The 72089-nt window shown below is 26.7% G+C and overlaps 1 protein-coding gene across 4 annotated transcripts; it reads left to right on the plus strand.

Annotated features, from left to right (window-relative positions):
• Positions 1–22981: 22981 nt before the first annotated feature.
• Positions 22982–57555, plus strand: LOC145839598 (E3 ubiquitin-protein ligase UBR5-like). Of its 4 annotated transcripts, none has more exons than XM_082947218.1 (54): positions 22982–23096; positions 23402–23643; positions 30239–30411; positions 30864–30987; positions 31396–31543; positions 31946–32121; positions 32717–32799; positions 33121–33276; positions 33482–33683; positions 33913–34013; positions 35045–35204; positions 35510–35543; positions 35970–36048; positions 36215–36379; positions 36843–37020; positions 37221–37345; positions 37985–38139; positions 38574–38730; positions 38987–39143; positions 39844–39913; positions 40117–40180; positions 40265–40376; positions 40751–40916; positions 41182–41291; positions 41683–41816; positions 42043–42134; positions 42537–42708; positions 42992–43161; positions 43331–43479; positions 43739–43989; positions 44433–44605; positions 44837–44966; positions 45289–45414; positions 45673–45907; positions 47499–47571; positions 47841–47908; positions 47963–48094; positions 48156–48370; positions 48589–48754; positions 49005–49096; positions 50122–50303; positions 50661–50808; positions 50991–51159; positions 51355–51644; positions 51754–51900; positions 52085–52273; positions 52525–52660; positions 52835–52931; positions 53314–53506; positions 53855–53992; positions 54235–54351; positions 54456–54612; positions 54894–55131; positions 57117–57555. In XM_082947218.1, the coding sequence occupies exons 1-54, from the start codon at positions 23005–23007 to the stop codon at positions 57175–57177; spliced, it is 7869 nt and encodes a 2622-aa protein (XP_082803344.1). In that variant the 5' UTR covers positions 22982–23004; the 3' UTR covers positions 57178–57555. The 4 variants fall into 4 exon arrangements, with proteins under 4 accessions (XP_082803344.1, XP_082803346.1, XP_082803345.1 ...); XM_082947220.1 differs by having other exon boundaries at positions 40274–40376; XM_082947219.1 differs by having other exon boundaries at positions 30242–30411.
• Positions 57556–72089: the final 14534 nt, after the last annotated feature.

A 72089-nucleotide genomic window follows, 5' to 3' on the forward strand; every position in this document is an offset into this window, starting at 1 on the left:
TTAAAAGATAATTTGCCAGTGTTGATGGCTATAACTAAAGCCCTACTTATGGGGCAATCTAAAGCCAAACTTCTATAAACAGTTAAATGTAATTTTCAAGTAAACTAAATTTACTGCCCATATTATTTCAATAAATATTTATATATTAAGCTAATTAATATTTTAAAGAGTCATTTTAAATTTCCTATATTTTAGTAAAAAGTGTTAATTTTATTCTAAACATTTAAGTCGGATAAATGACAATTAGAAACTAACAATTATAGTAAAATTAAGTTTTTTAAATATACAAACATTTTTAAACAAAATTTATTATACATAATGGAAGCAGTAATTAAACATATAAATTATCAATGAGCCTGAAACTTTATACATGTTTATGTTTCGTTGAATATCTTTGAACTACCATATAGTTAAAGTAACTGTTTGAATTTTCGTGTTTATCGCTAGATAATAATAACAAAAAAACAGAAACACAGTTGTTGCAATATATACTTTCACAGGTATCTGATGAAGTTCTTAAACTTCGTATCTAATAAAGACGAAAACAAGATGAATGCAAGCAATCTTGCTCAAGCATTTGCACCAAATACTTTTAGAGCTGAAATGAAACCAGATGAAATGTTTGTTTAATTTATTATAACTAAATCATAGCTTATCTTAATATTTGGAAAAAAATTAAAACACAGTTTTTAAAACTTCGTCCTGTGAGTTATATTTAGAACCACAGCTGTTTGTGAGAAATAACTTACTATAAAGTTTACTAGAAACATTGTTGTGCACCTTCCTTTAAATTAGTCCTAAGATAATTTATGATGAGATGTTAATAAAATAGGCATCTTAGTTTACTAAAAAAAGAGCATATTTATTAGTTTTATTTTAAAATTCCTTAGCTTCTAAACAAACTTTTGACACATGTCTTGATTAGGCTCACTTTAAAAAGTATTATACCTCACTTATACCAGGGGTTCTTGAGTTGTGTTTTAAGAGGGTGCTTAAGCCGAAAAAAATAGTGTATAAGTAAAGTGTATAGATTTAATGATCAAAAGCTTCTTGTTATACTAAAATGCATTATCTATAAAACGCTTACTTCCTTGAATAATTTGTTAATTGAACTTAAGTGTATTCTAAATGTTGAGAGGAGTTAAATGCAGCAGTTATTAGTATTTAATGTTTTTCTAAGTAGTCTGTTATTTTTTTATTTACTTTCAAATTTTAAATAGAAAAAGTGGATTAAGGAAGATAATCTCCTGCAACTTCTAAAAATGCATTAAAACACTTTTTTATTAAATAAAATCTTAAGTACTTGATCAAAATAGTTTAATAAAGATGTAGCAAAACAAAACCATAGTATTTAAAACGATGTTACTCTATGCATATAACTTTTAAGTAATATTTTTTATACAATTCTATGACTTATATGAACTTTGTAAATTTTATTCAAATCTATTGTAATTTTTCTAACAACAAACTGTTTTAAACTTTTAGGAACGAACTTAATTTTAATAAAATAAGAATTGAGCTTACTGGACTATTAATTGAAAATGCAAGTACTTTATTTGTGACTGGTTAGTTACTTAATAAACAATAAATTTTAAAGCTTAACGTTTTTATATTATAAATAAGTTGGTGATTATTTAAATAAGTAGCTTACATTTTTCTAATTTCAAAATAAAATAACCTGGTAACATTATAATTTTCTTAAGTAAGTTTTGTTTTGGTTTATTACACATAAATACCGGTTTTGTTTCAAGTTTAACCTAATGTCTTCTTTCATGTTTATATAAAATTAATTAAAGATTATTTAAAGTTATGATCTCGTTTGGTTTAGTTCAAACGAGTGAAACATTGTTTTGTCAATAAATTTAAAAATTTTAATTGATCATTTTCCTTATCACTAAGTCGAGATCTTTTATTGTCATATATAAAATAAAAAGTACACAATCGTTTGATTTGAGAAAACCACCATTTTTTAATATATATTTTGCATAGTTTTACTAGTCTTTTTTTCTGTATTTACTTTTTGTCTATTAGTTACTACTGGAAACATATGTACTTTTAAATTTCAATTTATAGTAATATTTGTATTTAGTAACAAGCCAGTCGTAGTCAAATTAGGTTATTAGTGTATAAAGCTAAAATAAGTATACTTGAACTTTTCAAATAGTTTTTTTTTTGTACTAAATATACTTTTCAAATTCAGTTGATGTTTCTTTTCCCGAAAGAGAGCTTCAATATACAAACCAACCAGGTGTACCGTTAACGTTAGTTTAAACAACATGAATCATAAAACTTCAAGAAGTATTATATTTACTTTACGTTAATTGTTACTAAATAATTTAGAATTATGTTCTTATATTTCGTCTCATAAGTCAGTCTAAGACTAAACTATGTGCACATTTTAAATGTACGTGACCTGAACGTTTTACTGAAAAATAGCTGTAGAGCTTAACAATACAAAAGCAAATAATATTTTCAGGCCCCAACAAGAAACCGGTGTGAAGTACAGAAGACAAGGACCGGCTCTAATGCCTCCTCAATGACCAAAAGTTGGTCTTGTTAGGCATCAAATACCTGAAGTAGCACCGAGGCGCAGTAAACGACAAACCCCTCCTATCCCGCCCCCCAAACCAGCCAAGGGCGAATGGGGCAAACCTGCTGAAGGCCCCAGCGCCCGCAAACCGCCACGTGATGACGCGGATGGTGGCAACGGAACTGAGTTTTGATTCAAGGATAACTTTTTTTTTTGAGAAACTAGGTAAATTGAAATTTATTTATTATTTTTTTGTTTATTTATTAACTGTTTTGTTATTTAAGAACTTGTAGTAGTCAATATTTTAAACGTGTAAAAAAATTCATTTAAAGTTAAATGTGGTTTCTTAATCTGAGTATTTTGTAAAAACGTTACAAGCTATCTTTTCTAACTTTATAATTTTTTAGCTAAGGTATACAATTTAGTAAAAAAAAATATGCATCATAAAAATTTGAAGTTTTCTCGGATTTCTGCTATGCTAATTCAGTGCATTTTCAAATTTTCGTTTTTCAGTGCAATTTTAGTTATCATATTTCGAAATTTTAGTTTGTATTTTTCGTGCAATTTTGTGTTAGTAAGATTTTGCGTGACTTTAGTGTTTTTACTTATGTTAAATAATAAACCATTCAGTTGAACAAAAAATCTTTTTATAGTTTTTTGCAGTTTGATAGCTTTAAACAAAACATTATTTTATTAAGTATTGCTAGTTTATGATAATTTTCCTAAAAGTAAAAGAGTTTCGTTGAAACGTTAAAATATAAATCAGTTTAGCTCTTGTTATTTTTTGTTTAAATCCAAAACGTTCTGTCTACTATTATGCAAATTTCATATCGGCTCTGATGCTTAATTTGTAAACAGCCGGTTGACTAGTTGCTTTGTTATAATTACCTATTACAACTAGACTGGGTTTGTAGCCTTCTACAAAAAATTTTTGCAGACCACGGTTACTTGAAAAAACTGTGGTAGTCAATTAAAGAATAGTTAAAATTAAATGTGGTGAAAAATATAGTGATAAAGCACCAATAGTAACTAATTGTTTAATTAAAAGCATAATTTTAACTGTTTACCTAACAAACTTATATCTTTATCATTTATAACTATGTTTTAACTGATAAGTACATTTGGTTGTAAATTATAGTTAAAAAAAGAGATTTGAGATGAGTGTATTCTAACTAACAAAGTAGTAACTTTTTAAACACACGCCAAATAAAATAAGTAAATGCTCTGTTATTACTAGTTGCATGACGATCAAATTCTTAAAAAAAAAAAAAGTTTTTTGTTCTTAAAAAGTTGATACATATTTATTAAATTTAAAGAAACACGTATGTACGTGTATTTGATAAAATTATTAGAGAAACGAAAAATTATTCAAAAAATTACTTTGTATTAAAACTTACAAACGTATATTATTTTAATATTTTGGAACAGTGGCATCTAACATTTTTAAGAATTTTGTGCACCCATTATTACTAAGCCTATTTTTACTTGATAAGAAAAAAATTTTTTTGTTTTAGTTTTTACCGAAAACAACTCAGACTAGAAAAATAGAAAACTGTTTCCAGCTAAAAAGTCAGGTAAAGTTTTTTTTGCCAGCCGGGTTTTACAAAAGTCTCAGTTAGCGAAGTCATTTGAAAATTTAATGTAGAAATAATTAAAAAGACTCATTAACGTCATAATTGAAATAAATGATCATTAATAAACACTACTCGGAACTAAAAATCAAATTGAAGTAGTAAATTATTTTATATAAAAAAGGTTAACTCAGTTCGTTTTGTATGAGGTGTTTCCAAATGAAAAAATATCTCACAAGTCAGATATTTCTGCTTGGCCAGCCAAACTCTAAAATAAACATTTAAAAATTGGTCAATCTCTTATAACAACTTATTCCATAACTATAGGAGTAGTAGCAGCGTGCGTTGGAATTATTTTGCTTCTCACAGAAAACAATTTTTTATTATTAAAGTGTCATTTGTTGAGTCTTTTAAAAATAGCTATATAGAATAAATTTTCAGTTTTTAACCAGTTATTTAAGTATTAGAGACTTAAATAATAGTTAGTATCTTTAATAGACATTATAACTTTCTTACTCTAGAGTTGGGTGGACAACGTGTTTAGTCGGCGGTCCAGAAGGAAAATATTTAATCCTTGGCGAGCAGGAGCATTTTAGTTTTGTTTGATTTATATATTAATTAACAAATATTACTAAACTAAAAAAATTATTTTGACAAAAACACTCAATTCATGTGACCTTTTTTTACTGTCTAGGTTTCAGTTTTACCGCTAACTGTGCTTAAGAACTTCTTTTTTTATATTTTTCAAATCCCAGAACATCTAATATTAGTTTCAAAGTTTGGTTTAAGAAATATCGAATTAAAAAGCTCGTGGGCCGCCGTTTCAGGGCCAAACTACTTTTTAGTTTTGTGCACATTAGCGAATAGTATCCGGCCTACAGGTCGTACGTTATTCATTACCACTCTGGAGCATAGTTTTACATATTAATCAGTTAAAAGCCACACGTGTTTAAAGCACATGTGTAAATTCAAAACTTCTGTCAACTGTGTTCTACGATTCTTTGTGTACAGAATTAACTTTTATCTAGTAATATACTGTGCACAACTTTTAAAATGGCTTAGAACTGTTGCCAAAAATGAAACATTTACAATTACACTTAAGTTCAGTTTGAATAAGAAATTGAAAAACCGTTTTAAAACATTTTTTCTCTAACTAACTCTGCTAACTATTTTTGAGAACTTCATAATAAACTTACATTAATCAACATGATTTTTGTTTAACATTGCTTTCTAAAATTAAAGAAATTAAAAACAAGTTGTTGTATTAAATGAGTAGAATGTTAATTTTTTATTAATCCTACAACTATTTTTGAAAAAAAAAGCATTGAAAAAAAAGTATTTTTATCCCTTATAAAGTAAAAAAAACTAAGTTTATCAAACTGCATTTGCAAATTATGTGTGTTAAGTGAAGTTAATTTTCTTTAGGTTGACAACTGCTGCAGTAAAAAAAAAATTTCATCATTAATTTGCAGGGTTAAATTCTAACCAAAAAAAAAAGGTTGTAAACTGATTTATTATAAAAGATTTATTTTATGTAAAAGGAGATTTTTAACTTTATCTAAACTTCAGAATAACTGAAGGTTATTTAACAAAAAACAGTCAAAGTTAAAAGTATAAATAAACATTATTAGAATTTATAAAAGTTATACTGTCAAGTATAATAATAAAACCTAAAACTACATTTTAGTTTATAAAATTTAATTTCAAATTATATGTTTTTTCATATCTTTATAAACAAAAGGTTTAAAGTAAGTAAAAAATAGAAGTTAAGTAAAAATCAATTAAACATTTAGCTCTAAACTTTAAATTGAGAGTCTGTTAATCACTAAAAAATTCTTTGAATACGACTCCAAAACTTTATTTTGTTATGTTTCTACTTTTAATGTATTCCAAAAACTTTGTGGATGTGAAAACTTATTCTTTTTTTATTTTAACCAAACAAAATTAATTAAAAGAAAAACTGCATAAAACTCACCATAGTTTATAGTTTGTTTTTATCGCCTTTTAAATTGTTATACACTCACTATACGTACATCTGCAAAATGGTATTCAATTAAAAGATAACTTTAATACTTAAAACTAGGAACTAAGTTACTAGTTTAAAAGCACTAAATTCTATGTACAACTTTTTGTCATATTTAATTACTTATTCATATAAGTTAATACTAAAAACTTATAACTCAAGAATCTTATATTCCATACATATGAATAAGCGATTCAACTAGCTGTTTAAAAATCTTAGCAAACCATCGATGAAACAGCTTAAATAATCAACCGAAGCCTTAAAAATTTAAGAAGACTGTCAGAGTCAAGTTTCTAGCTATCCGCTTTAGTAAGATTGAAAACTTTGGTAAAACTATTTATTCGATTAAAAAACTTTTACTTTATATGTTTCATGAAATAGTGACTGTCTAAGGCAGGACTAAGTTTTTCAAAACTAAAAGTAAACGTCACCAAAGTTGAAAGATACAACAACAGGTCAAGTTGATAAAAACTTTAGAATTGATTACTTAATAAAAATAAATTTGCTGTATTATATTTTTGGTAAATCATTTGCTGTAATAATTGTTAAAAAAACATACTTTTGTTATGGTTCTAGCCGCATAAAACATGAAGGTAATTATAACTTAAGTAGATTAAATATCATAACTAATTTGTTTTAATAGAAGAATTAAGACAGATTATTGAAGAATACTAACTACTATCTGCGGTGAACTCAGTTGGCTTATGAGCTATCACTAGGCGCTATCAAGTAACATTTTTAGTGATGAAGACTAATTTAAAACAATATTTATTATAATGTGGTGCTAATTTTATGTTTTGGGTTATGATTTGTTTGTGAGAGTACACACCAGAGATGGTAACAAGCGTCGCAAACTAAATATATCGCTATCAAAAAATCCCCGACAGTAGGATTTATTAATTTAAAATGTAAATTAATTTTAAAAACTAATTGTAATAATTAATTTTTAATCTTAGGATAAGTTTTCTAACTCTGTAGATATCACAGTTAATTTAAGCTAAAATCTTTTTAGTTTCATCTTTTAAACCTTTGATTTATTTTATAGGCACAAATTAGTACTATATAGTTATTTCTTTACAACAATTCAGCTTATAACTTACAACTATCATTTGTGGGCAAAGCATGCACAAAACAAAACGTTTTTTGTATACTGTAAATAAGACATTAAAGTATTTCTCTAATTGTTGTTTATAACTTTAATTGATTAATAAAGATACTAATACAATTAAGTCTAATGTACTTTGAAGAAACTATGTGCTTAACTTTAAAAAAAAAATTATACAAAAAATAATAGTTAATAAATAATAATGTTGAATAAAATATTAAGTTACAAAAGAAAATAATTTATATTAAAAAGTTGTTCTATTCTTTTTTCAAAACTTTAAGCTAAAAATAAATTGAGAAGAACTTCATTTTTCGTTATTAAAAAAAATAAGGCTATATGTAAAAATATTAATATAAACTGTTTTAGTTTTACAATCAAGGTGCTAAAATTGTTTTAGTACATTGTAAATTAAAGCTTATGTAAATTAACATAGTAGTAAGTTTAAAACAACAAAATTAATAAACATTAACTTATGAAATTTTATCCAATGTAAAATATGAGAAAAAAAAACTATATTTTGTTACTTTAGCTTTCTAGTTACTATAGCGATCAAACAGCTGTAATTTGTGGTTTTGAAATTTTACCATGCCTGGTACACACTGTTTGCTTAGTACGACAAAAAACTTCGGCTACTAGTCTTAATCTAGCTTCTTACATACAAGAAGCTTATATTTCTTGCACTAAAAAATTTGACAAAAATGAAAAGATAAACATTTTAGTAAAGTGAGACTTTTTATTTATTAAAAATCTTAAGGCAGCTAAACCAAAGAAAGTTATCTAAATCTTGTATCGCTATTTATATCTCCTAAAATCTCAGACACTCAACGACAGCATAATTCCTACGTCAATTTCAAAAAAAACTAATATTCTTTCTTATTTTGTTAAACTGAAAACATTTGCTTAACTTAAAAATGTTTTAAACGTAAACTTTAACAACAAAAGCAAAAAAAGCACATAAATAGCAAAATTAGTAAAAAAAACTAATAATGTGAACAAAGCATAATGTTAGCATACATCGAGCTTATGTTACCTTTAAGTTCTCTGAATAAAAAAAAACTTTGTTACAAACGCAAGCCTGAACAGCTTAAGTGTTCTAATTTGTTAAATGAAAAAGCTTACTGATGACTAAAATTTATAGAAATTTTAAATGTTAGTTTATTTTGTTAACTTTTGTTTGGATAAAATACTTTTTTTTATTTTAACACTTACTGCTTAACTGAAAAACTTTAAATTAGCTTCTTCTTATAGATATAAGTATTTACTTTAGCTATACACGTGTACAGAAATAAACAAATGCTAATAAAAACTACCTAGACATGAAATATTAAGAAAAAGAGAGTCAATATAAAAGGTAAAAAATATTTTAGTGGTTACGCTAGTTCAACTTTTAGTAGCTTAAAAATCGATAAAAACTTTTTTCTTTCAATTTTATTGCAAACCACAATTTAACTCATGGTATATGAAAATATTTATATCAAAGTGTATACATATAAAGTGTTATGTTTTCTACTTTTTACATACTCTACTGAGTATTGTGTATACTTTTTCTTATTTTTTATAGTTTTTGTAAACTTTTATGTATAAAATAATGTAAAAAAAAATTGGCTCTTTAAATCAAAAAATCACTATACGCTTCATAGTAAAAGAAAAGAACATGACAATAAGTAGATACTAACTATAATACTTTTCAATACCAGAATTAGTTAAAGTCTTCAGTACATATTTATTTTACAAAAATAAAATTGAACGTTTATTAATGTATAAAATTCTTAAAACTAATAATACTTTAAATGTAAGATAAAAAACTCACTTAGAACTGAACAGTTAACTTATTTTGAAATTCAAGAGAAAACATTTTTAAAATAAATACAAGTGAAGTTTTCGGGATATTAAGTAGTTTGTTTTGGTCGAAACTTATAAAATTTTACATTTAATTACTTGTAATAACTTACTTATACTTTTGACGCACCTAACTGTATTTGAAAAAAAAATACAGTTAAAGAACACTTAAGATAATTTGCTTTTCCGGATATTCAATTACATTTATTTGTATTTATAATTTATTTTTTAGTTAGTATTGAAGTCTAAGTATAAAAAAATTGACAGACTAAATCTAAAAGCTGACTTATATTTCAAAAAGTCAAGTGCTAAAATGCTATCAGTAATAGTAATAATATTAACGTAATTATATATATTTGTTTTTTATATAAAAAACGTACTTTTCCGATCTGCTTATAGCTATTTCTTTTAATTTTATTTTGCATTGACTTTCGGTCAACAAAGACAGAACAAATGTAAGAAACTTTGAATTTTTTTTTTGATATTTAGTTCTGCTACAATAAATTATGTATAAATTATATAGAAGCTCTGTGACAATTGCCAATTAAAAAAAATTCTATATATTTATTTGAAGAAAGCTTGTAGGTAGAGCGGCAAAACAGATGCACAAAACAAAATTTTATTTTTTGTTAAATTTATATGTATGGACATCGTACAAATAGTTTTGTCATTTAACTAAGTAAAACCCATAACAGTTTAAAGAATAAAATATTATCTTATTTTTGAAAAATCTATTGACCTACTAATAAATATAGCATTTTTCTACGATCTAGCAGAAAAAATTAATTTAAAAAAGATTATAAACAACTTATAAATACTAAATCTAGTTCGACGTGAAAAAATGTTTTGTAATTTGATGATAAAGATAGTTCATTACTGAGCATTTTACATTAGTTTATGAAAAGCTTTTTTTCAACTTTCTTCTCTTTTTCACGTATAAAAAAATGTTATACTGAATTTACAACAAATAAAAATAAAATTCTAAAAATTTTTTCAAACAAAAAAAAAAGCTTTAATGATGTGTAGAAAAGTATTTTCAAAGCACTACGAAAACTTGCAATTAACCGTTACATGAAATTGTGTGTATAAATTATTTACTGTGCTGTTTTGTGGTATAACTAAATCCTCTATCCAGTGCTTAACAAATGTAATTTAAATTTCAAACTGCCAGTTAAAACTTTAGGGATATTTTTCTAATCTTCTTGTATAAAAATCAAAAAATTGTTCACAGTATAAAGAAAAAATTTACTTGTTACAGTTTATATGTCTATAAATAGTTGTATTTTTTTTAGTTACTTAAAAAAAAGCATTGTCTTACTAGATGTTTTATCTATAGATACCAAACAGTTATTTAAGATTATGTATTTTGTAATAGTTGAAAAACTGTTGCACTTTATTTTAAACCGTTTTGAAGTTTTAAAGTGATCATACAAATATAAAAATGTTACTATATTTTAGTTACAGTAAAAATAAAAACTTTACAAAATGTTTTTTAGTCACATTATTTTGATCCATTGTATCATAAACACTTTAACAGACTAATAAAGTACTTAATTATAATTTAAAGAGTATAAAAAAGCAATTTGCTGTTGTAAGTTTGTTTTTAGTTAAATAATAAAGACTCAAAACTTTATATCATCAAGTTTTGGTATTTATGGTTTACTTTGGAGATAGAATTTGTTAGTACACCAAAACTATAGTACTGTATTTGTTATTTTGTATTTTTTTATTGTAAGAGTTTTCTATGTTAAAGTTCGATTTCACTAAAATGCTAAACTTTTGGAACTTTGTAAACAAAACATAGAAAAATACAGTTGCAACAAAACATTAAAAAAAAATCAGTACTAGTGTTATAATTGTTGCTTATGCACAGCAAAAAAATACTACAATGTATAGAATTGTAAAATAATAAAATTGGTTATTTAAAAAGGTAGTTATAAATCTTTAAAAATTATTCATTAAGTTAATTTCAATACATGTTAAATTTCAATATCAAGTAAAATTGTTAAAAAATCAACGTTTTAGCAGAAAACTCTGAATAAATACTTAAAGTTTACGCAAAATAACCTAAATGACAAAGAGCTAACAGTAAACAATCGACGAATATTTTTTTCTCCCAAGAGGCTCTTTACTTTTGATTCTAGTTCATGTGCTTGAGTACAAGCTAAATTGAAAGCTAAAATAAAAAAGTTGTGAACATGTTAGAAAATATAAAGAGTTTAACACTTATGAGAAATTCCTTTTCGCTGTTCTGCTTGAGTATTCACGTCATTTTGTAGAGTAGAGAAATTCTAATAGTTTTGTTTTAAAATTTATTTTACAAATCATAAGCGAAAACTATTATTATTGACTTGAATTAAAACAACACACATAAAATTTCGAAATAACTTTTATTGTATAAAAATAAATAAAATAATAAACTTTTAATAAATTTAAAACAAATATTTTGTTGTGAAGATTTTTATCTACTTTTTAAATGTTTTATAATAAAATATAAAAAAAGTTTTATTTTTTTTTATAATAATAATTTTTTTTATATGAAATTTTCTGTATATTTTTAATAAAAAATCTTAAGTGTTTGCAAGTGAATGAAGTGAAAATTCAAAAATATCATAAACTCCTTAAGTTTTTAGAACATTTTAAGTTATATTTAAAAGCTTCACTTTTATATATTTATATTTAAAACAGGGGCGTGTTTTGATTGGTTTGCTGTTTCCTGTGAACCCCGTGAAAAAAAAAAAAAAAAAAATTCTTAGAATATCACTAAAAACGTTGTTTATTGACTTTGTTTTGGTTATTTGATAAACTTTGAATAATGAATGTTGAATTTATAACACTGAAAGATTATTAAGTTTCCTTAACAAAAAATGCTCTTTTTTGCCCAGCTGAAATAGATTTTAAATAGAATTTATTTGTGACGTCATAATAGGAAAAAGTATTAAAGTTGCACTTTTTTCTGGGAAAAATTTTACTCTTAGTTTTCATTAAAAGTCGTTACTTACTGTAAACAACTTAAGATTAAGTATTGTTTTTCAACTAGTAAGTACAATTTTATTTAAAATATGTCAAATATAACCACTAAAGTTTTATTTTACTTAGTTGATTGTATATAATAATGGGTTATGCTTAACTTTAGGTGAGCACTAATATCAAACTGAAATTATAAAACATTTGATGTCTTATTTGACCATAATTTTAAGCTAAAAATGTTTTTTTTATATAAATACATAAGTAAAATTAAACTTATTTATCATAAGTTAACAAAACTTTAATATTTAATCGCTTTTATTTTACAATATAAAGTGATCATATCAATATAACAAAAGGGTTGATCATGCCAATTCGATCATCAGACCACAAGTTTCGGTAGACTGAGACCGGTTTCGTCCTTATTAGGACTCATCAGTCAGTCCGAAACTTGTGGTCTGATGATCGAATTGGCATGATCAACCCTTTTGTTAAATTTGAGCTTGTCTCACGGCAAACGAAAGTCCGGACTTGTTCTGCAGACTTTCGCCGATTTTGTTGATTATCAATATAACAGTGAATATTGATTATGATATTGTAAGACAAAATTGTTTTTTTTGTTTGTAATATATAAATTTAGTTTTTACTATGTGTTTATATAGCTTGTTTAAAACTATGGTATCATTTTTGAGTTTAAAATTTTTGTTAAATAAGATATCGAATGTACTATAATTTCAGTTTGATATTGGAGCTCACCTAAAGTTAAGCATAACCTAGTAATGTTGTGTGAAGCTTTTAAACCTTGAAAAGTTCGATTCAGAGAGTTTTCAAAATCATCTTTAGAACACTACACAACTTAGCAATTTATTTTTTTATCATTTAATGGTATTTTAATATTTTTATATAAGTTTTTTGTTTTTGTATATCTGTTGGCCAAAAAGTTTATTATTGATTTTTTGAAATTTTCAATTTAAAGAGATTTCAAAACATTATTAGAATCGCTGCACCATCAGGCAAACATTTAATTATAGTTTAAAGGTATTTTAATTTAGCTGTATAAGTCTACACATTTTTTTAAGTGAATTTTCAAGCTTTATTTAAATTGTTTTATTTTTGTATATCTGTTGGCCACAACATTTATACATTTTAATTTTTCTAGATTAAATTACTTGAAAAAAATACTTATATTATAAATAGATTTGTAAATGTAAGGAGCTTAAAATTTAAATAAAAATTTGTAAGTAGTTTGCTAAATATTTCGTAGTACGCACAATGCATACTTAACTGGCAGTGCATACCTAAGAAATGCGTACTTAAGCGGCAAATTAAGAACAATAAAAAATTGTGAACCCCCTTTGAAAAATGTCTAGACACGCCCCTGATTTAAAATACTATTATTTTAGCTATTATAATTAATAAAGAACCATTGTTTAAAAAGTATTAAATATAAACACAAGCTAAGTACTTTAATGGTTGATATTATTTTACTTAAACAGGTTTTATGTATTATTTATGTTTGTTAAAAGTTTTTCATTTTTGAAATTAATTTTGTGACCACTAAATTAAATTTGTTTTTCTGCCCAAACTCGAAAGCATATAAGCACCTTTCTTGAAGCAAAATTTTTCTGTAATATCTGAAGTGCATTAATTCGAATATAAGATACTAACAATACTGAACATTTCTATTATTTCAAATTTACGGTTACTTTAATTAACGAATGTTCCTTAGTAATTTTTTAACTTATCTACTCGCCTTAACAAACGTTAAAAGGTATCAAAGGTATGTAAGACTCGATAACTGAAAGGTTTTTAGTAATCTAGGTCCTAAGACCAAATATTTTGAGTAATTTAATTTTTGTTGTTCAATAAACAATAAAGTAATAAATAAATACAGTTTTAATATTATTCAACGGCTTTAAAAATCTATACCTGTAATATTATAAACTAAAAAATTTGCTATACTATACTAAACTATAAGACTTTATTTCAGATACTTCTTGCGTGAAAATAACACATCGATAATATTTTCCATTTAAATTTATTCTTATTTATTTTTATTTTGTATGTTTTTGCTTTGTTTTAAGTGCGATAATTACAGTTCTTTAATGGAATTTAAGAAGATAAACACGAATTTACTTGTTAAGAAATTTCTATTGTAATCGCATCTAACCTAGCTACAGACTTTTTCTTTTTATTTAAGTCAGTCAAAAGTAGAGTTCAGTGATATTTCATTTTCTTTGAAACTTACAACATTTATCTATTATATTTAAAAATAGCTAAATATTTTACAGACATTAAAAAACAATTCAAAAACAAAAAAGAATTCATTTCATTAAAAAAATGGTATAAATAAAAATTATTTTCATAAAATACACTGAAGCTTTAGTAATTTCAGACATGTTTTTTATAGTTTTTCGGAATAGCTTAATCATGAAGGGAAAGGTTTTAAATTGTGCCAAAAAAATAAAAGATATTTAAACAATCAAAATTTTATAAAGTTTTAGAATAACTTTCTTTTTATTTAGAAATGATTACTTCTAGACTTAAATTTTTATACATTAGTATAAAAACAAGCTTTTTGAAATTGATAATACAGTCGATACAATCATTACCTTTGGTTGAGTAATTTTCATTAGTCACAACTCACAACTAATTTATCGAAACTCGTTTTTTTGCCAATTTTAACTTCGTGACAACAGAACCACAGCGAATAAACAAATTGCTTAAAGATTTAGAAGAACTGATCAACAGCGACCAATTCCTCCATTAATACCCCTTCGAACAAGCCGCGCTCTCGCTCATTTCCAACTCAACTATATCCACCCGTTCGAAGACGGCAACAATTGAAGTTCCAGGACCTGATGCTGAGTGAGAAGTGGCTCATCAGGAAGGAGGAGAAGAAAGATACCATGGGGCACTGTGGGAGGCTTTAGGCCTTTTGCGAGGATCATTTTTGGTTGTGTTGGTAGGACCCTGGATGAGGATTTGAGCGTTGCGATGCTGCAGAAGCTGAATTCATCGAAAATTTGTGAAATTGATGCAGAAAGTTTCATAAAAGTTTAGCAGAAACTTCTAATAGTTTGTGTTTTTATATTTAAAAAACTTTTACAAATTTATCTACATCAAAAATTTTATAGACAGTAATTTTTAAACAGTATCACTGTTTAACAAAAAGGTAACATATTTATAGCGTCGTTTTTTAAGCGTAGTATTAATAAGAAGTTCTAAAAAAGTAATAAATAACTAAATAAAGTTTTTGTTTCAGTTTAAATTACGTAAATGCGTGTATAATGTTTGATAAGGTTTATCTGAAATATACAAAACTAGTTTTTTTTAATAAGTTTCAGTAATTTTGTCAACTTAGTTTTAAGTTATATCAAATGTGCAAAATGTTATTGTGTAAAAATGAAATTGTGAAAAACTTTACTAATGCAAAATTGACATATGTACAAAAGTAATGACTCGTGTAAAAGTGACACCTGTGCAAAACTAAAGAAATGTGAAAAAGTACGTGCAAAATTGATTGAGTAGGAATTTATTTGGGTTTGAATTAATCGGTAGGGTATTAACGGATAGAAATTGAATGAATTAGTGCTGGTTTGTGTTGAAATTAATTTGAATTGGAATCTAAGATATACATTAAAAACAACATCAACTTATACATTTTTGACACTAAGGGAGATTTTTTTAAAGGAACAAGTTGTTTTAGCTTGTTTATTGCACATATAGTTATAAAATTTTTAAATGTCCTAGATTTTCACGTTGCTTTTTTCGAAGATTAAATTAAAAGAGACAATGCATAACATTTAAAAGTTATAATTTTTGTTTTTTTCTTATGACTTTGAACTTCTTATTTCTCCTCTTTTTTTTTTCTGTTCATCAAAGTTTCCTTTTCGTTTTTTTTTTTTCTGCCGTAAATTCAAGTTTGTTGAGTTTCTGTGTTTACTATTTATAATTTTTTATTTAAAATAAAACTTTTTTCATTTAACAATTAAAAAACAATACTTTATACTGCTCTAAAAGTTTTGAAACTTAACAAAATTTATTTCAACAAAAACAATTAACTTGATGCTGCATGTTAGTTATAAATAAAATTTCATAAAAACTGTGCAAGGCTGCTGAACAAGCTAAATTCTTACTTATGTTATTTGTTGTTAGTTGTAGATTTTCGCTTCAATTGCACGTTGATTTTTTAAACGGTTTTAAAACTTAACATTCGTCATTCATGATTGATCACATTATATGCATTAGTGGTCACGTTATATTCAGCCTAATCAATTGTTTATTTCAACTTTTTCACGTACTATTTGTGTTGCAACTCTGTGAAAAGTTTTTATATTAATTATATTAAACTATTAAAAACTGTTTCATACGAAGCTTGATAAAAAGTCTACAAGAGATAACAATTTTTTATAAATTTGGTCTTAGTTAGCATATTTTGCATTCTATCTTATTAGGTAAATTTTATAACTTTAACACTAACTTTTAATGTCACTAAATGTTTTATTAGTTTTTATAAAAGACCTTGCTTAAGTATTTTAACAATGCACTAAGTGTTAGGGAATTATTACTAAAAGCAAACAAAAAACTACCTAAAAAGTCTTCAAAAAAGAGCATTATATATTTTTTAGACATTAAAAAGTTTTTTTTTATAAATTAGACATTTAAAGATAATAACTTACAAAAACGAGAAAAATTGAAATTGACTAGTTTTATTGAAAAATCCTTTTGTTTTTTTTACATACAACTGTAACTTGAAAAGATACAAAGTAAAGTTTTGAAAATTTTATGAAAATTGAAACGGAAGATGTTGAATTCGTAGTAGAAAGTTTGCAAGTCTAGGGTTTCACAAACTCATTTTTATAAACGCCTACTTGGCGAGAACTTGACAAATTATTGGTATTGTTTATTATAAATTGCCTTTATGCTAACTAACTATTCATTTACCTTTTCTTACTAGTTATTTTCCCGTGATAGAAAAACTGCCCATTTTATAAAACCATGTGCTAGAATTTTGAAAGTATTTGTGAAAGGAAACACAATTGAAACTTGTCGCTTTTAAAATTCGACAACAACTAAAATTTTTAGCGTTGATTTCTTTTTAGTGTTAATTGATAAAAAAATTCTTCAAAACAATTTCTAAAGGAAAACTAATTTCCATTACTTCTGGTTTGTTACTCACTAACATAAAAAAAAATATTTGATACTTTACTATCAGTAAATATCCTTTTAACTTGTTGATTGGTTAGATTGTTGAAAAGTTTAGCATGAACCAATATTCTGTCAAACTTAAAATAAAATGTTTTCTGAACGTAAAAGTTTTTATATAAGTTTTAAACATAACTAAAATATTTGTAAAATTTATAAAATAAAGCACAGAGTTTTTAAGTCTGTAAAATATTGTGTTTTATACAAAAAAAATCAAAACTAATAAAAAATATGACTAAAAGCATTTAAAATTAAAAACAAATCATCTTTTTTTTTTCGATCAATGTTTGTTAAAAGATATATTTTTATTAAACATACACTTTATGCCGTGAATACATCAATAAAAATCTTTATAATATATGTCGGAAATTATGATATGACTCAGAATCTATGTTATGCATCTAATTTAAGTTTATGTCATTTAACCTTATAATGTTTTTTCAACAACTTTTTTCCGGTGCATAACTTATTTAAAAAGTATAACAAAATATTTTAGATTTTCTTAAATTTATTTGAGTACTTTTGAAGTAAGTCTGGTTAAAAATTGTATTTTACTAAACTAAACTGAATTGAAATTAAAATAAAGTTATACTGTTGCTTAAAGTTTTGAAATATAAAATGACATAACGATCAAATCTAAAAATTAACTAAATGGTTATACTAAAGAACTTTGCTGTACTAATAAAACTCGTTAGATTAATAACTTAAACAAACCAGCCATAAAAATAAAAATAAAACTACAGTTTTAAAACAATTTTACGAGAAACTAGCTACTTTTATATTACTTAATATAAGGATTTATTTTCTATTGTCTGGTTTACGAACTTTTTCTGCTAACATAAACTGGGCCTTAAAAATTGGGCTTTTTAAGATTTTTGGAAAAATGCTGATCAATACTTACGTGAAACCTTTGTTTGAGGTTTTTTTTCCACGTATTCACTACCACAGTGATAACTAAATTTATAAATGATGTTACTATTTTCTTTGGTGGGAGAAACATCCTTATATCTGCTGGTTTGATGGTCGTTCGGAGAAACCTACGAACAAATACTTCTTGGCAATTCGGCAACATTTGTTGTACAATCATGAGTGTGCGAAAAATTGTAAAAAGAGAAAATCAATGTTGTGTGCAGTTAAATATTTTATTATCGTTGAAAAGGTCGTACGCAGTTTTTTATCACCGAAACATGTTAGTAAATAAACTATAAAGTTTGCACATCTTTATCTAACTAAGCTCTTTACATTTCAGTAGATTGAACCATCTTATTTAATTAAGATAAAAAACTATAAAAAACAATGTTTACAAATTAAAAAGTAAATTTTTAATTTTATTATTATGATAGTGTTGTAATTAGAAATATAAGAACTTTTTTTTTCCTTTTTTTTTCAAAAGAATTAAAATCTTTCAACAGCTCAAAACAACTAAAACTTAAGCTTAGTGTACGGATCAAAAAAAGTCGGCCAGAAATGTACTTTTTCACTTAAAAATATTTTACAAAAATAAAAAACAACTAATTAAATTTTTTAAACGAGTCTTTTACTTAATAATTTGTATTTACTATTGCGTTACATACTTTATCACATTTTTATTTTAGGGGTATACTTTTTTATTGATAACTACAACTTCTTAAAAGAATGACCACCTGCGAGAATTTTTTTTATTTAAGTTGGGTCTTTAGTCGTTACTGTTGTTGTAAAAATAAAAGTTGTTTTAATGAATTTATAAACTCACGATTTGTTTATAAAAAAGTGTTTTTTAGTTAATCAATAAGATTTATGTGATCCTCAAGTAGTGTTTTTTTTTCAAATCTAAATCTGAAGCTTGTAGTAAGCTATCTTTAATTTAAGAGAAATACCATTTATGATGAAATTGATAGCAAGCAATTCAAATATATAGATGTGTCTTGGCAATCATTTTGAAAACTAACTTTAATTCATTTATTTTTTATTTTTTTTTTTTAAAGGTAGAAAAACATCAGAAGAACCCACTCTCCCCTCTACAACGATAAACGAACTTTAAATAAATTTTATTTTAAATTTAAATAAACATATCAATGTAACATAAAAAATTTAAATGGTCACGACTACAGTCAATTGGGTTCCTTAGTTTTAGGACCTAATTTGGTCCACTAAGCATTCATAAGTTACTAACGATTTCCTAATACTATTTAAAGTATTATACTAATACTACACACTGATTGCTTAAAATAGTATTTACAAGGAAATGGTGAAAAGCTCAATAAATTAATGATCTTTTGATCTTTTCATTGGTCAGACCATAGTTGAGAGTTTTAACATAAATCTTCCTTCATTATTTTAATTTGACAAAAACAAACATTACAACAACCTGCACAAATTTTGATTAAAATATATATTATTTTTTCATTTTTAATAAAGAATTAAAAAGTCAACTTTTTATATTATAAATTGTAAAACAGTTTGTATTTTTTTTAAATTATTGTATTATTAGATACTAAGCCATAGGAGATAGAGTTTAACTTAATATGTGGTCCTTACATTTTTTATATCATAGTCTTAGCTTTTAGATAAAATGTAGTTTTTGAGACACAAAGTTTAACAAAAAAAAAATGTATGAAAAGAGCAAAATAACTAAAAAAACAAAAAAGACTGTTTGACTACTATCACATGTCAAATTTTACAATTTTAAGTAGTCTCAAATTTTTATCATTTACTCTTTACTATGTTGAGTTTTACTTACTTTAATATTTTTTAGATTTCTGTTTTTAAAAAATATGATTTTTGAAAGTTTTGTTTTCAATATAATGGTTTCAATTTAAAAAAAAATTTAAGGGTTAGTTTCTAAATTTTTAAAATCTATGGCTTTTAGAGGTATAAATAGACCTTTTTAGCAAAATTTGAAAATTAAAAAAAAATATAAAAATATCATTTATTGGTTTGTTTTATAAAATTTTCAACAAATTAAATAAAAATAGCTTAAAAGCTAAAATATATTCTGTAGTTATTTTCATGTATTATTTATATGATTATTAAATTCATAAGTAACCTTTTTTTTAATAATCAGGATTTAATAAGGGTTTAATAATCACTTTAACTTGAATCCTAGAAAAACCTGGAATTTGACAATTTAGGTAAAAAAAAACCTGTAAACACCTGGAATTTAAGAAATTTAAAAAAAAAAAACTCGGAAAAACCTGGAATTTTTTAGAAATTTAATATGTTCACTAGTAAATTTTTGGTTTGACTCAAAAAGTTTTCATAAAGGTTAAAAAATGTGTCATCACCAAAAGTTTTTTTACTTAAAAAACACATTTAAAGTAGCTGTACAGTATCTTTTAAATCTTTTTATACTATTTAACACAGTTTCTTACCTTAAATTTAACTTTAAACTAAAAACAGACCAAAAATGTGTACTTTTAAAAACCTGGAAGAAATTTGAAAAACCTGGAAAAATTTTTGAAAAACGAGTGACAACCCTGAATAATATAAAGAATATTTTCTGAAAATTTAATAAAGATTGCTTTAAAATTGAAGGTGGAGATGGATTTTTAATTAATCTTAAAATTTCCAAGAAAATTAATCCCAAAAAATTTTTGGTCCATACGTTTGTATTGGAAACTTTTTACAAAATATAAAGTATCACAAAATTTAAATGATATTTTTGATTTCAATAAAAACTGGCCTGTAGTTTTTACTTAAAGCTTTCATATAAGATCCAATGTTATTTTTAGTAAAAAAAAAATTTTTGACCCCCCTATGCCCTTAAAGGTTTTTTAACATTAAGGTCATTCTAAATGGTTTTCTTTTTTTTTAAATTTATTTTGTCAACAAAAAGATTAACTAAAACTAATTTTAAAATATTCTTTCATTACCACAAATCTACTATTTGAAAATTGTTTCAATACACTGTCAGGTATCTAGAAGATTCTTTTAATATAAGCTAAATTGTTTAATTTTTCATTGTGTGAGTTAAAAAGTGCACCATAAGCTTATTTTTTTTATATAATTATTGAGAAAAAATATTTTCACTTACTTTAAGTTCAACAAAAAGATTAAAAATATTTTTTGAAAGAAGTAGGTTTAGGAAATTATTATCATATAGGTAATCATAGTTTCTTAATAAAAGAAAGCCGTATTTTGCATTGAAAATGTTCTAAATAAAGGACAAAAGCTTTGCAATTAAAGTGTTTTGGTTATTGTTTTATTAGACAGCTATTTAAGGGCTATATTTTAGCTTTTTTGTATTTCAAAATTTTAGTATAGCTTTGTCTGAAACAGTAGTTAATTGGATTTGTTTTTGGACCCCGGAGTACGGCTTACCTGTTTTCTTAATAGGTAATCATGTTCATATTTATACTGAGATTTTATTCAAAATATTTTTGTCATACATTTCTTTTAGTGGAATTTTACCTTGAATAATACTATTTAAAACAGGTTTGCCACACACTCATAATAACTCATGCTTGTTTCAATTCTTTAAGGTAAACTCAGCCAAGTTAGAATATTTTTTCTTAATCCTCCTGCAGTTTTTTTTAACTTTCAAATAATATTTTCTTTTAAACTATGTTTCTATTATGTTTTTTAATTGTTTTTTTTTAAAGAAATTTAAATTTTGTAAAGTTCTTTTTTGTTTATATAAATTATTTTTTAAAATTTTCTTTTAAACTCAGGCCAACTCAGGTTAGTTTGGTGTAACTTAGGCTGTCTTTTGATCTTAAAAAGTGGTGACTTTGTTAGAAATAAAAATCCTTTAAATATAGAGAATAAAATTTTCACTTTTATAGAAAATTAATATTGTTTTCACTTTTAAATTGTAAGTTAAAAGTTTTTGAAATTTATTTATTTTTGACTAACTATTTGAGGTTTGTTTTTTGTAGGAAATTGATATTTAAAAAAAATGTAACTTGTTAAAAGCTCTCAAGTTTTAGATTCAATTGAATTAAATGTAATATATTATATGTTTTGGTTTTAAGAAAATAAATAGAGAGATCTCAACTACTGGAGGAGAAATAATGAATTAAATGTAATATTCTTAGTTTTCATATCATCTGCTATTGTCATTCACACCCTGTAGTTAATGTAAAATGTAATTGTTTTTATACCATGTTTAACTATTTTAAAATAGCAAAAATATAATTATCAAAAAATATATGTAACATTTTATTTAGTTATATATGGAATTAATTATAATAAATTCTTACTTTATTATTTGTTTTCAAATTTATTAGAAAGTTAAGCTAATGACTGTCAAATATTTAATTACAAATTTTGTAAAAAATCTGTAAGTATTTAACATTATGAAATATGTATTATTTTTTTTGTTAAGATAAATAGTTAAATGTTTAAATGATGTACGTTTAAAATTTAGTGTATATTCAATATACATACAATTGTTGTGTTAGTATTTTTTTTGGCTTTAGCTGAAAAAGAATTTATTTTCTTTTTATCATTTTTAAGTTCTTAAAAATATTAGTTAGAAATCTTTAATGATGATAATGAAATTTAGTTTAAGACTTAATATTTTAAAAAAATGATACTTTGTTCTTCAAAAGTGCTATTAATTACTAAATCACTATTTACTATTTATAATTTACTATTTACTTGATAGAGTTCCTAAAATATTTCTGAATTATTTACTTAAGAATCTTAAGCAAACTAACAACACTAATATTAAAAAAAAAAGATTAATTTATTAAAATTGAATTTTGAAACTATTATGAATAATTAAAGAATTATTTTATAAAATTTATGTATTTTCTAGAATTTTAAGTTTTAAAGTATTATGGACACAACTAAGTGTATAGTAAAGTGTATACCGGTAAAGTTGAATAAAAATGAAATTGAGCAAGATGATTTGGACACTTTTGTTGAGCAGTAAGTTTAATTTGTGCTTAAAAATGCTTCAACGGCTTCTAATCTTGAATTATTACAATTCTTTTATTATACAAGTTAATTATAATTTAATGTAAAAAAGATAATATTCAGAACACAAATTTATTAGGTTATATAAAGTAGAATTTAATTTAAGTGATACAGTTTTTTTGAGTATTAATTGTTTTCAATTTATTAAATTGTTTACCTTGGTTAAAACTTAAGTGGTAATAAAGTAAAGTTTTCATGATATGCAAGGTATTACTAAAAACAATTTTAATTTTTTAATTACTTAACTTCACTTACAGATTGTCAGAAGTTGAAAAAAAGTTGTACACTGGAGTCACTGGCCCAACAGACAACACAATCAACATATTAAAGCAACTTGAAGGACTCAACATAAAGCAGGTTAAGATGGGGCCTGACTACATGGCCTTTTTGGTAGATGATGGCTATGTGTGCAGAGTGGTGTTTCAAACAGAGAAATGCTTTTTGAAAAAAGCTGCTCCTATTGATCCTCCTGATAGCAAAAAGGATATGTTTTGTCCAGGTAAAGTTTGTTTGTTCATCTTGCAAATTAAAGGTATAGGGGGTCTTCTGTTTCTATTTCAAATTTATTTTATTTCATAACACTTTGATAGATACCCTTTTTTGTATTCCTTTAATTTTTTTTCAATTGTTTAGGTTTTTGTTTTAAGTAAATCCATATAATTGAAAATTATAAAATAAATAAATATAAAATTAAAAAAAGAAAGACTCGTCATTGAAACAATTTTTTTTCTAAAACTTTAGAAAATACTCTAAAACAATTTGGCTTTAATTAATAATTTTTTAAATTTATTATATTTGTTTTCAACAAACAGAAAATATTAATTTAAAGTAAAATTTTCCAATTGATAAGAACTGTTTAAAAGAAGTTGTCTTACAACAATATAACTTGTATCAACGCTTCTGTAAATTAAAATTACCTAGTTTCACTGTCACTGATTACTAAATGATAACTTAATGTAAAGTATGAAATTTTTTTTATTGGAACACAGTTTTTTATTTTTTTTTTGTTACAGAAGTCTTAAATAATTTTCTACTATGTATAATTAAATAATACAGGTGCTTACTAATAAACCAATTAATTTAAAGGGCATAGGGGGGAATGAACACTTTTTCACATTTTGATCTTATTTTATATATTTTTACTAAGCTACAAGATGCTTTTTACAGATTTAAAAAATTCAAAATAATTTTTATAGCCGGTCAAAGTCGGAGGCAACAATAGGTTCCTTTTAGGAGGCACATACTAAAACAGCAAATAACTAGAAATAACTATAAATATATCTTTTCCTATGTTTTTTGAGATAACTTTTACAAAAATTAACTTTGGCTTTTATATGAAAGCTTTAAATACAAACTACAAGCCAGTTTTTATAGAATTCAAAAATATCATTTAACTTTTGAGATATTTTGTATACAATTTTTCCGATATAAATGCATGGACTGCAAATTTTTAGGTGTTAATTTTATTGGAAATTTTAAAATTAATTAACAATCTATCTCCTCCTTCATTTTTCAAGCATTTTTCTTTAAATTTTCTAGAAAAATGTTCCTTATATTAAAAGAAAAAAAAATGCTACTTATAATTTTTAAAATTAAAAAAATTAAAATCTTATTTAAAAAAAAACAAAATAAAAATGTTTTTTTTTTCCCAAAAAAGAATATATTTACAATTTTTTTTAATTCCAAAGTAACGCTCTTTTTTGTAATTGTATAAAGATTAGACTGTGAAAGTTTGAAAAAGATTGCTTGAAAAATGTAGGAAGAGAAAGATTTTAAATAAAATATTATTTTTTTGCTGTTTTAGTTTTCCCTTCCCATAGGGAACCTATTATGCCGCCCGACTTTGACTAGTCATATCTCAAAAAATAATTTGAAACTATATAAACAATAAAAAGCATCTTGAAGTTTAGAAAAAATTCTCTAAAATAAGATCAACTTGTAAAAAACATGGCCTACTTCCCCTATGGCCTTACTTGCAAATAAAGACTATTGGGAATTAAAAAAAACTCTCCCCTATACCTTTAATATTAGTACTACATTTATAATCTAAAAGTAGTTCAATTTAGAAATAGTTTCATTTTAGGATTATATTTTTTAAGTTTAGAATTAAATATGTCATTATTTTTGTGTTATGGTCAAACTAAAACTTCTAATTTGAAATTAAACAACTAAAGCCATAAATGTTTATAACAAAGTATAGTTTGATAGTTAGTAAATTTAGTTAAACTAAGTAAAACTACACAACTTGGAAAACGTTTAGGACTTTTTAAACATGTTGAAAAATTTTCTGATGCTTTATTTAAATGTTTTTCTTCTTTAATAAAACTTTCTTTTGTAATTTCTTGAAGTTGACATTAATACTGCTCCTCAAAATAAACTGTGTGATCCAAAAAAAGGAAAACCCTCGGAAAGTTCATACAAGTCAGGAAAAGTGATCAAAATGAAAGCAATAAAAAATGGTAAAGATGGTTATTCTAACTTTATAAAAGAATATATGAAAGGTTATTAATTCAAAACGCTAAGTTTTTAATAAATAAAGTAGTTAAATTTTTTTATCAATACTGATTTTACTAAAACATTTTGATAAACTGTTTTTCTATCCAAAAACATTAAAAGTTAAATAAAAATGTGTTTTTTAATGTTCTTCAAATTAATTTTCAATTTCACCATTATCTTTTAAGTTTTGACTTCAAATCTAGCTAAAAATTTTTTTTCTTTGTAATGTTAAAATTTTTGGTGCTTAAAGTTGTATTTATTTGTTGTCATTAGTACAAACTTGATTGAAGTTGAGAAAACAATAAGCTCATTATAAAAATTGCCTTCTTCAGACTGGTTTGGAAGTCAGTCATAAAACTTGTACTATATATTACTTACTAATACAAGAGTTATAGAGTGTTTTTATTAATTTTTTATTTTTTAATAGTGCTGAAGTTAGAGTGAGTTTTCAAGTTTACTCTTAACACAAATTTACTTTGTAATAAAATTGTTGATTTTTCTATTCTTGAGATTTTACACAAATTAAAAAAAAAATTAAGCAAGTGACAAAGTTTATAAAAGGAAATTGTGCAAAACTTGTAGAAATAATTTTGAAGTAAACTTTGTAATGATGTTGACTTCCAGTTTACGCAGTGGTTACAGAAAATCTAGTTGAAATACATTTTTATCATATCAAAGTACACTCTTTACAAGTCAACTTTATGAAAGTATGAAAGTATGAAGTATGAAAGTATTACTCCCCGTTTTTATAATGTTTTGAAATTCAATTCGAATTTTTGAAGAAAGTTCTGTTGAAAAACCTACAGATTAAAAATCATTTATCATCAATTATTTTGGAAGTTTTAAAGTTCACTAAATTTCTGTCAAGTTTTTTTTGATAAAGAGTTTTCAAGTATTAAAAAGTTCTCTTTCAATAACTTTAAAACGTCAAATTAAAAAGAATTACAAGTATCCAACAGTCTTTAAAAATCCAAATATTTAGAAACATATTATTTTTCTCACTAACAAAAATTTCTACATGTAACTAAAAAAAGCGTAAAGAAAAAGTTGTGATAAATTGAAAAAGATTAGTTAAACACTGTAGGATATCTATTTTCTAGTGAAATAGTTATAGTTTTAACCTTCCATACATAACCTATTGAACTCACCAACATAGATCCTTGTGTATCAAAAAATACTTTGATGTTTTTCTAGGCTGTAAAGGATAGGCTGATACTAATATGGACCAACTTATAAAAAATTCATAACTTAAGAAACTATCGATAAACAATGTTTTACAGGGTTGCCACACGGTCAGGAAAAGTCAGGAAATCTGGAAAAGTCAGGAAAAACTAAAAAAAATGACAAAATTTAAAAAAAAATAAAGATTTTTGAAAAAAAAGTCAGGAATAGTCACAAATTTAACAAAGTAAAAAAAAAAACAGATTTTGTCGAATTAATTTACAAAATACCTTTTTTTTTCCAAAGCCTTCAAATATTACAAAATGAATTAAAAATTCTATATAGCCAGACTAAAATTGCAAAATTTTCCTATAAATTTACAAAATTATTTAATTTCCAATGCCTTCGTCTGGTATAAATTAATAAAATATCCTTTGTTAAACTGCAAATTTTTCTATTGACATATTGAACAACTACCCTACTTGAACAAGCAGTTTTTTTATGCCCTTTAGAGTATTGATGATCTGTGGTAAGAACACTTCCATAGTGAAACTGTGGTATATACACAATGTTTTTCTTGCATTCCTTTAGTTATGTGATATCTCTTATACAGCCTTTTGTGACATTGTACAAGAGTACCAAACCTGTTGTTGCCTTTATGCATGAGAACATTTCGTGCTTGGTAATTAAACTGTTGTGCATCATTATGATGGACGTGATAATTACGAACCTGAGCTTAACCAGTTATTCAAGGTTGAACTAAATGATAAAGTTTCCCTAAAACCTACCCTTAAGCTTGGTTGTGCTGCAACTAATTAGCTTGCAAATTTGAAGAACAAAGACCTAGTTGAGGAACGAAAGGTCTTAAGTTTCAACAAAAAATGTAGACTATTTGTAATAAAAGTTGTTGAAAGTCTCTGGAACAGAATGGCTATAGGAAGTATATTTGTAAAAAATATGTCATGCCTAAATCTGCATAGCCTTGAAAAATTAGGAAAACAATTGTTAATAAGCGTTATGCCATCATTGTGCATTCCTTGACATAGTAAAAAATGTGCTCTAACTCTGAAGGTGATACTAGCATTGAACAAATTAAAGCTTTGGTAAATTGTCCAACAAATGCCTTAAAGTTCAAGAGCTTCAAGCAAAGAAAGATTGTTTGGACCAGTTCTATTTTGAAACATTAAAATTGCCTGCCAGATTTTCTTTCGGAAAGTTGTTGCAACCATTATTTGTGTTGCACAATGACCAGGCTGAGGTCGAACTAGATTAAGTATTAACAAAGCTCTGCTTGAAAACAGTACGAAATGAGAAACTATTACATCCAGAAGAAGAGTTAAACATTATATGTATGCATACAAACTAGAACTGTATCAAGTTAGAAAATACAAATATTTTGCTGATAGAGCTATTTATTGCAAATACATCAATTATGCACAAATGGTTCAAGTGATGTAATGGAAGTTAGATGATTGAATTCATCTAAACAAAAAACTGTTGTTTTACCCTGTATAAAAATAAGATTGGAAGATTTATATAGTTTCAAAAGTTTGATTATGTATTTTAGAATAAGTTCAACTTAAGAGTTAAGATTTAGAAAAGTCAGGAAAAAGTCAGAAAATTTTTCTCAGCATGATCTGTGGCAACCATGCTTTTAGCTCTCACGTTAGTTTTAAAATTTGAGTTTTGACATTTAAGCTTTTCTAAAAGAGTTATTATCTTTTCAACAAGTCAAGCATTAATAAAAATTGTATTTGAAACACTTTTTTTTTAAATTGATTTTATATGTTGGGTTTAATTGACATTGATACTACGAACATTGATTATCATCAAAAATATAAACAATACTTCATTTTATAGCTTATTTAGAGTGGCCATGAAAATGATAATTCTGTTATTTAACACATGATGAGTTGAAAATTTCATCAGCGTAGTGTGTCGCTATTTATAAATAGCTTCAATTTTTAAGTATGAAAAAAACTAATAACGATTTAATAATTGCAAAAAATAAAATATACATTTTTGAAGAGTGTAGATACTTAACAAATCAAAATATTTATAAATCACATAGTACCGTTTTGTATGTTTTAATTCAAGTTATAAGATTTATGTTTCTCCTTTGCACTTGAGATATCAAGTCGTTTTTCTGCCACTATCATAAATGATTACTGTTGTTTTGCCAGGGATTTTTAAAGTTGTAACACTAGTTTTATAATTTTAAAGTTTTAAAAACTAAGCTAGGTTTTTTTTCACATATGCATAAGAAACACAAGTAATTTAGTTGTGCTTTTTCAATAATCTGTCAAAAAAAAAGTTTTTAAGGCAAATTTGTGTTATATGTTCAAATTGTTGAATACTGGATAAAACAGTAATAAATTATTCATAATGATTAAATGAATGAATGTTCAAATATAGGTGAAAAGAACATTTAAAAAAGAAAAAAAAAAGTTTACAGGCTTAGGTTAATCATCAAAATTTTACTATGTTTTTAGGCAACTCAGTTTAAAGTTTAAACTTTTAAATTTATAAAACCTAATTTGTTTTATTTTTAAATTGTTCTTCTATACATAATAGTTTAGGGAAATATGCACAAAGACATTTTTGCACAAAGATTTTTGCATGATAGTAAAAAAAAAACAACAAAAGAAAAAGTAGATAAGTTAATAAAAAATACAAAAACAAAGAAAAAATAAGTTAACAACCGAGGGTAAGGATTAGGGGTAACAATGATAGAAAATAATAAAATATACAACAAAAAAAAAAAAAAATAAATAAATAAAACAAAGAATAAAAAAAGTTGCTAACTGAGGATAAGGGTTGGGGTAACAGTGATAGTAAGAATAAAACAAATTAAAATTAATATAAAAATAAACCAAATTAATTTTCATTTTCTAAAAATATCTAAGTGCAAAAATGTCCCTTCGTGCAAGTTTGACTTCGTGCATATTTGACACCTACCCAATAGTATAAGTATCTTTCTTGAAAACTGTAAACACTATATAAGATAATGGTTAGTATATTTGTCGTATTGAAGTTTCCTATAAATATTTAAGTATAAAATTTTTCAAAGATATCTTATTGTTGCTCACGATTTAAGCCAATTCTAGTTATTTGAATAAACTCGTACATGGCTTCAATGAAACAATTTAAAACAACCGAATTGTCATTTTGAAAACCAGGTAGAATAATATGTTTACTTTGTGAAAAAAAGAGTTTAGCAGACATTAACTTAATTCGTCATATCAACCAAAAAAAATGCAAAGTAAAAAACGAGCGTGATAAAATCATCGGAAGTTAATGTTTATTTTACCCAAGTAACCTCCCAAACAGAGTGAAAATAATCATTAATCTAAAAGTGATGTGCAATAAACAAAACGTTACTCGTTGTAATAAATGAAAAGTTATTGTTAACTTTACCCAAGCAACCCTTTAAACAGTAGACGAGCGGATCAGGAACAAGCTGACGGGTCAGAAGCTGAAGATGTCTTCGTCGTCGGCGGCGGCTCAGATGAGGCTGATAAGAGCGGCCAGCTCGAGAGCGATCAGGATCGGCGGAAGCTCCAGGCCTTCGAACGCGCCCGTGCCCGAAGAACTCATCGAACAAGCTCAGGTGCTTTGATTTTAAAATGAAATTTTTAATAAACGTTGTCTAAATACAATATTTAAAAATAATATTAAATAAGTTGTAAGTTTGCTGACAAAAGCTCTTCAAACAGTTGTACGAAACTAAAGTTTTAATATTGGTTTTAAATGAGTCATAAGTTAATTCAATCTGTGCTGAGGTTATCTAACTTATCGTGTGAGAAAAGCCAACTAAGTTTAAACATCTTCCTTGCGGATTATTAGTTTAGCAACTTAAAGTAAATTATGTGTTTGTATTAAAATAAATTACACATTTTTAATTTTTCTCTTAAAGTAAGCTACTAACTAATGGCCTCAGTAAATAAAGATTTAATACTAACAACTTTGTACAGTTTTTAACTGTTAAATGAACAACTAGTAAATTCAGTTAACTTGACAGCAAACCAAACTAACTGCAATTTTTAAAACTACGAATTTCAGGCGATCCTAGCGGGCAAGCCGAGGCCTCAGATAATCAGGGAGCTGCAGAGGTGCGGCAACGACGTCAACATGGCGGTGAACAATTTGCTCGGAAGGGACGATGACGAAGACGACAACGAGGAAGGTACAAAGTTGAAAACTTTATTTTAAATTAGTGAGTATTGCTACGAAATATGCAATAGTGCAACTAAATTTGTAAGTAGTAATTGTATAAGTTTAAGTATAAAGGACAAAAACAAATTAGTCTGGCTTTTATTTGTCACCAAACATTTTTATTCACAAAACTAGCTTGACCCACAACTATAAAGTACTTTGTAAAATTATAAAATATCGTATAAAAGAGGTTGTTTTATTACAACTAAGTTAATTTGCAAGAAGTGAATGTATGAATTTCATGGTATATGAAACAAGTTTAAATCATTTAAGAAAAAAAAAACTTACTAAAGTTGTTTTGTTATTTTTATAATAGATAACAAAGTTTACAAGGGCTTACAAAGTAAAACAGATATGTTATATTTCTCTTATGAAACAGAGCACATTGTCCACTGCGACGACCTGATGAGCTTCTTGGACGCAGGCGCGTTCGTCTCCAGCGGCGAAGGATCGTCGAGGGTGATCACGATTGACGCGGGAAGCGACATCCCCGACAACCTCCTCCTTTCGCCAACCAACCTTTTGAGGTGTGTTGGTTGTAAAATCTGTATTGAAAAATTTCTTGTGGAATTTCCAGTTTAAACTTGAGAGAATTTCAATAAATTTATAATTTACATTTCTGTTTCTTAAATCATGTTGATTTAAAGTATTAGATTTGTATTAATAATATTGATAGGTTGTTATTAGTGAATACTTGTACAACAGTTTTTTGTTTACTTAAATTAAATAAGCAGAATAGTAAAAGTATTCTATTTTTGAATAAGATATACAATTTGAAAATCCGCTCTGCGGTGAAACTTATTAATTGTTTTTTTTTTCAAAAGTAATAAATTATGAAAAGTAACAGTTACATATTGTTGTAAAGTTTCCAAAGAAACAAATGTAAATGTATCCTCAGCAAAAATGTAAATTCTCCAAATCATTTTCAGCCGAAGCGTGCACAGGAGAAAGGCTCCGGTGGCGGGAATTCCGACCTCTAGTGACCGGAGCAGCCAGTCTTCAGCCGGCAAAAGGGACTCGGTCGAGCAGAGGCTGTCCGATTTGTCTTCGAGAACTCCGAAAGATAATTACGAGTCTTCCGGCAAGAAGAAAGCGGATCTTAAAGGTATTAAGAGTTAGAACAGCGTTTACTGTATAATGAATTAAGATAGAATATAGTGTAAAGACTAGTTGGAGGATGATTAAAATCGTTATAGAAGCACGTGAATTTTTAAAAATGTGTTAGTATATCAGCACCTTTTATTGTAGACGATTTCATTTACTTTAAAAACTGAAATAATTTAACTCCGTATAAATTATGCAATTTTTCTTTTGTTTCTCCAAAAAGATAAAAGAAAGAAATCAGGTAATTTAAAGCGGCGAAAAACCAAACGTTCATTTAAAACAATAAACGTTGAATTTAATAATATACCAGTTGATGCTAAAAAACCGGTTGAAGCAGGTATTTCGAGAAAATTTTAAATTTTTTGCATACTAAGTTAAAAATACTTATCATAAATTTGTCATATAACTATCACGTATAAGCTTATTTTAATTAGATTATTTTATTACTACTAACACGGGTAGTAGTCCTAACAACATAGTGACTTAGTGTATACAAGCCTTTACTCATATGAATCGTTATGTCTTCTTTTCTTTATAACTTTTATTGCAATTTCCAAATAAGATAGCTTTTCTAATTTTCTCAACTACTTTTAAAGAAACTGAGTCCTCTTTGGAGACAAGTTTTCACAACAACCTTCAATGGTGGATGGACTCTGATGGTAACAGAATTAAATTTAAAGTTTGTATTTTTTTTTATTGTAGTAGTTTAAACTTAATAAAAAAAACTGTTACTAATGTTTAATTAATATAACTTGTAGCTAAAGATGTTGGAACAATAGTTCAATGTTATCAAAATTTTTATAAACATTTAATACACTATTTATTTTTTACAAGTGTATTTACAAAAGTATACACAGTTAAAACTAAAAAAAATTGCACCAATTAAATTTTCATTCAGTTGTTTTGAAACGATTTAAAATGTAAGTTTTATAAGGTTAAATGTAGCTTAAATAAAAATATCACTCGCATAAATAAAATAAAATTCAAAAATTTTCACCAGAAAATAGCGTCGATGTACAGCGAGTTGGTGGGAGTAAAGCTCGGGTGCGGAAGCTTGTGCCAGTGGAAATGGAGCGAGGTGGAGCCTTACAGGGACGAAAACAACAAAAATATTTTCCATCCTCTCGCAAAAACTCTCCGGCTGGTTGGAAAACATGTGAGTTGTAGTTGAATAGGCAAACTTTAATATGCTTTTTTTTCTTTTTTTATTAAGTATAGTTTTAAAGTTTTTAAATTTAAAATACTGTCTATTTTAGGGTTTCACTTGTTGCAAAACACTTTAGTTCAACTTAAACCATAACTCCTTTGAAAATTAAAATTCTAAGAAGTCTGAGTAAAAATAATAACAAACAATCCATCAGATATGCATGGTTGATGCTAGCAGCGTCAGGGCGTCGGTTGTCACCAGCGACGGTTGCCTGGCAACGTGGGTCGACGAGAGCATCAGCCCCCACTGCAGCGAAGTTCTCAACGTTCCGGCCACCTGCTACGATTCCATGAGACACGAGTCGATTGTGAAGCTCAGCGTTTGTTCCATTTTCTCCGCTGTTCTCTGCAAATCAAGTTGGTTTCGTTTGAAAATAATATAAAAATATAAGGCAAAAAGAATTTAACGTAGTTTTTGAGTTTCGTTTGGAATAAATTTTCAAGATAAATAGACTATTAAAACAAAACCTTTGAATTTAACTTGTTTGAAAAAGTTATCTATTTGGTCAAGCAATGCAAATAGAATATTACATATATTTTTTAACCATTTTTATGAATTTAAACTTATAAGATGTTTTTTCCACAGACGTAATTTATTGGTGGGGAATTTTTCCGAACCACCAGAGGAATAAAGCTATGCAGAATAGTTCAAGGCATATGGACTCCAATAAAAACTCGTCACTTTCTGTGAGTTTTTTTATTTAGTATACGATTTCTAGAAATACATATAAAAAGGTAAATATTCTGTAGAAAAAAATTGCTTTAATATGTGCGATTAACTATTTTATTGTTTTAAAATTATAAATATAATTATTATAATCATATTTTAAACTATGAAATATTGTTCAAAACTCTTGAAGTTTTTAAATGGTTTAGACTTGTATAAAAAAAAGTATTTGATATGTATGTTTGTTTAAAAGCCTGAATTAAGCTAATTAGATTTAGTTATCTTCATTTGTAGTTTTTATCTAACTTAGATATAAATAAATTACTATTTACATTTGAATAAACTATACCAAATTTACTAACTCAGTTATAAGAATACTAATTACAGGGTTGCCACTTTACCTGGAAACCTTGAAAAACCTGGCAATTGACAGTTTAGGCAAAAAAAAAAACCTGGAGTTTAAGAAAGTTTGAAAAAAACCTGGAATTTTCACAATTTTCACATGTTCAGTAGTAAAATTTTGATTTGATTAACATCAATTATATAAAAGAAAAAAATTGTCATCATGAATTTTTTTTTTATTAAAAAACATATTTAAAGTAGCTTTACAATATCTTTTCAATGTTTTCTTTTACTATTTAACACAGTTTCTTACCTTCAACTTAACTCTAAACTATAAATAGACCCAAAAATGTGTACTTTTAAAAACCTGGAAAAAAAATTGAAAAAACGATTGGCAACACTGTAGTTAGTAATTGGTGGACAAAAAAAGTTGAAATTTAAACGTTTTAAGTTTAACAATTTAGAAATCTGTGTCCAACATTCAGTTTTCTGCAATAAGTTGACAGTAAGTAACTTTTGACACACTTAAATTAAGTTATTTATAACCTAGTTGTAAAACAAAATATTTTCTCAAGGACACACACATATTGAATATTGATAGGACGCATGTGCAGTAGACTAGTAGCATTCTAAATGCACAACTACTGTGCCATCTCGCTTTTCTTCGTAATAGTTTTACAAACCTGTAAATATTCAACAATATTTTAAGGTGGGAGACGTCTGCTATGTGAAGAGCAAGTGCCTGTTCAAGAAGGGAGCCATAGCGTTGAACTTGAACGACAAGGTTGGGCCCATGGTCGGCAGGCTCTGTGAGGATGTTGAGGAAAAAGATAACAAAGAAGCGTTCAGCTTTGAAATTTACAGTCCAGGTTGGAAACATGATTTGTATGTTTATGTGTTGTAGGTGATTTCATACAATTTAGTATAAACAGTTCAATATTTTATGAGACCCTACTATATACAAGTTTAATTAGAATAGTTAAAATTTAGGAAATTATTTATAAAACATTAAACGATGTTTACTAATCAGTTTTTTATGTTTTATCAACAATTGTATTTAGCAGTACCATAATTTAAATTTAACAAAAAATATTCAGCTCAATTTTTAATAAGAATAAGTTTTTACACTAAGTAGTGTTGTGTATAATATTTCAAATAAATAAAAACAATTTAGGTATGTCATCAACTTCAGAAGGCACGTGGTCAACGTAAGTTACATTTTTATAAAAGTTTTTTTAATAACTTGTTCAACTTGTTTATTGTTTAAATTTTATTGATTTACTAAATTTACTTATAAAATAAAACTTTTACTTAACTTTTGTTTGTTGGTTTGATTAGTTATAACTTTTTTATACTCTATGAAAAATTAAATTTTCAATCAAATTACAGATTATTTATTATAGTTTTACTAAACCAACACTTGACTCGAAAATTCCTTTCGTAGCTTGAACTTGACTGTAAGATCCACAAAATTATCACCAGACAAAAATAAAGCAATTTTTTTTACAAATCTAAACAAATCAAAATAAATGTAAAAATGAATTAATTACATTTTGGTGCAAAATGACTGATAAATTTGTTCAATAGAGTTATTAAAAAGACATCCAAAAAGAGGAGTTTATGTTTTAATTTAGGGTCAGTGAAAAGTGGAATTTGGACCAATGCGACTTCATTAAACATAACAACACTCCAACCCTTGGTACAGTAAAAATGGTTCGTTTAAATCTATTTCTATTCATTTAAATTTATAAACTCTTGTCAGGCTATCACGTTAAAAAATCTTGCAGTCCCATGTTTACATTTAGCTGTGAAAAGTTTAGCTTTATTGAATTGCTATTAACTTCAAGTCGCACCACTTAGAAAACTACTTTAATTTCAGGTTGACAAGAGCCACAACATGGTGTTGGTTGATTTTTCAAGTGAGCATGACGCGAGCGACCCGTTCAAGAACCTGAAGATGATGCCTGAGCACGAAGTGTTCAAGCACGTTAACAGTTGCAACCACGGCGCAGAACACATCAAGCACGAACCTGAGCGCGTCAAGGTATTTGTTAGATAAGTTGAAGGGTTTTTGTATAGGTTTTTTTACACGTGGATACTAGTTAAACACATTTTGTGTCTAAATTGAAGCAACATGTATATATATTTTTTACATAAAAATTAAGTGTAAACTTCATAAAAGTAACAGCTTTTTCAACATATTTTTTTCAATATTGAAAACTGCTGCGCATAGGTCAGTGCTTCTGAACCTTTTTCTAGTGACGGAACCCTTTTCCAAAGTTCAAATTTTCTGCGGAACCCCTAATTTTAATTTAACATAAAATTTCTAATTATTTAAATGTTCTTTTTTAAATTTCGAAAGGCTTTGCGGAACCCCTGAGAGGCGTCGCGGAACCCCATTTCAGAAGCACTGGCATAGGTAATGCCAAAATTTAATACTTTGAGACTGAACATTTTCTATATTTTTTTTGCATTTTGTAAATTGATTATAATATTATTAATTGCAGCTGTCGCCTAGCACAAACTTTTTAGCGTTAGACGCTAACGATTCAGATGGAATTAACTCGATAGTCGATATCATGGTGAAAAACAAAATCAAGCTGGGAACCAAAAACTTGGATTTTTCCAACAGCAAAAACAGTGTGTTCCGGCAATTTCCAAAGTGTTTCAAACAACTCTATGCCCGTAAGTTTGAACTAAAGTGATATAAAACATATGTTTTGCTTATATGACAAAGTTTTTTTGAAGTGTTGTAACTAGCTTCAACTTATTGCTTAAATTGTTGTTGTATTTAAGAAAATTTATTAGATAGAGGAATTAGTTTATGTTTGACCTTTTGTAAATACTTGTATATAAAAGTATGTGAATACTTTAAATACATTCAGCAATGGAGGCGGCGCCGGAGCTGGCAATCAACGACGGAGACGTGAGGAGTTACCCGTTTGAACATCAGGTCATCACCAGGAGCTTGATACCCGTCGCCGGACCCTGCTTCGTACAAAATAAACTGGTTGGTTTCTTATAAACTTAATGCAGTTTAATTTTTCTTTGGATAACCTAATTGGTTATTAGTGTGTAATGATTATTATACTAAAACTAGATTATAGTAGAGTTAGACTATAAAATACTCAAATAGTCTCAGTTTACCAAACAAAGCTAACAATAATCAATTAAAAATAATCAGACAATGAAAACACACGTGTGTAAATAAAATACTCAATGGAACAATTTTTTTTGTATAAGTATTGAAAACCTTGTTTTTTTTTTAAAGAGTAAGTTTCTGTAAGCTTTTGATTTAAATTACAAAAGTTAATGCTTAAATTTGAAAATATCCAAACATTTTTGTAATTTCAAACGTAGTATATATAAATATAAACTAGAAAAATACTGATTTTCTAGTTATATAAAAGCTTTATAAAACTGTATTTTGAACAAAATTAAATTTTCATCATTATAGTATACAAAAATCAAAGGTTTTAAGGTAATTTTTTTTATTTAATTACTTCTAAATGAATAAAAAATATATAGACACAGAAATATTTGTAACTTATCATTTTTATTCATAAATTATTTATTTTTAGATAAACTAAAAAAAAGGATGAAGTTCAATTTTTTTTTTCATAATGATTAATAAGGTATATGTTTTCAGATTCCATCAAACATTGCCATAGATGCGAACGGTTTGTTGTATTCTGTGCAAGATGACGATAAATCAGGGGTGAAAGAAAGCAAGTATTTCGATTTACCTCCCGTCATTGCATTCAACATGCAAGTACAAAACGGTTACATCAATTCCAATTCCAAGTTAGTTTTTTATAACAGTTTTTACTTTTTTATTATTTTCTTTCTGATAATATTCTTTATTCTTTGATATGTGATACTTTTGTTAGTACATATTAAATTAAAATTAATCGTTTAACAAAATATTAAATAAAAATTGACAAAATAATTTATTTACATTAAAAAAAAAAAAAAATTTTGTAAAGTCTTAAAGAGTCTAAAAAAATAATTAAAGAGTTTATGAAACTACTAAGTAGTTTATAAATACGAAGACTAATTGTTCAATTTAATAAACTAAATGTTTAATAATATACAAAATTCATTGAAAAATAAATTAAACATTTTTAGTATGTCGTATTAAAAATAACTCATATAATATTGTTTATTTTAATATAATTTTTAACGATTTCTCTGTTTACAATTATATTTAATAGATCAATTTACCATTTTAACTACAGAAAGATGCTGATGGGAGTGTTTGTGTTCAAGCATCAGTACATGATGCCGCTCATAATGAAGAAAGACATCGAAAGTGTGGAGCTGATGCTGCAAAACTTCGACAGGGACTACGATGCCAACGACCGGAGCAGCGAAATTTGCGAGGATCTCATATTGGTTAGAATGTTCAATGAATGTATTTACATATATAAAAAAATAGTTTTATTTATTTTTATTTTTACGTTCATTTTCTAAATTATTTATGCTGAGTATATTATTAATAACAATTTCTTTGTAATGAATGTAAAAAAAACTTAAATTTTTATCATTAAAAACTAAAACCAGTAAATTAACTCTGCTTTTTCATATTACATTTAAAAACCCCCAACTAAGAACTTGAATATTTTTGAAGTACTATCAAATGTTTGAACAGACGATCACGCGCGAGAAGATGGGCGGGAACAGGAACATCTTGCACATGTGCGCGAGCGTCAGCACGCCCCACACCAACAAGGAGTGCAGGAAGGACGAGCTCGACCGGTTCCACGAGCACTCCAAGAAGAAGGGCGACAAGAGGAAGAACCTTGACGGTTGGTTTTGTACTTTGTAGCTTTATCTGTAAATGTTAAAGTTGTTTAAAGACAGGCTGTTTACGATTAAGCACATTTCTTAATAATTCGATTTAAAGTTTAAAACTTCAGCTGTCTCCTGTTAAGTATATTTTTTGCTTCAAATAATCTGGCTGTGTAAACAGAAAAAAGACAAAATGAACCGTCCAATTATTTACAATTAAAATCAGTTCAGTTTATAGCTGATTATGTACTCATAAAACAATATTTTGAACCATTACTAATGAAATACTTAAGTACATTTATGTGGAGCAGTTGGTATTAATATTGGTTGGTCGTTGACTAGTTGGTATTATAATTTTGCGTTTAAGGGCTTAAAGTTAGAATGAAAAAATGGATAAGCTTCAACGTAAACTTGAGTTGTTTAATTATGTTAAGAATTCTAAAAGTTGTGTTTAAAACAGTGGAAACATGAAATAAATTATTATGCTTATAGTTGAAGTTTTCCTTAAATTTTTTTGATAGATTTTTTATCTGACTACGAAGACTTGAATTTGTATAAATGTTACAACACAAATTTCAGTTAAAAGCAGTATAATATGCAGCTAAAACTTCAGTTGAAGGAGTACAATTTGTTGTGTTTATAAAAGCTCAATAGTTTAAAAATAAGTTTAAATGTGACTTTGTTTACTAGATGTTTTAGTAACAGAGTTATTTTCAGATTTTGAAGAAATATTGAGTAAAAGAAAAAGTGGAGGTGCCTCAACTACTAGTAAAAGATTTCAAGAAAGGTATAACTTTATAATACTTGAATATTCTTATTTTTTATTTATGATTTTATTTAAAAAGCTATTCATTATACAGTATAAAAATAATGATATTTGGATAAATATACTCCACAGATGTAATAAATTTGAAAAGAAGTAATATGTTATTTTAGATAATAAAAGTATAATATAACTATAATTCAAATTTTAAAACTAACAACTTTCAGGGATCTGGATAGAAACCAACAGAGGCAGTCGGTGAATTCCAACAACCCGCCAATTAACCTGATGGTAAGATAATTTAAAGTTCTATATAAGAGAATAAATATCCATTAGATGTCAAACATGAAAATAAAACAACTTATTATTGTTTAGTTTCAACAGAACTTGTTCGAGGGTCGGGACCCGGATTACTCTGGTTTTTTCTCCTCGATGGGAGGATTTCCTGCACCGCCATCTGCCGGAGGAAATAATATCGGTGATAGTGGTCGGTTTCGCATTTTTAAATTAGAATGTTAACTGTAAAGATTTTGTTATGATAAATAAATACACATTATGAATAAAGTGCAGTATGAATACTTTTGTTAAATGATTTCCATGACTAAAGTTAGACTTAAAAGCCTAAAAAGGTTTATTATGATTTGGTAATCCGATTTGAGGTAAAACATAGAGACACAAATAAAGCTTCAAAAAACTAAATTATTATGTCTTCAGTTGAGTCTGTACAACTGGCCAGCCCTGTTTAAACCAAAAATTGTTATAGATTAAAAAAAAAATCTTATTTAATACTGCTATATGTTGAACAAGTAAATTATTAAATTCGTTTGATTAAAGCCATCAAGTTTAAATTTAATTTTACAGACATGAGGCCGAAAAAACGAATTGCGAACAGCAAAAACTACAGCGAAGAAGTCAAGCAGAAGAAAGTGTTGCCGGGCAGTAGGAACGACGCGTTGAAAATATTGAAATCTATTTGCAACTCCACCGCGTTCAAAAAAGATTACATCTTCGCCATGTTGTCGCAGAGGTAGTTTATGTTCCCCATGTATAGTTTCACTGCTGTTTAGTTATGGTTTACGTGTTGTTTGTTTTTAACTGCAAAATTTGAATTATAGAAGTTTTTTTAAGATTATATTTATATTCATTGCGCTGATTAAATATTTTTATAAATACACCGAAAAAATACAGTATTTTGTTCAAGTAGCGACACCTACATTTTCATATGAATATGGAACTTGTTTGTGTTTGTAACAGTGTTATTATATAGACGTTTGTGAAATATTTAACAACAGGGACATCTCGGGATACACACCATTCATGTACGCCTTGTCTCTACACAACTTCCCCGCTGCATCAATACTGCTAGATTGCGCCTTGGATCAAATGAGTCAACTGCCTGAAGGTGTTTTGTTTATTTAAGAAGTTTTAAATTAAACTGTTTTAATATAGGTACATGTTGACTATTATTGCATTAAATGATAGATCAGAATTATTAATTTTGTGTTTTTTGAAAATATTTTGTTTTTAGTAAATATATTTTCATTCTACTCATAAGATTTCATCATGAATAACTATTATAACAAAAAATTAAAGTTAGTTAAACTAGTTAAAAAAAACTTTGTAGCTTATGGTTTTTTTTAACTATTAGTTGTAATCTTTTGTGAGTAGACACTAAGTAAATAAAGGACATAAAAAAATAACAATGTCTAACGAAAGGTGTTATTAAACTTTTGATACATTACAACAAAGTTTGGTAAATGAAAAATAATAACAAGCAAATATGTGTTTCACAGAGGAAGCTTTGAAAGCGTTCAGGTTGATGATTTATCCGGAAGATCACCACAACAAAGACGACAATCCGCTGCACATGCTATGCAGCAATGATGTGTGCAGTTTCACGTGGACCGGCAAAAATCACATCAAACAAGTTATTACTTGTTTGAATAGTTCTTGGAGTAGATTATTATTTAAGACTTTTGTAAAGTTGTAAATTTTAAAACCAAATTTAAATTGAGATGTTGCTGAAAGTTGTTTAAAGTTTTACTCCTTTTGTTGACTCCAAATAAGTATAATATTTTTGTAGGCTGTTGATTTAATGTTTAAGTTTTATTAAATAAAAGTTGTTGAGGGTTTATTTGTTGTTATGCAAACAGGTTATATTCGAGTGCCAAACTTGCGGGCTGACGGAAACGTTGTGTTGCTGCAGTGAATGCGTGAGAGTCTGCCATAAGGGACACGTTGTAACGTTTGTTTGTTTTAAAATTGTTTCATTTGTGAATTTATTTTGTTTTTAAAGTATGATGTTAATTAGTTTAAGCATGTTATAAATAAAGTCTACTAAACTAAACCTTAAACAAAAATTAATGTTTTTTTAAACTTAATTATGTTTAACGAGTCAGATTGTTAGTTTTGTATTTATAAGAGCAAAATAGTAATTAGCTTGGCGTTTAATTATTGTGCTTTTAGATGATAATCATTTAATTTAACCTAAAATTGCTTTAGTTGTCCAGAAAAATATTAATGTTGTTAGAGTAATCTACAGATCATTTTTGATCATTCAAAAGCCAATAAGTTAACTAGAAAATTAAATTTATAAGTTTAGTAAACAAATTTATTATGCATAAAAAACACTCGAAACTTCTTGCAGGCAAAAGAAGAATCCACCGACAGCGTATTGCGATTGTTGGGAGAAATGCTGCTGCAAATCTCTGGTGGCCGGTGACCAGAAGCAGAGAGAAAAGCTATTGGAGTCTCTCATAAAGCACACCAGATTGTACGAGCAAGCGAACGAGAACGGAAACCACATCCTCACTTTCCTTGTTAGTGTGAAAATTTACTTGAATGTTTTTGTTTGTTTTAATGAAATGCTGATGCAAATAACTGTTTAACTGTAGAGATTTAAAAAATATTATCAATAAATGTGTTTTTGAGTTTAGTAACAAAATATTGAAAAGTATTATTTTATTTTTTTTCTATTTGTATAAAACTTTTTTTACTGGTAAAACAAATTATAATATTTTAATAAGAAGTTTGTAAGGTTTGATAACTTGAAGTTATCTGAAATGATTGTATGGAAAATTTATTAATAGTAATTTATAACAGGTCGAAACACTCACCCGCCAAGCTAAGGAGCACGCCCAAATGCCTTTGACTTTCAGCAGCAAGTACAAACTTCAGAGCGAGATGTTACGAAGCAAGCTACCCGATCGAATGTTGGACGATTTCAACGAAATTTCCGAAGGAGAACCCGAACACGACCTTAAACCACCGAGGTAAAATTTTAAATATTATTTTCTTTTCAGTTTGAGCATCTCTAGTTTGAAATATGTATTTTCCACACACAAGAGTAGTTTTAAAATTCTCAAAAATATATGCTTTAAGAATTTTTTGTAAAGATATAAAAATTGTTTGTTTCTTGATAATCATGCTACAATTTTTCAGGTTTTGCGAAACTGCACTGAACAAGCTGCTGAGAAGCAGCCAAGTAGTTTCTTCTCTGTTTGAGTTCAACAAATCGAAATCCGGCAACGAGCCTCACAACTGCTCCAGCTTGGTGCAGGAAGATCTCATTCTGCTGCAAAAACAGTCCGGTTAGTTTGTGATGTAAAAACAAATATTTTTGCTAATTATTTCTAGAATTTATCTTTTCGATTATTAACTGAACTGTCAAAGATTGTATAAAGCAAAACAAAAATATCATATGAAGTTGAAAAGTTAAAACTATCACTGTTGTAACACAGTGAAGCAATTATTTTGTTAACATTTATTACCACCATATTCCCAATTGAAATTTATCGACAACTCGATTTAATTCACGAGTAGATGTACAACTTCAAATACATTCCACAGACGTCTACCACGTCGAAAGGTTCGTGAACAGCCTGATAATGTTCGAGAAGGGGTCCGACTACGTGAACCAGCTGTGCGCGACGCTGGTGAGGATGGTCAACGACAGGAAGGAGGGGGAGGGCGTCGGTTACGCGCGGCAGTTCGTCAGGAGCGCGATCAGGGTGTACGCATCGCTGCAGGGGCAGACGCGACCGGAGAAGTTCAAAGATCCGCTGCAGGGGTGCAAGCAGAGGTGCAGGAATATTTTCATGGTTTGTTAGCGATAAATTTTTTGTAAAAATTAGAGATTTTCTGTTTGTTTATTTAAGGAAAGTAAATAAGTCGTTCAGTAGTTACATTATGTGTTTTTTGGTTAATTTTAAAATACATCAGTATAATTAGCTACTTTCGAAGTTGAATGATTTAGGACAACATATTTAAAAACCATTTTTCGATGGTTAACTTACTATCATTGTCTAACACTGTAAAATTTAAATATATGCCATTTTATTTTTCCGAAGTAAATTTACTACCTACAGAAGTTACTCCGGCAATTCACTACTCTGTAAATAGAAATATAGTGTAAAAATAGTTTTTGTGCAGATTGTTTTATTTTACATTAATGTTCTGTATCACATAAGAAATATTTTCTATTTGATAACCTCTATTTAAATGAAAGTAAAAGTTTTTGTGTGACCTGAAAAAAATCCTACAGGCGCTGCTTCCACTTGCAGCTTGTGAGTTGGCCGAGGTTGCCACGGCGCTCATAACTCCGGTGAGAATGGGAGTGACCGTGCCCAGCCAGGATTTCCACGACAAAAACATTAAACTTTCCGAGGCGGTCGACTTCAACAAATCGCTGTTCGGCTCCCCTCCTCTCAGCTTGAAGTTTGTGAATTATTTGGTTTGTATGATAAAGTTTTAAATTGCTGACATTTCTGCTTTTGGAGTTTGTCGGCGAAGTCTTAAATTCGTACTTGCTTTAAAGGTTTATTGTCAAATAAAAGTACAAACGGTTTTATTCGAATAATTAAATTTTAAACATTGCAGCTAGATACACGATAATTTTATCTTATTAATATTTGAAAATAACCACCTAAACAACTTAACAAATTTTAGTTTGCATTCAAACGACGACGACAACGATGGAGATGACGATGACGATTTCCCGGATAAACCGAAACCGCACGTAACAAGCCACCGGGTCAGAACTACGACCGAGCAAACCGAAGACCAACAAAGAGACGCGGTTCGATTTTTTAATTTAAAAATTGAATCAATCATTTAAATTTGGAATTATAAACTCGAAAGTAAATTCAACTTAAAGTTTTTTTTATATTGTCTGCATATGGCAGTATTACGTTCCTAGGAGTAAAATATTATAATAAAAAAATATTTAATCTAAGGGTTGTGAGAAGTTTAATTCTAGTTTTTGTGTTTAAACTTGTTGAGAAATATCTTCAAAATTTTTCTCATCATCAAGTTGAACAAATAATCTAAATTTGTTCAAATATTCAATAAGAAAATAATTTCAGACCTTAATTTATACTACGCATAAACTCATTTAACAGGGAAGCATGTATATGGAAGAGGATCTGCTGCAAGGGATGCAGTATTACGATGAAAATGATAATTTTGAAGAAGATGAAATGAACTCTGGATTGTTCAATTATGACGATTCAAGATACGCTATTGAGGTTTGAATTAAATTCCTTCAAGTTTAGTTCCTAACTAGACTAAGTAACCCTTTGTAATAATAGTATTGTAAATAATGTAACGAAAACAAAAAAGGATTAGCTTAATAATACTGAAACTTTTAATTGAGTTTATATCTTCAGCATTTATAAAGCTTGTTGGTTGGTTTGTTCACTAAACTTAAATATTTTTTTTTACTAAAAGTGTTTTTTTAATTATTCTAGCAACAAGTATCTAATTATATCCCAATGAAAACTCAGGAAGCGCCGTTGGCCGAGTCGAGCCACCGGCAGGACAAAAAGCCTACCTCGAGACCGGGAAGTCCCCCGAAGCGAGACGAAGCGGACCAGGGACCAAGGTCGGATCGCCAGATAGTGGTGGACGACGAGAGCTCGGCGGAGGAGGAAGATCGAAGCTCGGATGAGGAGGAGGAAGAAAATGACGTGAGGGGTGGTGAGAGGAGAACTTTCGTGAAAATACAGTCCGATGATGAAGGTTTATTAAATTGTCTGATATTTCATTAATATGTAGTTAGTTCTGTAGAATTTAGAGCAGCGGTTCTTAACATTTTTTTCATTTTTTAGCCCTTTTAATGAAGGTTATTCAGGGTTCGTGCGCGTCAGCCTAAATCAGGCTAAGTCAGGCTAAATCAGTTTTTTTGAAAAAAGTTGAAAAACGTCAGGCTAAATCAGTTTTTTTATTTTAAAGTTTGAAAATCTCAGTTTTTCTCCGTTCAAATGCTTGAAAATTTTTGATTAGAAAAAATTGAGAAATCTTTTTAAGATCAAATTGAAATGTGAATATATTTCTAAACAAAGATTTAGTTATTAAAGACAAAATCAGTCAATATTTGTAAATATAAATGCTTAAGACCTTTTGTTGAATATCTAAAAAGTTTTTAAGAATCTTCATTATTTAGTTTTGAGTAGATTATATACGTCATGATTATGAAACTTCATAAAAAAAATACAGTCTAACATTACAATTTAGTTCAACAACTTAGCTGTTTGTTTGAATTTGTTTACGTCAGCTATGTTTTTCAGAGCTTAGTTAGTTGCACTGTTTTAATTTCTAATTTAAAGGCACTATACCAAATACTTTTTAGATTAAAACTCTTAGCAGTTTATTCATTTGTTTTACTGTTTGTTTAAAGTTATAAGAGATATTCACAACACTAAAACTTAACTTTAAGATATAAATACTAAGTTTTGTGGGATTACAAATTTTAGGTATAATTAATTTTTCTTTACAAGAACAAAACATTAAGGTTTTTTTTATTTAAGTGTAAGCCTTTTAAATCCGATACGACGTCAACAATCACTCTATTTATTTAGATTCTAGGATCTATAATTATGTATCACTTTAAGTATTAGTCAAAATACTATAATAAACATTTTTGCTTATTTTAATACCTAATACTCGTGTAAGCGTTTCATTTTAAATTTTAATAAAACACGACAATGCACGGGGTATAAGGGGGTCAAATCACCTTTTTAAAATTTAGTCTTATTTTATTGAGTTGTAATTAAGCTATGAGTTGCTTTTTGCAGATTTTTAATGCTCAAAATATTTTTGAGATAAAGCTGGTTGAAGTCAGAGACTACAATAGTAGTAATCAAGTAGTTACCAATACCTAAATTGACTTCTAAAGGGGATTTTCCTTACTTTGAAAAAAATGTCAGGCTAAAATGTTCTCAGTCAGGCTAAATGATAAAAATTTCGCGCACGAACCCTGGTTATTACCAAATTTACCCCCAATATACAAAATAGTGTTTAATGTTTAGGAAAAAAACTAAATTTTTTGAACTTGAAGCTTAAAAAATATTGAAAACTATAAAAAATTAAAGATTTTACTTAACTTAAAAATAAATACAATTAAATACTAACTTCAAAAATTAAAAAAAGACAGTTAATAAACATAAATTTATATAACTTAAATAAAGAAATTTACCCCCTTAAACAAGGGAATTTACTCCAGGTTAAGAACTACTGGTTGAGAGTTATATATGTTTATAAAAATTTTTCGGTTTAGTAAAACAGAACTTACGATTAATGTTTGTTAATTATGTAACAACTTTACTAACAGGCTCCGAAGTTAGTTTCCAAGAAGATAATGATAGAAGGCGTTCGAACGATAGTTACTATGAAGCTTTGGAAAGGTTTTTAATCGTTTTGATTAGTTTTCAGTTATATATTTTGGTTTTAGATTATCTCAACTAAATTAACAAATTATGATAAGATATGAAAGGTTTGTATATCAAAAATAAGTCATTAGAACTAAGAAAGCGTTTACAAATACTAATTCTATAAACACTAGTTTGAAAAATTCAAACCTGTAACGTTTGGCTTTAGTTGCAAAACTTATGTAAAATTAAAGAATAATGAAATATAATATGAACATTGATTAAAAATTAAAAAAAATTATAAGAAATTCAAATGATCAAGACCGGCTCAAAGAACGTCAACAACCTCCAAAGGAACTGAGATGGTCATTAGGTTGGTGATATTAAAAAAATATTTAATATTTGTTTTTCAATTTGTAAATTTTAGGAAATACTGACGAGCTAACAAAAAGATTTGCTAGCGTCAGAAACGAAATTCTAAACAAAAAGAAAGAGCAGCCTCAGAGCCAACAGTCTAATAGAAACAGTTTATCAGTTTTCGCTGATTTTAACCGTTTCAGTAAGTAGTTGGTTGCAACTTTTGAAAATTTTAACCTTGATTTTTTTGTATGCAAACGCAGGAATGGGCGGAAACTCCATGCGGAAGTTGAGCGACAAAACTTCGGACGTTCTGAGCGACCTGGGGCACAACTGCTCCCCCCTCGTCACCAACCGGAGGCTGGCCCGGCTGTTCGGCGTCGTCGTGAGAGAAATCAGCAACCTGATGGTGACGTTGAACAAGAACCAGTACCGCAAGCTTTCACCGATAAGCGAAACCGTCGCCATCAATCACGAGGTTTGTTGGTAAATATCAAGATTTATGTACTTTGTAAATAAGCTTTGTTCTTCAATGAACTTTTATGATCTTTTCAAACAGTATAAACACTCTTAAACTTTAATAGAGAAGAGTGTGTCATAATATTGGTAGCAAAACTAAAATAAAGTTTAAAAAAAGCTTTGAGTTTTTCTAAAGATTTTAAGCAACTTATTTCATATAAGTAATTAAAACAACAGGAAAGCGTTCGATTGTGGAGTTTCGTGCAGCAGCTTTTGAAACCGACTTGGCAGTGGTTGATGCCGATCATGGATTCCACTGAAGCCCAACTGAGGTTCGGCAGGTCACTGCTTCTCAACACTCATGAAGACCATCCCAAACATCCCTACTTCAATAAAAATAATGGTATGAACATATTTTATATTCTATAGTTGTGAATAAAGTAGCTTTTGTTGATTAATATTTTTTATTATATATATTACAGCCTGCTGCTAGAATAAACCATGTAAAAAAGATAATTTAAAAGAGTACACAACAAACAGAGCTAGTTATAACAAAAAAGAAAACAGTAGTATGTATATGAAATGCTCTCTGTACTAGTGATAAATGTTTCAAAGTTTTTATTCTGTTTTTTGAACAAAATCCTTTTTTCCAGCGTCAAAAGCGAAGAGTTCTTCAAACAACAAGAAAAAATCAAGCAGCAGTGGAAAAGAAGAATTGGAAAATATCAATGGACTTATTAAACAAGTAATGATTTTTTTTTAGTACCTCCAAAATAACTTATATTAAACTTTAAAGTAATTGAAAATTGGAAACTTAGTAAAAGTTGTATATTAATTTAAGAGTTGCCAAAAAATCTAGAATTTGATAGTTTAGTCTAAAAAAAACCTGTAATTTAAGAAATTTTGAAAAAAAACCTTGAATTTTGAGCATAGGTCCTAAAAAACCTGGAGTTATAAACATTTTTTACATGTAAAGTAGTAAAATTTTAATTTGACACGAAAAATCTACCATATAGATAAAAAAGTTTATCATCATCATAAATTTTTTTTAGTCTTTACAGTATCTTTTCAATGTTATTATACTACTTAGCACAGTTTTTAATCTTAAATTTAGCTTTAAACTAAAAACAGGGTTCCCACTTCCCTATAATTCCCTAAAAACTTGCAATATTATTTAAAATCCCTAGAAGTTATGTTTTTTGCTTGGTGATAAAAATTTGGAATCCTAAACAGCAACATTGCGTGGTGAAAAAGCACACTAAAAAAAAGTTTAACTATTATTTATTAGTCAAAGTCCTTTCAATCTCAGTACTAAAATGTAACCATACTGTGCCACCTAGCGGATATATTTTTCCTTCTATATTAAATACAATTTATCTAAAGTTGACTTGTTTAACTAAATTTAGAGCTCAAAAACTTTTGAACTTACATAAGTTTCTTATTAATACTTTGCTTTTAAACGGTTAATGACATATTTTACTTTCTGTACCTTAAGAATATATTCTTAACGTTTAAAATTCATTGATTTTTTTTTTGATAATTTCCCAATAAGTTTGCTATATTTTATGGATTTCCATAATTTTTTCTTTAAGTTTAAGTTGGAACCTTGTAAAAATTGACCCAAAAACATGTATATTTAAAAACCTTGGAGAAGTTTCTTAAAAAAGTTATGCAACCCTGTAAATCTCAATTGATTGTTAGTAAAATTTTAAAGTGTTCAAAGAACATTTTGAAACCGACCCCGTCTAGACTGTTTAAACATTTCTTCAGGACTTCTTTTCTTACATGCTGTCGCTGATTCGCTCGCATTCGGACGAGCACCACCTGCGGATGCCCCACCTTCACCTTCCCTCCCTCCATCACGTCGCTTACGTGTTTGACGCGTACATTTCCCTTCTCAGGGGATTCACCTTCGATCATACATCGACAATGAGGAGGACCTTCACTGACCTGTTTGTTTTGTATTAAAATTTATAAATCTGTACATTAAGTTCTGTGTTTTAGTTTTTTCATACAATTTCAAAGTGTAAATTGGTAATAGTTTTTTACCTCCTCTAAAATTTTTACTTTTTCTGTGCAAGGTTTTCTGTTTGTTTTTTACTAAAATTTATAGATTTCACTAAATGTTTTAATCAGCCAGCAAGTTGAATAAATTTAGTTTGTTTTCTACTAAAGTTTGTAACTTAATAATTCTTATAGATAATTTTTATTATTTTTTTATAGGACTTTTAAGTTTGTATTATCGTAAAGTTAGAAATCAATCACAGCAGTTCTTGTATTTCTAATTTGTATAAATTTAATTATATCAGCTGCAGTTCGGGCGAAGATGATGAGTTGAGGCATTCAGCAAAAGAAGACGCATCTCAACAGCTGACGACTTCTTCCGCCGATTTGAACTTCTTCAAGAGAAGCAAATCCATGTGTTTCGTGCCCGAAGCCGAATCCAACCCGTTCGAAGTTTGTTTTCAATAACTAGTTTTTTTTACAACATAATATACTTTATATGTATATGTTGTTTTTATATAATCAAAATCGAACATTTTTCTTCTTCTTGTGTTTTTTTGGATAAACAGAAAAAAAATATTAAATCAGTAGTCAGCCTTCTTTATATTTAAAATAAAAACTTCAAATATTTTCAGTTGAGAGTGGAGCAAGCCTTACCACTAGCGGCGCAACCGCACATTCTGCACATAAATTCGACAAAAGAAGAGTTGTTCGGAAGGAGCAAGCTTCTGCAGGATGAAACGAATGAGGAAATTCCGGCGCTGGGCTTGAGCTCGACATCCAAACAGTTCAACCTATATAAAGGTTTTTTTGATAAATTTAGACAATCAATAGGAAATATAACAATGTTAAGTGTTGATGTACTTAACAATATACTTATTAGTATTACATTATAACCTTTTTTATTTTTAATAAACTTTTAGTTGATTTGCAAATGTTCAACTTAGAAGAAAAAAAGAAAACTGTTATTTAATATAAAATAAACTTTCCAATTCACAGATTCCCAATCAACATCGGCTTCTGAGGAAGAATCGAACGCGGCGAATTCCGAGCTGGACGTTCAGATTTCAAACTGCGTGACGGACAGTAGAAAAGCGAAAGAAGGAGATGAGAGCGGCAGGAGCAAGAAGAAGAGATCGAAGGAGGCGAGGAAGAGGCTGAGGTGCAAGAAGGAAGGCGCGCAAACTCCCGCCAAAAAGAAGAGGCTGAACGAGGAGGAGGAAAAAGTAAAGTTGAAGTTGTCATTGAAGATCAAACCGCAGGCCAAGCATACTTTTTCGATTAAAAATGTAAATATTTTATAAAATTTATATCAGCCTTAACTAGTTGCACTTTTGAAAATATCTCTAAAAATTCTTAAACTAGAAACTTATGTTAACAAATTTATACTATTTTTAGGTAGGTAATTTCATGGAAACGAACGAAAGCACTGTGACGTCACTGTTGAGCAGGTGCCGACTGACTTTGGAGTTATTTTGCAAGCAGTTCCTTGAAAGTGTGGGAGCCGAACCCAACTCGATATTGTATGAATTGGGAGGTTTTCAAGTGAGTTAATTGTTTCAGTTAGAATGTCTCATTAAATATTGTTTCAAGGTATTACTGTACAATTATTAAGATTAAGAAATTAGATATCAACAATTGTTTTAAGTATACCATTTGTCTGTGAACACAAGTTTTTATCATTGTAATGAAATAGCAACTACTTTTTACCAAAGTTATTTTTTCAAAGGTAAGGGCGTACAAGTTCAAAAAGCTTTTGGAAAACTTCAAAGCAAAGTTGAACAGGAACGACAAAATAAGCATCCATCATTTGAATAGAGAACGCGACGATTTGATAAAATCAACGTTCAGCACGCTCAACGTGAAGTACATGAACAGAATAAAAGAACAAACCAGCCAACCATTGGCTCTCACTGAGGTTTGTATGTTTTTATAAAAATGTTCACTGCAAATGTGTTATGTTATATTATAAAATAAAGACGCATACATATTTAAAAGTACAGTGCAACAATTAAGAATTTTAAAGTTGTTGTTGTTATACTAATACTAAAAAAAAGCATTTAATTGTTACAAGTTTTTTAAGACTTGATATACACCCTTAAAACTATCTCAATATTTTTTCTATATTAAAACAATTAATTCATCAATCAACTAATAATGACGTCACAGTTGGACGTGAGATTCGAAGGTGAACCGGGTGAAGGATACGGAGTTGCCAGAAGTTTCTTCGCATTGATCGCTCAAGAACTTGTTAAAAACCAAAACATTCCCAAACTCGACCCCCTTCCAAGTTCACGCAGCAAAGGTATTTATATTTAACTGAGTGCTTAATTGTATATAACTAAAATTTTAGAGAGGTTCTTTTTTCAAGTTGAGCATGATTTTAATTTTTTTATAAAGTTGTAGTTTACCACGTAGTTGAGATGCTGAAATACATAAGTAGTTTTTTGGTGAAAATATTTGTATTTATTGTTTTCAGTAACAAACGATGAGTACGAAGAAAAAAGTGTGAAATCTCAACTAGACATGGAAATAGATGAAAGTTGCGATCAAAAAGATGATTTTGATAAAAACAGGTTTTTATAACTAAGTTGATTAATACTTTTGATAATCTTTTTATTTTTGTTTAATTAATGTTGTGAACATAAGTGTTTTGTTTAAAGTGACCAATAATAAAAATGTAGTTGTTACTGATAAATATGAACATTGAACATTGATTGGTAGTATAAAGGTAATACACGCTTTTAATAAACATATAAACACATCTCATTTACTCTGACATTATGTTATACTATTGACAACGCTTGGTAAAAATTGAAAAAAACCTTTAACTCTGTTGCTTGTTTTGTTACTAATCCTTAATTTTATAATCTAACATCACATACAGTATCTAAAAATTTGTTTTCGGAACCAGCAAATTTAATTTCTTTTTTAACAAAAACAATATTTTTTTACCAGCACGAAGCCGCTGTTTTACAAGCCGATGGAGAATTTCGACTTCTACTCACCTTCAATGCACTCCAACGTGAGCGAAGTTCGCATCAACGCTTACCGCAATGTGGGCAGGCTGATGGCCATTTGCTTGATGACGTGCGAACTTTTCCCCCTGCCCCTCTGCAGACACGTGTACAAACTCATACTCAATAGAAACGTTTGATTTTGTTTTATTAGAGTTGAAATAATAAATTTATAATGATGAAATTGCTATAATAGTTCAAAAGTCGAAAATTATAAGGAAACTAAAAAAGTTTCTAGTTATTACTTCAAAATTATTTTTAATGTTTACAGATGTAAATAACTTCAACATTATAAACCAGTTAATTATTCTACTATTTTTTGTTTTATAAATCAATTTTAAAAAGTAGAGTTTGTTAGACATTTGTACGTTTATATATATTTTAATTTGTGAAAAGAAAACTTTAGCAGAAAAAGTTAAAACAACTATGTATAACTTTAGTATCTATTGTATTGATTAGTCATAACTAAGTAATTTTTAAAGGTGAATTGGTATGATCTGGCGTTCTATGACATGCAAATGTTTGAAAACATGAGAAAGAGTGTTAAATTAATTGATGAAGGTACAGATTTGAATTTTGATTTTTCAATAAATCTCAAAGAAGAAGAAGGCGGCGGAATTGTTTGTTTTATTATTTAAATAAAATAATAATCTGTGTTCAAAAATAATAAACTAATGTTGATAAAAGTTTTTATATCTGTAGCTTCAGTAAATTGTTTTTTAAGTTAATTTACTTTAATATGTTTATACTCTGTATGAGTTTTTGAAAAATTGTGGATTAAAGATAAATTTTAAATTTATAAACGAAGACTAGTTTTACTATTTAATTATTTAAAAAATAATAACTATAAATATTTTTTTAGGTTGATCTTAAAGAAAATGGTAGAAACATTGCTGTTGATAAATCTAATGTTCGTGAATATTTGAGATTATACGCCACACAAAGAATGATTAAATCTTGCGAACCTGCTTTATTAGAAGTTAGTTTATTCTTGTTATGTTTTAGTGTTTTTTGATGATAGTATAACCAAAGCTTGTGAAGTGTTTTTTTACTTGAAATAATAAATAACAAATTAAATTTCAGATGAGAAAAGGTGTGTTGGATGTAATTCCCAAAAGCTTTTTGGATTGTTTAACTCCGGAAGACTTCAGACTTTTATTGAATGGAAACAGTAAAGTCGATGTCAACAAACTGATAAGTTACACAAGTTTCTGTGAAGAAGAAATCACCAAGTCAAAAGGTTTTTATTTATAATAGATAATTGAAAAAATGTTTTACAAATAATCAAATTAGTGTTTTCACTTTAAAAAAAATATTAATTTTAGAAGCACATTAAGTTCTTAGATATACACATGTATTTTATATTTAATTTATAAAACTCTCATTAATTTTTTTTAAGTTAAAATTTCTCTTGTGATTTCATCTAAACAAATAATTAATTGAGGACATCTTTTATGTACAATTTCGTTCAAACAATTATTTCTTCACATCACTTTGTTATTCTATTACAATACAACGCAGACATCAGCCCATCGCAGATAACTTCGCTGAAGAAGTGGTTCTGGTGGACGGTGCGGGGGATGAGCGACCTGGAGAAGAACGATCTCCTCTTCTTCTGGACGGGGAGCCCGAACGTGGCGTGCAGCGAGGAGGGCTACACCCCGCTGCCGTCCGTAACCATCAGGCACCCCGACAGCGACACCCTGCCCACCGCCAACACCTGCATTAACAAGCTCTACCTTCCGCTGTACCCAACCAGGTTTGTTGGCGTTTCAGAGTACTTCAGAGTTAAAATGGGAACGTTTTGGTTTTAGGAAGATTCTTTATTAATAAGCAGTTTAAGAACAGCTTTTCTTTGTATACTGCTAGGTTTTGTTTAGCTACTTTGAAAATGTTAACGACGATTAGGAAAACTGCCCACAAAGTTGTTTTACTTCACAATTATGTTGTTTATAAACTTTTAGTTAGTCACTAAAATAATAGGAATATGGGTTAAATAGCTTTTTAAAAGTTATAGTGTATAAAATACAACAAAAACTTGGTTAAATTCAATATTCATTTAGTGATAGTTTAAAAAAGTTATAAAAGTTTAGCTTTTTACTTCATGCATCTCATTTTAAATTGTGTTTAACTACATATTCAATAGTAACTAGTTCTAGTTATTATATATAATATATAAAAACAAATTATACAGTATTATAATTAATCTTCCTTTATTCTACCAACATATGTTTCTGTGTGTCAACGAATCAACACACTTCAACTGGGTTCTGTAATAAAATAATTACTGTAATGAGAGAATAGAAGCATAGAATAAAGTAGGTGTATACATGTAAAATAAGATATTTTCTACAGATAATAGTAATTAATAGGTAAAATACTTAATATTAAATCCAACTGTTATAAAATTATATAATATTTGTGATTATTAAGTCTAAAATAAGTAAAGTACGCTAAATTACACAACAAAAACAACAAATCATAATATAAACAAACAACTCACGTTAATGGGAAAGATAACTAATTCAAATTTGCTGTTGTTAATCAATGAACGAAATACATTCATTAAAACTAATAATTACGTCACAATGTAAATGAGGTTATTTAATCTATTTAACTTTTATGCAAAGAACATTAATTTAGTTTTTATGTAATCTATTTTGAACAAAAATAAAACATTAACCATTAGTTAGTGAATCAATAAAATTTAATAAAACTTAACGACGCTGAAGGCAATAAAAGTCACAGAAACTCGATGTAACATGTATATTATATATTGAATGTTTGTAATGAGTTAATCAAAGTTATATAAAATTAGGAAGCAGATTTAGTTCAAATGTAAAAATCAAAAATGAAAAAATTAAATTTTAAGAAAAAACAAAACACAAAAAAAAACCAAAATTGTTATTGGGCTTACAATGTACTGACCGGTAATTAATTTACAGCGACATACATAAAATCATAATGACCTAAATTAAATATATATTGTATTTTATAATTAATAGAATAATTAATTGATTAAGTAGGAGTCAGCTGTTTAATTTAAATATCCCATACAGATATTTTAAATATTTAATAAGTAAGTTGTGTTGTATATGAAAGTTAAAATGTAAAACAACAAGGTAGTCATATGCTAAGTATAAACCTGCAGTAAAAAACCTACTAGCTCTCTTAGGCGTAGTAGGTAAAAAAGCACGGTTTATCTGTGATTTGAATACAGGTTTCTAATAAAACTTGGAACTTACATATAAAGGTGTGAAGAATTATAGTCGGAGGGTAAAGTGAATATATGAAAATTCGGAGAATAGAAAGTGACTTGTGTGAAATAGATAAAAATAATAAATAAACAAAACTATATGTTACTTAGGATATATAATTATATTAATATATGTTAAGTGAATGTGTATGTGGAAGGTGAATGAAAAGTATGAAAGGTGAATATCTGTAGAAAATATCTTATTTTACATGTATACACCTACTTTATTCTATGCTTCTATTCTCTCATTACAGTAATTATTTTTTTACAGAACCCAGTTGAAGTGTGTTGATTCGTTGACACACAGAAACATATGTTGGTAGAATAAAGGAAGATTACTGTATAATTTGTTTTTATTTATATTCCAGTGAAGTTACTTCACTAGGATCTTTTGTTAGCAAACAATTAAACCAATATTTTGAACAGTTATATATAATATATGAATAATTTTAAAAGTAGTAATAACTACTAACAAAATTTTATTTCAGAGAAATTTTACAAGCAAAGCTGTGTGAAGCGATCAAGTACAAAAACTTTGGATTCGTCTGAATTTATTTATAATATGTAGTTTTATTAGTTTCATTTTACTTATAAAGTTTTTAGCTAATATTTTTGTGTACATAGGTGTAAAAATACTTTTTTCGCCAAAGATGATTTCGATAAATACTATTTTGAATTGTGTAGGGAAAAAGATGTTTTAAATTGCATGCAACCTGTAAGTAAAAGATCTTTTAATAAGTTTATAAAGTTATTTGAACAATTTTTTTAATAGAATGTGAGCAAGTATAACAACAATTTTATGCAACTTTTACTTAGTTAAATAAGCTAAATATTTTTAAAGACTTTATTACTTAAATACTTTAGATTATTTTATTAAGTCTGTTTAAATAATCCTTTATTGGTTGTGGTTATCCATCGTCTAATAAATAATAAAATTTTATATACTTGAAGTTTTTGTGTATAGAGTCTTAACTATTTTAATTATTTTTAATATTCCAGTTACATTAAACATGGTTGTCAAAAAACCTGGAATTTAAAAAATGTTACATGTTAAAATCAAATTTCGATTTGACAGAAAAAAATTATCACCTAAATAATTTTGTTGTGATCATCAAAAGTTTTTTTATTAAGCAACACAGATAAAGAAGCCTCAAGATATCTTTTCAATGTCGTTATGCTATTGTACACATTTTTTTGGCTTTAAATTTAGTTTTAAACTAAAAATAGTCCCTAAAACGTGTAATTTTTTTAACCTGGAGAAAATTTGCCATAAGCATTTGGCAACCCTGCTTTTAACTTATCACAGAATAAAGTACTGGTGTTTTTATTATTTAAATTATTGTTTTGTATTTTCAAGTTAGCAAAACTTTAAAAGGGCACATATTTGTCATAAATTGTATATGTTTTTGATAGCTTACAATTTAAAAAAAACCATCAGTTTTTGAAATCATGTACAGACTTAAAGTACTTTGTTAGATACTATTTAATTGATATAATTAAAGTTAAAAAGCTAGTATTTATCAATGTTTTTGGAAATAAGAATAGTTTTAATACTTATCTAAATATATGATGAAGTTATATCTCATTTTTTTGATAAGTCTCTAAAATTTACAAACTGTTATCTATTTATTTCTTGATGAAGTCATAACTCTTGATTCTCAAACAAATAAAAAACAGCTAAAATTAACTTCACAATATTAAAGTTTACTACAGCCTTTTTAGAGTTACACATTATTGAGCATTCACAAACTAAAAAATAGTGAATATAAGCGACATTTCAAAGTTCTGCTACAATTTTGTTTTAGTCTAATAACCATCAAAAAGCTGTTTTATAACAACAAACAAAAATCTAAACATTAAATTCATTAAGTATAAATGTATTAAAAATAGTACTGCAGAATTTTTCTGAGTTTTGAATACAGAAATCACATTTCGAATTAAATTTTATGAGGTTTAAAATAATATTTAGAAAAACTATAAATTTATAGAGAGTCTACATTTTTCGCCGTATTAATATTAGTAAAATCTTTTATCTAATTAATTGTTTATCTATTTTGTTTTACTTGTATTTGTATTTTGTTATAATAATACGTTTAATGATTTAAAAATGCTTTTTTAAAATCATATTAAAACTAAGACAGAACAACGAAAAAGTTAAAAGTTATTTCATTAATTATTATTTGTTGAACAAAAAAAAAAAAGATTGGTAAAAGTTTGGTCTAAGGACCTGGTGTACGGACAAAACTTTTCTGTTATCGAGTCGTACACCACATGCTTTTACAATTTCTTACGAGCTATTATCATCTAAATATTCAAAATTTTAGTAATAAAATAATCAATTAAACGAAATGAAAAAAAAGAAAATTAAACAAAAATTAACTGAATTGTAGTAACATAAGAACTAAAAATATATATATAACTTTAAATTTACTTATAAAAGGAGATAAACAATACTAATAGCAAACATGAGGTAGAAATAGTAAAATTTTTCCATAGCTGAACTTGACTTTCAAAAATGAAAATATAAAGATAAGAACTGTAGCATTTATTCACTTAATGAAAAAATACTTAATGATAATAACAACAAATTTCCTTCTGAAATATAATATACTTTTTATATTTTGAATAGTTTTCTAAATCTAAAACTTCAAAAAGAGAAAGCAAAAAATACTTGCAAACATGAAAAAGATTTTTTTCTTTAGAAAAAGAGAACTTTTAACATAAGTTTGCTTGAAACAGTTTTCTCAGCTTACTATTTATATACCAAGTTTTCTGTTAAAATATATACATCTATAGTTATTTTTTAAAATTAAATGCTAAAAAATGGAAAAAAGTTTGTAAGAATTCTAAATTTAGTTCAAAAGAGTAGTCTTAAAAAAAATAATCTAAATAGTAACTAGAAAGAAAATGCTGCAACCTAGACTAAATTACTGTAATTGTAATTTAACAAATCAACTTTTGAACAAAAAAACTGGGTAATAAAATATAAATGTTATAAATCCTTAAACAAAAGTAAACAGACAAGTAGCAATGATCACTAATGACCTTGATAATCACTTTTTAATAGATAACTTCTAAGTTCATACTGGAACTTTTCTAAATAACTTATATTTTTTAAACATAATGCTAGCTTAGTCCATAACTAACTTCCTTGGTAGGATAGCGATTTACGAACTATTTTGCAGTTGAATCTAGATAAGATAAAATTGTTTCTGAAGACTATTTACTTCATTTTCAATTCTCAAAAATAATAAGATCATACCAAAAAATAATAAATTTTTATAAATGTTACTGAAATTAGATTTTTTATATAAAGTTGCTAGAGAAAGTCAAAATATTATTGATTTTATAGAATAATATTTTTATAAATGCCAAAAACTTTTAAGAAATTAAGTAATTACGTTTAAAACTTTAAAAATGGATCACTTAAATTATCTTACCTTTTTTCACCTTTTACAATTAAATATATTGATAATTTTAGACGTTAATATAATTAAATTTCGTTTTCTTTTAAATTTTTATATTTAAGTATATAGGTTACTTTTTTATACCTAAGCTAACTTTTACAGTTTTTTATTAATGCTTTTTATTTTATGTTGATGCTCAAAATAGTTAACAATCACCGCTTTACTAGATTTTATATAAATTTCAAGCAAATTACTATCAGGTAATATCACTTTGGTAAACGAAGCTGAACTTAAGTCTTTAAATTTATTAAATTCATTTTAATTTTATTTTGATTTATGTAGATCATAAATAGCCAGCCTTTTTATTAAATTTATTGTTTATATTGTTCATTGAACGATAAAAAAAAAGCGCTCAAAAAGTTTCGTCTAAGGACCTGGTTTAACCTGGTTTTCGTCTAAGGACCGAACTCGCATGTTGCACTGTCGCTAAGAAACTCGTATTTGTATTTCAAGTTTTTCTTCAACTCTAGCAATGCATCTATTGCAGAAGCAGTGGTAGCGTACTTGCTGCAAAAAGAACCGAACCTATCAATGACTTCTTTTGGGGCATACCCAAAATTTAAAGTGTCGTCGGAGCAAAGGCAGATTTCATTGTACAAAACTAAAGGTCGCGGGACATGATAAGTTACAATATTTTGTGGATCTGTAGTACCGTTGTTTCTGTTACGCTGTTGTGCGATTAAGTTTCTAATTTCGTCCAAAAAACCGTCAGCATCTGTACGTTGCCGAAGATGTTGTAGAATATCTTTGCCAACAAGGTCTCCTAAGTGGGCGAAACTTCTGCATGAAAAAGAGTTCTTTAATAAGTATGCAATTTAAAATATGTTTAGGGTAACACTAAACACAATGTGCCGGTTTTGATTTTTCTTTAAAAGTTATTTGTAAGTTTAGTTTGCATCTAGATATATTTTAAACGTGTTTTTCAATGAAATTTGCTTAACTTAGATACAAACTCACGCTGAAAACTATTTAGTTTTTAAACATATAAAACAAATGATAGTTATTTAAGATAAATACAAAATAAATTTACAGAAATTAATTTTGATTATATACTGAGATAATTAAGTTGCTAACCTTATACAATGAGTACCATTTGGTGGTATAACAAACCGGTAATCACGCGTCGAATTATCTGGCCTCAACTTAACAAAAGTTCAATATCCATCAGGAAGGCAACGATGTTCAAATTCCACTAAACCCTGTTGAACATGCAAGTTTGAGATAATTTGAACTTAACAATGAAAAGTAATGTATATAAAAAATTTAATTTAAATTAATAAACTATAGTCATTCGGCTGTTTACATAGACAAAAAAAATATTTATTTTACTTCTATATTTTCGTTAAACCGCCGTGGTGGTTCCCTATGCTTTACTGCCTTATTCATTTTCAGGAACTTATTTCAAATTTTTATTAAAAGCTGTAAGTAAATCAAAAATTATGTTTCAATTTAACTGCTATTGAACAACTATAATTATAAGTGATTTAAATAGTAGTAAAGCATAAAATTAAGAATTCACATTTAAAAAAAGTAAACATTGAAAATTGTTTGATTCAATTAAATACTCTCAGTTCAAATTTATTTATGAAATACTAATTTTTTTAACAAGTAACCTTTCTACTAAGTAATAATAAATGTTGTTAAGATGACATGTGTTCTAATATGATTAAAGTAGCTGTTAAATCTAGTTATAAATCTAGTTACAGTAACTTGATAAAATGAGCAAATGAAGTTATTGATTAAAAGTACAGTTTTGTACAGTTATTAACATCAATTATTCTTATAAAAAGCTTATAAGGTCAGCAAAAAAAAATCTTTAATATTTGACCAAATTTATTAAAATACATTGCTTATATGTACTAAAGGTTTATTATCATTTATAACTCGCTATAATTTTCAACCCTATCATATAAAACTTAATCATTTCAAACACGCTCACATATAACCTAATAGCTTTTAAGACGACTTATCTTAACGTGATCATATTTAAACTTATCGTTTTTAATCTAACAAGTAAAAATTTGTTTATTTTCTGATTGTAAAAGTAAGATTTATTATTGAAGAAACTAAATTTAAGAAATTGTTCTTATATTAAAACTTGGTAGGTTTTGTCCTAAAAAACACTTAAGATTCATATGGTTTTACTTAAAATGTTCTTTTATAACATTATTAATAAGCTTATTGTGGTTTTAATTTGCTTTCATTCCTTTTAACGTTTTTCCTTTTTCAACCTACTTAAACTATTTTTTTATTTTAGATTATATAATTTTTAATATATTGTTTGACGATTTTTTTAAACTCCGCTTTGTAGGATTCTTGAAGTAAGCTGTTATAACTATGTTTTAATTACATCTTCTTGTCATTTATGGAGCTAGAAATTTTGCGTATGTTAGTATAGAATTTACATATTTTTATACAAACTATACTTTAAATTAAGTTCCCACTTTGTGCGAAAAATCTTAAAAACAATTTACGGGTTCTTGACTTTCACAATATTACAGGAGCTTTATTTTATTTTATAAAAAAAATCATTTCTTTAAAAAAACTGCAAAGCTATTTAATTTTCAAATCTTGTAAACTTTCTATATTATGTTTTATTTCTATGTATAAAATGATATAACAAGATAATTACTTAACTTTAAGTAATGTATTTTCTTTCTTGTTTATTATTAATACAAATTAAAACTTAAACCTTTGTTGTTAAGTGTGAAACAAATCGTTCTTATCGTAATTAATACCCTTCAGAGAAAATAAAATTTTATCAACGATTTACTTAACTATTTTCTTCTGTTTGCTTAAAATAATCTAATGTTCATAAATGAAATTGAATTTAATTTAAAAATGAATATATCACTAGTTTTGAGTAAAATACTTCGTACTCAAGCCCGCTTGGTTAGATCTCAACAGCGGTTTAACGTGACTATGCCTGCCTGATAAATGCTAATTAGGAAAAAACCGGTCGTAGGTTGTCTCGGATGCTGTTGATGTTGATCTTGCGGTAAAGTTCATTAGTTATTATTGATTGCACGAAACAACTCAAATCTTTTTAACTTTTCTTAAAACAAATATGCATTGAGAAAAAATAATACGCAAATAATATGCAAAAGTAATCAAAAAAAAATTAAGCATTGGAATTTTTTTCCATAGAACTATGATATTGTGAAATAAATTAACACACAATGTATTTTTTTTGAGAGAATAAAGAAATTTCGATATAAAATTTTAAAAAATTATAGAAGTAAAAATGTTTCGAGTAAATTTCAGTAAAAACCCAAATAAAAAAATAATAGCATTTTTATAAAAAACTTCTCTTTATTGCAACTAAATGCTTATAATGTTTTCAATCTTTCAGTTATAATTTTTCCTTACACCTCCCCTCTAAATTGATTTAACCGCTTTTTCAACTTTGTGATTACTTTATTAATTTTGATTAGTTGACTTTTCAGTTTAATTTGACGAAATGTATTATAAATTTAAGAGTACTTTTATGAAATATATTTACCTTGAAATTTTACGCTAATTTTTATGTATTAAGTTTTCGTTTTCTTTAATTTCAATAAAAACCTATTATTTTTGTAAATTTTGAGTGTTTTCTTCTATTTCTTTTCATATTTGTATATGGTTTTGTTCAAGTGGCTCTGGTCCTGATGCCAAGTCAAACGCTTTCATAACAAAACAGAATAATAATAATAGTCTATTTATATAATTCGTCTAACTAAATACTAGCATAGTAGTTTTTTTACCTATTTAAATATTTAAACGTATAACAAAACTTTATAAACTTACTAAAACTTTGATTTTACTTTAAACTTACTTAAATGCTCTTTATACTTTTCTATTGGTTATTTTACAACCACAAATTTTTTTGGGATGATAACAAAAATAGTTTTTTGTATAGTTTTTTGTTTTTACTGAATAACTTTTTAAAGATTTTTAATTTTACTTGTAAGAGCTCGCTGTTGACTTGTAGTTGTGTAAATGAGTACTGTTTAATAGAACACTATAGTTAAGTTATTATAATGATACTGTTCTATTAAAAACTACTCAACTACATTTAATTTTCAACTTGAGTTTAAAAAAAAACTAAGTTTAAATGATAAATTAGATCAAAAATTTAAGTATTGTACCATAATAAATAAATAAAGCAATAGCAAAGGCTTATTAGATGCTTAAAAAGTTAAAATCTAAAACGTTTATTTAATACATTGAGTAAAAACACTTTTATTTCATAATGGTAATATATACAGTTACATTTTCTTATGATTTAAACTGTTTTTCGAAATTTCAAGAGGTTATATCGTTTCGTCATCGAGTTTATTTACGTCATTGACCTCATTTGCATCATTTTCTGCTTCGTTGACATCTTTTACATTGTTATCGAGATTTCCAGATTTTTCGACTAAAAAATTAAAATGATAATACAAAACTTGGATTTTTTTTGTAGTTATATTGAACAATAAGTTGTTAATGGTTTATTTTTATTACATAATCAAATTTTAAATAAAAGATTCTTTTTTTTTACCGTATTCAATCACACCATTATCTGTTCTACTCAAAAGAGAGTAACTTTTTTGCATAAAACAACTTAAAATGTTTTATTTAAAGGTTTCGATATCAAAAGTAACAGTATATTCCAGTACTCAACTTTTAGACTAACTTAACTTTGCTTTGCTTATCTTTTTCGTTTGGTTAGCATACTCTTAAGCATATGTAACTTTTAAAAAACTATTATCGAAAATAATATATGAACAAAAAATATATAGAAACAAACCATTGAGTTACTTTATGTTATCTAATTATAGTCATTTTACCTTTTTACATTATTAGTCATGTAATAACTAATATCTATAGAATCTAAAACTTGAACAGTTTGTAATTTTACCTTATACATTATGAAGACCAATAAATTAAAGTCTATAAAAGTAAGCGTAAAAACAACATAAAAATTCATATAAATTATGTTCATGTTATTTCGTTTAGCCTATGATTTTGTGTAACCATGATACGCTTAATACAAACATTTATTTGGAAGAAAAAAATAGTTTATATAACTAAAAGTTTAAAATGTTTATGCTTATAAAAATATATAACATTTTAAACGTTGTTAAAGGACATAGCAAGTATAAAATATTAAATTTTATTTCAAATTTTTGATAGACAAAACTTGTTCTTATGTTTTAAGCTTTTTTATGTAGGATTTAAATAGCTAAGTTAAACGACAGTAGTTTTAAACTTAATAGAACTTGAAGTTTTCCTTAACAACTTAACAATAGACTAAAACCGTTTAAACAGATAATAATTGGTTTAACAGTTCTGTATACTTTACAATATAAATTTATTTTAATAGTCTAGTGAAAAGTATTATTTTTTAAAACTTTTTTTAATCTAATATTTCTTTCATATCGTTGACTGTTTTGTAACTAGCAAATCTTTTACTAGAATGAAACATTTTATGTAAATTCTTGTCAGCTGCATATTTTCCATCCAATAACTCAGCCTGAAATAAAACTTGCAAGTCGAATGTTTGAGTTTATCATTTCATAAATATATACAACCTCGTCATCTAGCAACTTTATAAGATGTCAAATTCCGTGATAAATAAGATGAAAAAAATATCATCTGATGATCTGTAATTTGTGAATAAAACTTAGTGAAGCTTTAATTCGGTTCTTTAATAAATCGTATTTGGTTTTTAATTGTTCCACAATTAAAAATAAAGTATATGTTGTTTTATTAACAATTTATTAGAAAAAAACAAGCTTTCGCGGCAAAATTAGTCACAATATGCATTTTCTGCTATAAGAATAATGAGAAAAGCTGCGACCAATTCCATTTTGTAAAAAAAAATTATTTAGTAGTAACTTTTTCAGCTGTGTAAAAATAAGTTAAGTTTACTAAACTACTTTTAAGATTTTCGTCTTATATCTAAAATACACAGTAAAATACAAAAAAACGAAGTTGTTGTAAATTTGATCTCGCAGTTCATTAATCTTAGTCAAAATAAAAAGTTTATTAGAAAAATTCAATTTAAAGCTTTTTTTCTTTTAGAAAATTGCTAGAAAACAAAAAAAGGATGTTTCATGCGCTTTAAAGGTAATTCACTACGCAATAAGGAAACTCAAAAAGCATTGCTACATTAAATCCATCAAACACAACCTTTGGCCAAAATCATCGTTATATTTATCTACAACATTAAACTTGAACACCTTATAAATTATTAAACAATCTAAGGTGTTTCTAGTTAAAAAAGTATACAGATGGTCAAATGGTCTTTTAAGAAACACATTTTGTTTGTTTTAAGCTTTTCATTATTCTAATTTATGTTTTGTAAGTTTATATAGGAAAAAAATATATTATTATACTATATTTATTAAACTTATTTTTTTTTATTAACTTAATTATAACAAAGTATACTAAAAAAATATAGTAATCTATCACTTTAGACTTATAAAACTTATCTTCTTAACAGAACTTAAAGTTGACTAACGCTTAATTTCATTAACATAATTCATAATACAACTCGAGTATACTTTGAAAGAAAATTACTATAAGGCGGCTGTTTTCATAGTAAACATTTTCAAACAGTTGTACTCCAGAACACGTTTCACAAAGATATAATATGTAAAAACTATATTTATGAGCGTACACAGTGTACGAGACCCAAGAATGCGACCTTAAAGTTTTGAGTTAGAAATTTTGTTAGATACTGTTAGCACATAAACACATTGCGCACAGTTTAAGACGGTTCGAAGAAAATTTTATAGTGATATTTTTGATTTTTGAAAAACAAAACTAGAAACTAAAGAAAACTTGCAAAAAATGATAAAAGTTACATTAAATCAAGAACTGCATAAGTTGAACGAATCACACAGTGAACAGTATTATTTTTATTGATTTTAAGTTATAAAGTAAAAATATTGATATTTTCGGAATTAACTTAATTAACTTCTTAACTAAAACTGGTCGGATTAGTAAGGAACCGTATAAGCGAGGCCCGGATAAGCAAGGATACAATGTACTTCTTATTATAAAGTTATAAGATAACTAGTATTTTCATTGTTTTTAAAGAAGTAAACGTATCTATTTTATTTTGTTAACTGTAATAGACTTAAATCGTGCACTTAAATTTTGCTGTTTACTTACAGCTTTAACACAAAATTTGCTATAGATGCGCTATTTAGGCTACTGATATTTCATTATTTAGTTTTAATAAATATAAGGATGTTGCATGAATTTTATACTTTTTTTTTGAAATATGTGAAGGAAACAGTTAAAATAATTTTCTTTTGACCTAAGCACAAGCTTACTTTTGACCTATTTTTAAGATTAAATATATCCACAGATGTAAATAAAAATTAAATTAGTGTTATTGGATATTTCCGGTAAACTACTTTTATTTATTATGTTTCATAAATAAATCTTTACAATTTCTATTGTAAGAGAGGTACTAGATTTTCATGAGGATGATTAAAATAAAATTTGACTTATAGTAAAATGCTAAATATTTTTTAATTGCTAAAAATATACTTGTTTAAAACAATAATAAAACAGTTATTGTAAATGCTTACGTTTGTTACTTAAAAATTAGTTGTTTGTTAACAAAATTTACTATTGCATAATATGTCACGTTTTTTGTTTCATTAATGACCACCACAAATATAAATTACAATTCTAACTTACAACAGACTGTTTCAAAACACTGCGGCCTTTGAGAAACTTTTGCTAAAATAATTAGCCGGCGTCTAACAAAAACTTTTCTTAGCAACTAATTTAATTAGTTGCTAACAAAACTAATTGATAACTGTTAGCTGAATCGATGTTATTGTTTGCTCAATATTATTTTTATGTCATTTAATAAAAACTACACAATAAACTAAAAACAATAAATTACTCAGTAAAAAAGTTCTGTTTATCTCAACTATAACGTTGTTTAATGTTTTAATTAATCAGGCATTCATAAAATTTTACAATTTTTCATTCATTGTTTTTATTGATAATCGCAACGTCCAAAAATTTCAATAAAAGCTGATTTCAAAATGCATACAATATTGTAGTACAAAATTTTAAGAAAAAGTTCAGTGTAAGAATTTAAAAGAAAACCTAGGAATGTTTTATGCGAGTTGTAATGCTGTTTTTTCTTTAACCGATTTTGCAGAGTTGATTAATAACATGTTTGCATCGATTATGTTAACTTTAAACCTCGAAATCTTGATCATCTTAAGTATGAGTGCGTAAAATAAATGTAAAACTTTAGTACAAGTTGCACGAACAGTTTTGATTTTGTTTGAGTGGAACACATTTTTACTTCAGTTAGAATTGAAATTTAGTGTTGTACTTGTGCATACTTAAATTAATATTAGTTAATAAAATTTTAGTTATCCAATTGAGCGAAACATTTAATTAATTGCTTGCTCGTAAAAAGAGATCTTTTATCATTTTAACTATCTTTTTCGAAACTTAAGTGTAAAAGTAAAAAGGTCTTCAATATAAGTTCCAATAAAACTATTTTAGGTTGCGTTCTTGATATTTTAAAAACTATCATTTTACATTATATATGTTTCATTTTTTAAATTTTCAAAGTCAAATAAACGCAACAAATGTCTTTACTGGAGTAATTTTAAAATAATAACAGTAATTAAAAATTTATCTTTTTATTTTAGTACTTTTATATAAAACAACTTGCAATAAAACGTAGAAAGTATTATTTTATTAATAAAAAACAAAGCTAAAACAAACAAACATAATTTAAAAAATAAAAATAGAAAATATTCGAATGAAAAATTCTTATAAATATATGCAAAACTTTTTTAAATGATAAATTTGTAATTTCAAGTTTGAACACTTATATATCTCAAAAACTTGTAACCCTTAAAAGAATCACACAATAAAAAGTTACAATGTTAGCTTATCATCAGTAATGCAAGTGCAAATACATTGATGCAATATGAATTGTGGTTTTTTAGCTATATATGTAGTTACTAAAAAACGCAATAAATAGTTCCAATTTTTGCTTTAAAGCTTTGCTAAAAATAATTTTGCAAGTATTTTGCGTAAACTTATCAAACTCAATCAGGGTTTCCCAAACTTTTTTGTAAATGGTCCTCTTTAAAGAAACTATAGCCCCCTCAAACAAGATTTCTCCAAAAAATAACACTAAAATTACTTAGGACCTTTTTTTGCTCTTCATCAGCAACTCCAGAGTATCAAGTGTAAGTTTCAAATTATGACCAAGCATCCCCTGTGGCTCCTTTCCTGCTCATAGCCCCTTTTGGCCCCTTTTTTGCTTATAGTCCCCCTTTGGCCCCTTTTTTGCTTATGGCCCACAAGAGGGCAACTTGGCCCTCTTGTGGAAACCCTCGACTAAATTTACACGTAACATAAAAGATGATTAAACATATTTTAAGATATGTGTTATTGAATGTACAGTCATATACGACTTTTTAGATTGCTTTTTTTTTAGTTATACAGTTTTATCATTAACCAGTCACGTTAAAAATTTATTTAAATTTATAAGTTACACTTCCTTCAAAAATTTTCGACTATACTTAATTGAGCTTATTCTAAACAGTTTTGATTATTCTTTTTTTGAAATGCAGTAAAACTTTTTTTATGCTAAAAAGAACGTGTGAATTGCTGAAGTAAAAGTAATTTATGTTTGTTTAATAGCTTCAATTTTTATTCATATTCATTTGCTAGTTCGTAAACAAGTTTATTTCATAAATTAGAAAGTAGTTTTTCGAATTAGAAATTATAAAAGATTTATTTACTAATTGCTGTTAATTAATACTAGTTATTTGTTTGTAGTTAAAGTAAAAGCACTGATTTTGTTGTAGTTTAAACTTAAAGACTAATACCAGCAATAACTAGTTGTGCTTTTAGTGTTGATATGAATACCTCATTAGAAAACAAAGATGTATTGAGTTCATAAATTACAAGCATTATGACGTAGTAGTCAATATAGTTTAAAATCAAGGTTGTAAAATACTGTACTTAGGCATAAAACTTTTATTTAATTCCAAAACTAAATTATTTTTTAATCTTTTACATAAAAGTGCCTTTATAAATTTATCAAAAAATAAACTTTAATAACTTTGAAGTTCAAACTTAAATAACCTGGAAGTTCAAGTTGTAAGTAGTTTAATATTAAACATAAATCTCGTGACTGTATTGTTAATTGTTCAATAACTTAAATAAATCAGTTCAGATTTTGTTAAAAAAAACATATGGTAGCTATAGCCTATAGGTAAAGAATTGTTTTTGATAACATTAAAACAGTGGTAAAATCAGTGTTTCATTTTTATAAACAAAACTAATCAGGTTTTTGTTAACTAACAGCCAAAAGCACGTTAAAATATATCTTTTTGTATCATGAGTTTTAAACTTACATCTATAAAAAAAAGTTTAATTTTATTATAAATTATAAACTATAGTTGTTTAGTATAGCTTGCCTAAATATAAGTTTTTATAAATATTTAACATAATAAAAAGACTTAGTAAAAAATGGAAGTAAAGTAGAAAAAAAAACATTTACAACTTCATAGTTTACTAGCTATTCATTTAACAACACAACTATTTGTGCTAAATTTGTTTAATAATTTATTGATGGCAGCTAAAACTTAAGCGTAAACTTTTAAACAAAAAGCCAGTTATAAATACTTGTTATTTATTTTATTTTTCTAAAAGCAAATTATACTTCATAAGTTATAAAAACAACTTTTTAACGAAAATAGATTGTAGTTAACTAGTTAAGCAACAATAAAATACATTTTAACTTGTTTTGATTTAAGTTTAAAAGTTTACATAAAACCAATTAATGTAATAGATATATTAAAGATAAATTTTTAGCAATTTTAAACGTATTTTATTATTTTGAAAAACTTTACTTTTTTTTGTTACTCAAAATAGCAATAAAAAATCTTATAAAAAATGTTTGTAAAATAATTAAACAAATTTTTTGTGTATTTGTTAAATTGACTATTTTTTAATTTTTGATTACTTTGAACTTAAATAAACTTTTCGACAAAGAAGACAGATTTTTTTTTTACAACTAGTTTACTAAGTACTTCATTAAAAAAAAACTCTAAAGTTAAATGAGTTGTAATGACTAATGACTAAAGTATAAAAAGCAAAAACCGTATTTTAAAATGTGTACTTTTTAAAATTTGCCATAAAATCATTATTTAAACTTCAAATCAATACATATTATTTCACTTAAAATTATTAAATAAATTATAAAAAGTGAATAAAGTACCCTATAGTTTAATATAAAAATAATAATAAGCTGTGGACGACTACTTATTTACGTAAACTCAAGTATAACAGATAAATAAAATAGACTTGTTTGAAGATGAAAAAATATTAAACTTCAAAAATAATGGTCATATTAAGACAAATACAGTCATGAGGTGATAAAAGTTTAAAAACAATTTTATTTTTTTCACATGATATGCAGATGTTTTTATTAACTAACTTCAGTTCAAGTAGTTTTATATTTGTTTTATTGTGTAAACATTAAAAACTTATACCGATAAGCTTTGTAAAAGTGGGTTTTTAAACTTATTAAAATATTTTAGCTTTGATTTTCAAAGAAAGTTTTTATGTTTTTTAGTTAATTTTTAACAAAAAAAGTTTTGTCAGGAAACATATTTAATTTTTGGTTGTTTAAAAAAGAGTACAACCTGTAGAACTTAAAATATAGTTGTTTTTCAGTACTACGTATTATATATACCAGTTTTGTTATTTTATATTTTTCATCAGAAAAAAAACATTATTTTTTATTTAAAAAGAAGTTTTTAGTGATAGATAACCTTATAAAGTTTAATAGCAATGAAATAACTAAAACAAACTTTTTATTTCAAGGAAAGCGTTTTTTGAGTTTATAAAAAAAGTTAATTCCTTTATAAAAAAATGTGTGTACAAACCAGGGGCGTAGCGTGGAGAGGGACACTAGCGCATGCGTGCCACCCAAAAAAAGAAAAGAAGTAAAAAAAAACG

The sequence above is a fragment of the Thalia democratica genome, chromosome 6, assembly GCF_965202585.1.
Source record: "Thalia democratica chromosome 6, ktThaDemo2.hap1.1, whole genome shotgun sequence".
Classification (NCBI taxonomy): domain Eukaryota; kingdom Metazoa; phylum Chordata; class Thaliacea; order Salpida; family Salpidae; genus Thalia; species Thalia democratica.

What these genes read in the sequence shown, in the direction of transcription:
- LOC145839598 (XM_082947218.1), top strand. Translation starts at nt 23,005, where the DNA reads ATGGACACAACTAAGTGTATAGTAAAGTGTATACCGGTAAAGTTGAAT. An exon ending in CCCTTGGTACAGTAAAAATG is followed by an intron (nt 36,049 to 36,214) that starts GTTCGTTTAAAT and finishes CTTTAATTTCAG; the next exon opens with GTTGACAAGAGCCACAACAT. An exon ending in AAATAATATCGGTGATAGTG is followed by an intron (nt 40,377 to 40,750) that starts GTCGGTTTCGCA and finishes TTAATTTTACAG; the next exon opens with ACATGAGGCCGAAAAAACGA.